General features: G+C 36.3%; 4 protein-coding genes across 10 annotated transcripts; 1 reads left to right on the top strand and 3 right to left on the bottom strand.

Annotated features, from left to right (window-relative positions):
* The first annotated feature begins 15,522 nt into the window (after positions 1-15,522).
* On the top strand, positions 15,523-25,427 carry LOC104592944 (Rubisco methyltransferase family protein). 4 transcript variants are annotated; one of them, XM_010252510.3, is made up of 12 exons: positions 15,527-16,290; positions 16,414-16,489; positions 16,606-16,811; positions 19,071-19,157; positions 19,474-19,566; positions 20,783-20,937; positions 21,151-21,235; positions 21,329-21,415; positions 21,503-21,622; positions 22,738-22,839; positions 22,933-23,101; positions 23,229-23,482. In XM_010252510.3, the coding sequence occupies exons 1-11, from the start codon at positions 15,919-15,921 to the stop codon at positions 23,098-23,100; spliced, it is 1,551 nt and encodes a 516-aa protein (XP_010250812.1). In that variant the 5' UTR covers positions 15,527-15,918; the 3' UTR covers position 23,101; positions 23,229-23,482. The 4 variants fall into 4 exon arrangements, with proteins under 4 accessions (XP_010250814.1, XP_010250812.1, XP_010250813.1 ...); XM_010252511.3 differs by lacking the exon at positions 23,229-23,482 and adding an exon at positions 25,014-25,427 and having other exon boundaries at positions 15,528-16,290; XM_010252509.3 differs by having other exon boundaries at positions 15,528-16,290; positions 23,239-23,482.
* Positions 25,428-27,687: 2,260 nt separating this feature from the next.
* LOC104592945 (Remorin family protein) lies at positions 27,688-32,583 on the bottom strand. Of its 3 annotated transcripts, none has more exons than XM_010252516.3 (5): positions 32,435-32,583; positions 30,786-32,066; positions 30,499-30,580; positions 29,268-29,473; positions 27,688-28,222 (listed from the first exon to the last, which is right to left on the bottom strand). In XM_010252516.3, exons 2-5 carry the CDS (start codon positions 31,565-31,567, stop codon positions 28,135-28,137), a joined length of 1,158 nt encoding a protein of 385 aa, XP_010250818.1. In that variant the 5' UTR covers positions 31,568-32,066; positions 32,435-32,583; the 3' UTR covers positions 27,688-28,134. The 3 variants fall into 3 exon arrangements, with proteins under 3 accessions (XP_010250818.1, XP_010250817.1, XP_010250816.1); XM_010252515.3 differs by having other exon boundaries at positions 30,786-32,190; positions 32,435-32,576; XM_010252514.3 differs by having other exon boundaries at positions 30,786-32,271; positions 32,435-32,532.
* Positions 32,584-36,027: 3,444 nt separating this feature from the next.
* LOC104593280 (uncharacterized) lies at positions 36,028-40,888 on the bottom strand. Of its 2 annotated transcripts, none has more exons than XM_088901701.1 (5): positions 40,571-40,709; positions 39,479-39,643; positions 38,301-38,351; positions 38,022-38,114; positions 36,028-37,227 (listed from the first exon to the last, which is right to left on the bottom strand). In XM_088901701.1, the coding sequence occupies exons 2-5, from the start codon at positions 39,584-39,586 to the stop codon at positions 37,150-37,152; spliced, it is 330 nt and encodes a 109-aa protein (XP_088757827.1). In that variant the 5' UTR covers positions 39,587-39,643; positions 40,571-40,709; the 3' UTR covers positions 36,028-37,149. The 2 variants fall into 2 exon arrangements, with proteins under 2 accessions (XP_088757827.1, XP_010251340.1); XM_010253038.3 differs by having other exon boundaries at positions 36,353-37,227; positions 39,479-39,635; positions 40,571-40,888.
* A 1,480-nt stretch (positions 40,889-42,368) lies between these two features.
* On the bottom strand, positions 42,369-52,242 carry LOC104592946 (uncharacterized). The gene is made up of 6 exons (XM_010252520.3): positions 50,765-52,242; positions 50,499-50,607; positions 50,067-50,187; positions 49,180-49,929; positions 45,955-47,986; positions 42,369-43,053 (listed from the first exon to the last, which is right to left on the bottom strand). Exons 1-6 carry the CDS (start codon positions 50,958-50,960, stop codon positions 42,626-42,628), a joined length of 3,636 nt encoding a protein of 1,211 aa, XP_010250822.1. The 5' UTR covers positions 50,961-52,242; the 3' UTR covers positions 42,369-42,625.
* Between the last annotated feature and the right edge of the window lie 11,263 nt (positions 52,243-63,505).

The raw sequence follows: 63,505 nt of genomic DNA on the forward strand, positions 1-63,505 counted from the left end.
GTCTAGGCAGGCTGCAAACTGTGTCGTGGGCCTGGGCCATGTCAGGCTGGGCCACAGACCGGGCCTTCGGCATGGACCGAACTGGGATATATTTTTTTTGACACTTTTATTTTTTATTTATTTGCTAAGTAAAACTAAAATATCTAACTTTCCGTTGTGAGCTATTTGAAAAAAATAAGAACTCTAACAAATAAATGAAAAAAAATGCTTAACCAAATAAAATGTCAACGAGTCAAAGAGATAAAGACACAAAGTGAATAACAATTTGGAAGGAAAATAGGAATTTTATTTCATTTAAATTTGAATGATACAAAGAATACAATGGTTGGACGAATGATATATGAAAATTGGAAAATGAAATAAATTAATAAAATATAAAAATACAATATAATTACAAATTGAAATAAAAAATTACGTTATTAAAAAATCAAATAAAATTAAAAATTTGCAATAATTTGAAAAAAAATGCTATACAACTATTGAGTATACAAAAATTATTAACTTTGATCATCTATTTTAGGTGAAACCTTTCAACTTGATTTCAATGGTTGAAGCCTTTCAATTCCAATAGTCAAAGCCTCCCAATTTGCTAACTTGAGATACTTGAGTTGTTGAGCAAGCCTTCTTATTGTTGAAACTTCAATAAAGTTGAGAATTGGAGAACCGGATAATGTATGAGAGATTGAGAGAGTATGAGAACTATAAAAGAAATTAAGATAATTGTTGAATTGGTGTTGTGAAAATTGTAGAGTAAATGTGTACATGCATTTGCACGTGGAAGTATCTCTAAGACAAAACTATTTATAATTCATAGGTAGATTATTGTTATAAGTGGGTAGTTTTTGAACTATTAATTATAAGTGGTTTCGTTTCAAAAAAAAAAAAAAGAAGAAAAAAAAACAAGTGGGTAGTTTCTAAACTATTATAAGTAGGCAGTTTCTAAAGTGAGAGTAAATGACATTTTATGCTCATTGTATGCTTAGACAATAGGGGTAGAAAACGTCAAATGAAATTTCCAAAAAAAAGGGCATTCACTCTTTTATAAGTAGTATAGCTTAAACGTTCTATGAAACATATAAATAGAGATCCAATTTGAGTGGATGAAAATGCTTGTTTGTAATAGTGAAAACATTTGCTTTAAAAAGAAAAAAAGAAAGAAAAGCCATAAAGACAACTTGTAGGGCACGTGACCTCATTTCCATGGTAGCAAAGATTAGGGGTGCAAATGGAGCGTTTGATCCGATCCAAGACTCAATCCTATTTGGTCAAATTTGGATCACCATGATCGAATATTTGTATTCGGATTCAAGTATTTCTTGTCTGATATGGTATATATTATATATTTATAAATATATAATACATATATATGTTATATTTATTTATAAATTTGTTATATTATTTATTTTTTTATAAAAAAAACATGTATATATATGATGAAAATAATTAAAAAAACTTTGTATTTTTTGCTTTTACTTTATTTAAATTAGTATATTTTATTTTTTCTTTTAATAATTTATTAAATTTTAAATAAAATAAGTTGGATCGGATTAGATTCGAAGATCCAACTTACCGATATGATTCGAATTCAAATTGAGTCCTATCAGATTGGATCGGGTCCGACATGAACAATGTTAGATTGAATTCGAATATACCCTGGTTCGAATACAATCCGATCCGTTTGCATCCCTAACAAAGATTCGCTACCATGTTTGAGTTCTTGTTGGGGTTTAGTCCAAATTCATTTTGTTAGAGGTGTAAATCGGTCCATGGTGGGCCATCCTGGCCCACAGGCTAGGTGGGGCCATACTTGCTACCTTGGCATACTTTAATGGTCCAGTCCGGTATGACCCATGGCATGGGCCCAGACAAACCCGTGTTGTGTCGTCCGAGCCTTGGGCCAAGCAAGGCCAAACCATGAGAGGTATATTTTAAAAAATGAAAAAAAAATCAATTAACAAAAAGACAACAATTTGAAAAAAAAAACTTAAAATTTTATTTTATATGAATTTTGATGTATGCAATTGTTTATATATACAATAATAAAATGAAATTAAAAAAAATAGAATATAATTATAATAAAATACTGTAATAATTTTGAATATATATATATATATATATATATATATGGGTTGGTCGGTCAGTTTGGATCATGTTGGGCCTGGATCAAATTGTGTCGGGCCACGAGCAGCACAACTCAATTACAACTCTACATTTTGTTGAATTGCCATTGAATATAGTAATGGTATATCTTTTTTTATACATTGCATATGAATTGTGAAGGTCAAGAATCTCTACGATATAATAGAAAGAGAGTGTGGAGGCGAGAGGTCTCTCACCAAAAGCATCACACATCTCCCCTTCTCTAATTGTTTGCATATAGTTAAAAAATTAAATATACAAAATTTACTATACACATCTCCTTGTAAAAACCCTTACTTACGTCTCTAATTTTCTCCATTAAAACCTATCATTACTCTTTTTTAATAAAATTATTCTTAAATCTCCATCTCTTTCATTATATCTCTCTTAAACATTCAATATTTGTAATATCCCCCGATTAAATCCATCATATGAATTATTAAAAATGGATAGATTTCTTAAACTACCCTTGTGGTTTACCTAATTAACTAAGTATATCCTACTGTTTGACTATTGCCTAACACTATCCATACTGTTTCGGGAAATATTGATGAAAGGTCCATTTTCCCTTTAATTCTTCTTCATCTTCACCATTCTAATATTAACCGCTCTCTCTCTCTCCTTCTTCCCCTTTGTTCTTTCTCCCCTGTTTCAGCACCGTTGTTGCTGCAATGAGCAGACCCCTCCACCTTCAGCCCCTCTCTTTCTCTTTCCTTCGTCCCCTTCATTATCTATCCTTTGATTCAGAATCGGCGCTGCAACTCCCCGCAACAGCGGACCCCTTCACCTCCGGCCCCTTTCTCACTCCTAGCTCCAGCACAAACTCCCTCTCAGATCACAAACTCCACCCCGCTGCAACTCATCCCAATCTAAACCAGAACCATAGCCATGTCAATACTATGGTGAAAGGGAGCAATGGGATTTATGAGGACGGGATTTACCTTCTTTCATGAATCAAAGTGGGGAGACCACCGCTCACGGTTGTAGTGAGTCCCTAAGTGAACCTTGAGTCCCTGAGTGAACCTCGGTGAATTAATGTTGTCGTTCACTATTTGGATTTTGAAACATTGGTGAATCATTATCTGTGTTGTCCTTGTTCAATACACACACAAGGGGACAATCAAGGTTTTAAAATGCTAAAGGCGTACTTGAGGCATAATGGCTCAAAAAGATGATGCATAAGCCTCCAAAATTAAGAAAAAGAGTAATTAAAATTTATAAATGATAAAAATAACACGTAATATTACCAAGTTAGAATGATGGAAGGTACAAATATCCATAGAATATAATTTTGTAAGCAATAAGTTTTAACTTTTAAGCATTGAATAAAATAATAATTAATCATCTAACAATTATAAACATTTTACATTTTATGTTTCAAAATGTGATCTTACAAAATTATTCATATGTAGAATCATCTATATAATGGGCATTAGATTTATGGTCATCCAATAGTTGTGAAGAAAATAAACAATGTAGTTGATTTGATCTATGCAAAAAAAATCAATAAAAATAAATAAATCCGTTAGAAAAAAACATAAAAACAACAAACTTGGGATGTTAAATTAGCATATTAAGAAAAAATTCCACTTGATTAATCCAAGAGAAACTAATAACTTGATTGGCCCTTTTTTTTGCACCGAACTCTCTTAGGCTAAAGTGCTAAGGAAAACTAATAAAACTTGATTTCCCCTATTAGTTTTTCATTTTTACTATTTTTATTTGACCCATAATTATTAAAGTGACTTTTCTATATATTTTGAACTATAAAAATACATAAAAATGTAATTTTTTTTGCATGAAATCACTAAAAAATGTTGATATTTTAGGCTTATGCCTTGAGGCTTGAGGCTTACACCTCATTCTGACAAAGGCTTACGCCCCAAACCAAAGTTGTGAGGCTTAAGCCTTTAGGCAAGATTTAAGCTCCTCGCCTCAAGGCTCAAGCCTTTTAAAACAATGGGGACAATATATGAAGAAACCTCCAACATCATTTGTTGCTTCTGATGAATGTAGATTTTCTCTGTTTTCGGTGAAAATTGTGTTCCATTCATTCTCATTGCAGGTATAAGTTTCCTGTGTGTGTTTCCCTTTTAACATGTCGAGTCCAACACAAGCCAAGTAGACACACACACACCATGAGGATTGATGATTAAGGTGGCATTTTAACATAATTATGTTAAGTGAAACAAATAGTGATGCATTCTTTGCGTTTAATGATGAGAGGATTTGTATTTAATTGGCTCGGGAGTTTCATATTGGTGGCACTATATTCAATTAATACAACTGCTGTATCTGCATTTGGATGTGCAACTCAGGTCAAGATTTGCACCTTCACCTTAAAGTGAGAGATAACATCTGTAGTCAATGATTTCTCCCTTTCTCTTGCTACATATTTGCGCCTTCATCTTGATTCAAGATTAATATCGCAATATGTGTTGTATTATCTCTTCTCTACCTTTTTTTCTTTTTGGCTTCTCATTTCGCCGCTACAATTTGGGAGAAGACACGATAATAATATATAGGGGAGTGAGGGAAGTTTCGATTCATGAAACATAGCCATAATTTGATATGCAACAACCCGACGGTTGTTGGAACATAGGAGGTGGAGTCGTGGACAGGGGTCGGAGGTGAAGGAGTCCACTACTACAATTGGAGTTGTAGTGATGGTGATGAAACAGGGGAAAGATAATGAAGGGGAAGAAGAAGAAGGAGCGGAGAGGAGAGAGAGAGAGAGAGAGAGGGGGGGGAGTGAGGGATAATGAAAGGAAGAAGACGGTGAAGAAGAAGAAGATGAAGAAGGGAGAGGGAGAAGGATGAAGGGTAAAGTTGAGTTAAAAAAAATATCCATCATGTGAGTATGAGTTTTGACGGAATATTAATGGATGCTAACGGTAAAGGTAGAGCTAGTCAATTGTTAAAAACAGTAAGGATAGTGTTACACAATAGTCGAACAGTAGGGATATACTTAGTTAATTAGCTAAACCACAATGATAGTTTAAGAAATTTACCCTTAAAACATCTGCTCGGAAATTGCCATAAAAATGTTTGAATCCATTTTAATCATATTTTATAAAATACGAGTATAAATTAGATGGAATTAAGTGCCAATCCAAGACTAACCCTAAACATGGATCTGAATTTGGAATCAAACCAATGTCAAAAACCCAAACTTGTAAATCCAAATATAACCATTTAACTCTGCATTTTGCATAATTTTTTCTTGATAGTAATCATTATATAGCGGAATAAAAAAAAAGGGATGAGTGAAATTCATCAAACACGATAGGTGGGGAAGAGAGAGATAGGAAACAAACTACACACATGCCAGTTGAGAGGCTCGTGTTTTTGTGCGTGGAAAGGAGATAGTATATAGAAGCATGAAGCAAATGAGTGGACCAAAATTTTCAAGTTGTCTCACTTGGAAGCAAATGCAAGTGCAAGGTATTGAGCCCAAAATTGCCACTCTTATTCAATGTGTGATAAGTGTCATATCACACCTCATAGGCGATAGGCCTTTTTCGAGTTCAATCCCCCTTATAATTGTTTTTTTTTTTAATAGCGAAGAAGTGTACTACATACAACGGGGGGTAGTACGTCCCCAAAAATCAGCAAAACAAAGAAGAAAAAGGGAAGGGGGAAGGGAGTTGATACAAAAATATAGGGAAGGGGTAGAAGAAGAAAGAGCTTCATGAGCAAGCCAATCTGCTGCCTGGTTAGCTTATCTGAAAATATGATGGTACTGAAGACCTCCCTCGAACAGAACTCTCCTCCTCAAGTAGCAAGAGATGATACCTTTCAAATTCCAAGGAACTTCCACTTTTTTCTTAAGGCATGAGATGAGTAATAATGAATCACCCTCGATTATAATGGGATCCTATAGTTTGTCGCTTGAATATTGCTTTCCAAGTAGCCCATGCTTCCACTTGGTTTATGGTACAGGTGCCAAGTTTATATGCTTTAATCGCTAGCACATGACCAAGATGGTCACGAACAATTCTAGCCACATAACATTTTCCATCACTGTTACGAGAGGCATCAATATTTATTTTAATAGTGCCAAATTTTGGAGCACTCAAAAAAATTGGTTTCCACACTTTGTCCATTCGAGCAATGTCTTTATCTTTGCCCCCATCAAGAAACTCCAAAAACATATCAAGAGCCTGTTCCAAAATAATTGGAATGGGAGTTGAAACATTATTGAAAGTTTTATAGTTCCTATTTTTCCAGACAGCCCAAAGAACAAAATATAGTTTTTCCTTTACTAAAAGAATCTTGTTTTCCTTTTTGTTGCTGACCCTTGCCCACCAATCACTTAAATTTTCATTCTCATTTTGGTCCCTCCAGGGGAGTGTTTAAGGTAAGCCACATTTGCTTTTTTGTGGGCACATATTTTAAAAATATGATCAATATCCTCCTCATCCCCACAAAAGATACAAGAGCCATCAATGTTATATCCTCTTTTCCTTAGATGGCTTTTAGTAGGAAGCCTATTGTTGAGAATGAAAAAGAGAAAAGTCTTTATCTTTGGAGGGCATTTGATGTTCCAAATATTAGCCAACCAATTAAATGTGACGTTTAGGTTAAGAACAAAAAAACACTTCAACAAATAAGTTATTTTTATAGAGAAAATCCCCATAGGGTTGTTCCCCTAAATAATTTTGTCCTCCATAGAGTTAGGATCAATAAAAATTGTCTTAATATCTTGCCAAATTTGGTCAGATACCTCCGCCTTTATTTTGTCTTCATTCCAACATTCTCTTCCAAAATCAATCATGTCTGAGACTTCAATGTTATTGTTTGTCATAACCTCACAGTTAAGATAGAGGTTTGTCATAAACCCAATTATCATGCCAAAAGCTAATAAGCATATTGTTTCCTACTTGCCAACAAGTGTCTTTCTTAATGAGATCTCTAGCAAGGAGAATACCCCTTCAAGCCCAAGAGATACCCTTTTTAGTTTTGCAAATCCATAAATTTTCCTTCCTCAAATGCTTGCTTTTGATAACTTTCATCCATAGATTGTTCTCCTCATTTATGATCCTACAACCTAACTTTGCACCTCATTAGCCTAGTGGAGCTTTCTTATTTTCATACCACCCCACCTTTTAGGGGTGCACGCTTTTTCCCAATTTAACAAATGAAGAGATTTCTTCCCATTTGAATTGTTCCATAGAAAATCCCTTTGAATCTTGTCCAATTCGTCTATAGAATTTTTTGGGATTCTAAAAGAACTCATTATATATTGTGGCATCATGTTAGTTGAAGAATTTATGAGGGTTAATCTATTCGCAATTGATAAGGAATATTTTTTTCCAATTTGCTAATTTGTGAACCATTTTCTCTTTGGTTTTTCCAAATATACTCTTTGTAACTCTTCTAGTGATTACAAGAGCCCCAAGATAGGATTTGGAATTAGTTTCCAATGGGATTCTAGAAACGTTTATGAAATGCACCCAAACACCTATATAAGTATGCTTTCACAGTAGTGCGCTAGTGAGAGCTAGTAGTGTTTTCGCAGTTAATGCGAAGGCAATGAATGCTAGATGAAGTAGAGATCCTGAAGCTTTATGAAGATCAAAACGGACACAAGCAAGGATTTCCAATCAAGAAACTCAGCAATCCCTCAAGAGCTGCATTCAACGAAGGAGATGAAATCAGAACAATGCGAAATCCCTTTGGAAAGGAAAATCATAGAGAAGCAGAAAAAGTTAGAAGAAATATGCAAGAAAGCTGTTTATGGCAATGTAGTTGCTGATAAGAAGATGAATGCATTTGGTGTCCTTCAAAAAGTTAAATTTTTTTTGCCAAACTGCAAGTATGAAGTTAAGTGGCTAAAGGATGAAATTTTATGGATCGCTTTAAAAAAAAAGGCTGACATGGAACTGTTCTTAATGCAAGAGCCTTGGCAAGTGCAAGGCTATCCCCTTATTCTAGGTCTATGGGAACCAAACACCATTCCTAGGTCTGTGGTTTTCTCGAAGCTAAAAATCTTCATCAGAATAGTGGATGCACCAATGGAGAAATGTTTCTGGTCGTGAGAAGCTATAATGGTGAGTTTAGTGGGGACACCGATCTAGGAGGAAAATGAGGAATTAGAATCAGATGAAGAAAATCCTCAATGGGAAGAGTTGCAGTTGATATCAACAAGCCTCTAGCGCGAGGGAACTAGAACAAGGACAAAGAAGGCAACCTCCGCTGGTATGCCTTTCAATATGAAAAACTGCCTATTTTCTGCAAAAGATGCGGGATGATCGGGCATAAGGAGGCCAACTGCACAAGTGTCCCGAAAGCACTCCTTATAGAACAAATTACTGACATAATGGTTGCACACTCCATCGAAGGGTACCAGAATGAAGCTTACTACGGAGACTAGCTGAGAGTGAGCCCAGAACAAGATGACTTTAAAACCATCAACAACATGAAAATTAGTGAGCAAGAAGGAAGGGGTCATGGCCGAGGATAGACAAGAGCAAATAATACTGCAGAAAGGGAGGCAATGAACTCATAACCGAGGGTCCAAAACACCTCGCCGGAAAAGGATGACTGAGAGACTGGCTCCCCAGTTCGCAAATCTACCTGTTAAGAGGAAACTCTTCCAAGAGCTCACCGGTGGGGAATGACATTCGGAATCCAGTCACCAGAGAAGATAGTGGGTCAAAGGATGACAGTGAGGAAGATGGTGATGATAACCATCGAATGACTGATGACGGCAGGTGGGAGTGGGGCGGCGAGGACTACAATAGTAGTCAAATCCGAAATCAAAGCCAGGCTGATGTGGACTACTAACTGACTAGAGAAGCTAACCGAATCAAGAAAGGAAAAAGGTATAAAACATGCTAGTGAGTGAGCTGACGTGGCCTTCCAATTTGTAGTGGAGAAAAAAAAGGAAAAATTCAAGAATAATTATTAAGGAATTAGAGGGGCAACTTGACAAATTGGGTTCCGGACCACAAGAGAAACGAGCCAAAGTAACCCATCTGGCCAGCCCAACTCATTGTGCTGAAAATCGATATCAAACCCAACAATTGATGAGCCCTTTGCCATAATTCAACCTCCATCAATAACAAATCAGTATGGAAAGCATTCTCAAGCAGAAAGTAAGCAAAACTGGATCAGAGCAACATGCCATGGGAGAGGAGATTTACCCAGACAAAGTAGAAATGGGAGAAAACCATAGCACAAGAACCCCTTAACCAATATCTCTCTTCAGGACAAGAAGAAGAGGTATGTCTAGCTCATTCTTCTATGAATTCAGTTAATAGCCTCAGTTTACTTACTTTCAATTCCTTGTCACCCATGAACATACCGGTACTCTGGCCTGATATTGACATGATAAGAAAATCCACATCAAGATATTTCACGAGAAAAAAAAGAAATCATTGTATGGCAGATTAGGGAAAAATAAATTTTTGGAAGAAAGAAATCATCCGAAGAGAGGGGGAAAACACCAAAAGATCACTCTGGCCCTAGGCTAAAAAAGATGAAAAAAAAGAAAATACCATCCTTTCTGCGAAGGTTCTAGTAGATGCTATATGGGTGGGTCGGGCTCTGTACTCAAAAATCTTAGCCAAAATAGTGAATGGAGAGACTTCACTCTCAAAGAAAATTTTTACACCTCTAAGTAATCTCAATAAATGGGTTTTGGGGATCTGTCTCGAAACAGATCCCAAGTGCCAAATGAGGATTATCAACTGAAATTATTAGGGAATCGGGTCTCCATTGACAATTCAAGCTTTGAAGGAGACCAAAAATAATCTAAACCCTAATATCATCTTTCTAATGGAAACAAAAAACAATCTCTATTGAATTGTAAAAAGAAGCTCGATTTTCTCAAATATTGGACTTGTAGGGGTAGCGATTCTGGAAGCCTGAAAGGAGGTCTGGCCCTCTTTTGGAAGGAAGATACCATAAGCAAAGTCCTGTTTGCTGACAACAATTTCATTAATGTCAAATGTAATGGTGATAGAGGACAAAGTTGGTATTGTACTTTCATCTATGGAGAACCAAAGAAGCACAAAAGGAAATGTTTCTTAAAAAAGTGGAACTTCCTGGCCACTATTGTTAAAGGCCCTTGGATGTGTTGTGGAGATCTTAACATGATCTTCAACAAAGATGAAAATAAAGGAGGAAGCCCTAGCAAAACCACTAGACTATCCCACAATAAAGATTTCCTCATAAAGTGTGGACTTCGTGAAATCCAAAGCCATGGTCTTAAATTTACTTGGTCCAACAAGACAGGGCCGTCTGTAACTTTTCTTGGAGAAATATTTTCAAAGAAGCCCAAGTCAAAGTCCCGATCTCCTTAGACTTAGATCATTACCCAATATCAATAAATACTAAGGAGACTCTAAGAAAGAGAGTTAGGCCTTTCAGAATGGAACACATGTAACTCTCCCATGAAAATTTTAAGGATACTATTCAATATAGTTGGTGTGATTATTCCTCGAGATCCCCCCAGAGTAATCTACGGAAGAATCTAGAAAACCTCCAGCAAAGGCTAAGGAGCTGGAACAAGCTGGTTTTTGGAAATGTAAAGCACAACATTGAAAGGATCAAAAAATCTCTGGAAACATAATTGAATATGGAAAGGAAAAATGAAGACAAAGTGAAGACTCTGGAATCAGAATTGACGACTTGGCTTTCTAGGGAGGAACAAATGTGGGCTTATTAATCCATAATAAACTGCCTCTAGCATGGAGACAGGAATACAATATTCTTCCATGCCCAAACTTTGAAAAGGAGAAGAAGAAATAGAATCCTAAGTTTGGAGAAGGAACCTGGAATTTGGGTAGAAGGTGAGAACCAAGTAAAAGAAGTGCTAAATAGCTACTTTGAAAATATTTTCACTTCTTCAGGTACTCAGAACTCCGAAGGCTTGTTGGAGACTCTAAGCAGGAAAATTACAGAGGAAGATAATAGATGGGTAGAGAGGGATTTGGAAGAGGAGGAAATCAAAGAAGAACTGTTTCAGATGGCCCCCCTTAAAGCTCCAAGACCTAATGGTTTTCAAAATATTTTTTTCCAAAAAAATTGGGAGGTAGTTGGACCTGATATTTGCAAAGCCATCTATGAGTTTTTCAGATCCAATCACCTAAACAAAGAAATAAAAAAAAACCTTCATAGCCCTAATTCCCAATGTTAAACAACCCACTGAAGCAAGCCACTTCAGACCAATTAGCCTTTGTTCCAACTACAAAATAATAGCAAAGATCTTAGTCAATAGATTGAAACTACTACTCCTAAAAATTACCAGTGAAAATCATAATGCCTTCATTCCAGGTAGACAAATTTATGACAACATTCTCATTGCCCGTGAAAAAATTGACTACATGAAAAAATGTAAGGGGAAAAAAGCCTAGATGGCAATTAAACTTGACACGAGCAAGGCTTATGACAGAGTAGAATGGGGTTTCTTAGAGAAAGTGTTAAAAAAGTTGGGCTTTGGGGACAAATAGATTAATTGGAATCTATAATGCATTACAACAGTGTCATATCAGATTCTTGTAAACGGAGTTCCTGGTAAACCTTTCCACCCAGAAAGGGGTCTCAGACAAGGAGATCCCTTGTCCCCATATTTGTTCCTATTTGTGTCTGAAGTATTCTCTGCTTACCTTCATCACCTTGTTTTGCATAAGAGAGTTTCTGGAATGAAGCTAAATAGATAATGCCTAGTAATATCCCACCTATTTTTTGCAAATGACAGCTACCTCTTTACGAGGGCAAAACCATCTGAAAGCCAAATTCTGGTGGAAGCAATACAGTTGTATGAAAGGTCGTTTGGTCAATAGGTAAATTTTTTCAAAATATGAGGTTTTCTTTAGCAAAAATTTCCACCCAAGATTGCAAAAGAAAATGACTAGAAGACTAAGCATAAAAAAGGTAGAGAACCCAGGTATTTACCTAGGCCTCCCTACAACCATTGGCATATAAAAAATGGTCATTTTTATTACTTGCTTGGAAGAATCAGGTCCAAAACATTCAAATGGCATGAACTCCTCCTTTCAAATGGAAGAAAGGAAGTCCTTTTAAAATCAGTGGTTGAAACCATCCCAAACTACACCATGTCATGCTTCCTGGTTCCCAAGACTATTTGTGAAGACATGGCAAAACTCCAAAGGAATTCTAGTGGGGCTCTTAGGATAAAAAGAAAGTTAGCTGGGAGACTATTAGTATGAATAAAAATGATGGAGGGCTAGGCTTTAAAGATCTCCAATGTTTCAACAAGGCCCTCCTAGCCAAACAAGCTTTGAGGATTTGTACAGAGGAAAACAACCTATGGTGTCAAGTTATCAAGGCAAAGTACATCAAAGGAAAAAATTTCCTAAATGATGTCTTCCCTCACAGGGGTTATTGGGGATGACAAAGCATTATAGCAGGAAAGGAAATCTTAAAACAAGGAGCCTTGTGGGAGGTAAATCAGGAGAGCATATCAGAATCTGGAGCGATCCATAGTTAAAGGATCTACCAGAATTTCGTTTAATGGGACCAAACCCATGTAACGATGGGCCAATGTGGGTCAAAGATTTAATAAATTAGGAAAGAAGGTGCTAGAACCTATCTATCTTGGAGGCTTCCTTCACAAAAGAAATAAAAAACCAAATAAAAAGAATTCCTTCAGCTTAAGGAAACTGAGAGAACAATCTAATCTGGAAAGGAAACCTTTCAGGGAAATTCACGGTCAAATCAACATATTTCTTAGCAAGTAGAGAAAGATTTTAATCCCCCCTTCTGGCCATCTAGGTAATAATAGCAACACCAACATCCAAATCAGAGATCCCTGGAAGGAGCTTTGGAAATTAAAAATTGATAAAAAACACTTCATTTGGAGATGTCTCTGAAACTCAATTGTTGACTGTGTGAACCTACCCTATCTGCACCAAAGAACCTGAATCAATTATGCATGCCTTGTTCAAATGTGACCACGCCAAGCTCCTATGGTTTGGGTTAATGATAACTTTGTATTTTGATGCCTTAAGGGCATCATTTTAGGGGTATTTTAGACCTTAGATTGACCAATCTATACCATTTTTCCGGTTAAATTCAATGCTGTGACCTTTTAGGGTCCCTCGACAAATTATGGGTAAAAAACAGGAAATTTACAGTTTTTTTTTTACAAATTTTGGGAAGCTGGTGAGAATTTCAATTGAGAGAGGGGGTGTTTCTATGAAAAACTGAGCACAATAGGGCCCCTCTTGTCTGTTAAACCCATAATGGTGCCCCTCCTACTGTATTACCATACTCCCCTCTCCTTAGCAAACCCTAGGGCACCTTCTCACTCATTCTAGGGCACCCTCTCTTTAGCATTATAACTCTAGGGCGCCACCCACTCCTTTTAATCTCCACCTTTCAACCCTAGGTGCCTAAATCTCCACCATCCAATCTTAGGAGCCCAAATATCAAACATACATAATATTGGGTGCTTTCTCCTTCTCTTCTCAGCCTTAGGATCACCTTAAAACAATCATAACCCTCCATTCTCAACCCTAAGGCGCTCATATTTCTGTAAAAATCTATTTGTCGCCCCCCTCTTTCTCTCTAATCCCAGTTATAACCACCTTTATCTATAAAAAGGACCCTAGGGGCCCTAGAGAAGGGGTTGGTCAATCCACCCAGTTCACAAGGCTAAGGTTTCTTGAGGAGTTCAAAGGTTGTATAAGGGAATGATGCTCAGATCTTGTCAGGAGGGGTTCTTACAAGTAGTCCAGCCAATCTACAACTGCCACCACTATATTTGATGAGCCATCATTTTCATTTTCTTTATTTTCTTTTATGTTATTTTATTTCAGCAGTCTTTTAGATTTAATTTATGTTCGTTTGTGTGTTTTGCAAATCTGAATTCGTCCGGTTCAAGGCTAAGGTGTTTCGAGGGGTTCAAGGGCTAAACGGAAGGAGAAAGCTTGTATTTCGTCTACCTAGAAAGCTACTGCCACTGGATCCGAATTTTGGATCACTTTTATTTGTTTCTTTTGTTGATCTCAGTATTCTTTAATTTATGAACATTAATTATTGTCTTGTTTAATTTCAAACATTTATTTTCAACATTAATAAATTTTATTTTTTTATTTTCTACAAATCCTATATCCATTTTCCTTTTATTTGTTCGAAACAAAAAATAATAATTTTTATCTTGCTTCCCTGTGGGTTCGACCCCTTTCTCACCACGTACTACGTTGTTTAAGGTTACGTGAGGATTGAAAAATTTTAAATCTCTAAACTGGTGTTCCAAAGTGGTTAACGACATGCTTTCGCCAACACCAGTCAACTTTAAATCTTAGAACAAAGAATGTTCCAAATGAATTCATAAACTGGTTCCTGGAGTGGACTAGCCTTTGTAGCTAGAGGAAGGATAACAAAGAAGATCTATTAAGTTATACAACGCTTATTCTCTGGACTATTTGGAAAAAGTTGGAACAAATTTGTTTTTGACAAAGAGTTGCTAACCCCATTAAAAATCTCATTTGTCTTAACAAAGCCTGGAAGGAGAGGAAGAGGACTTTGCAAAAAAGATGACTAGGTTCTTTGCAAGCACATGAAGCTGCCGCTTCAATCTTTTTGTGGCAACCCCCAACTCATAACTTTTTGAAGGTAAACGTAGACGATAGTTTTTTGTGTGATGGAAAAGTGGGTTTTGGTGCAATTGCTAGAGACCACTCGGGTCTTATAGAAGGAATCTCTTTTGGCCGGTCAATTTCAGTCTCACCCATTCAAGCTGAAGTCGTTGCTTGCCTTCAAGGAGTGAAACTAGGGAAGCTGCTGAACAAAGGTCCTTTTGTGATTGAGAGTGATAGTAATTCCCTGGTTGAGGCGTTGAACGCAATGAATTTAAATGAAGTCTCTGAAGCTTTTTTACAAGGATGTAAAGATATTTTAGAAGAATGTAAAAACTTGAATGTTTCTTTTTCTTTTACAAGGAGGGAAACCAATTTTCTAGTCCACAACCTTGCATAAAAGGGCTTCACAGACTCTGACTTCTTCATTGAAGCCCTTGCTCTGTGGGTAGCAAATTGGTTGACCCCTCTCCTTCTCTATAATGATGCGTTATGAAATTTATTTTTTCCGCCCCAAAAAAAGGGGATTCTAAGCATTTTGAATAGCATTTTTTGAAATCTATGGGGCGTGTTTTTTGAGAAAAGCACTGAAGATTTATTAATTCCCCAAATATATTTAAGCCTCCCTATGATTATTAATTATGGCGGTTTTGGGTCCATAAATAAACTTGTACCATTTAATAGTCGGGTGGGAAATACCAAAACCCGACCGTTGGAAGCCCTAGCCGTCCATGAACCACTGGCTGAAGTCCCCATGACCCCAAGTGCTGCGGAAAGGCCGAAACAAGGAGAAGATCCCCAACCAAAAAAAAAAAAAAAAAATCATTTTAATGCAGCAGCAGAGACACACAAATGTAAAAGCCAATTCTGAACTCATTACAGTTACACCGGTCGTCTAGATTCTTTATAGTTTTTACTCTACCATTAGTCCGTGTGCTTCATTCTCTTATCCGATACGACACCTCGGCGCACAGACTAAGTAGAGAGAAAATCAAGATAAATCGAGGAAAAAAAATATCTTGGCTTCCCAGGTCCCCAGCCTCTCTCACTCTTTGAACCGCAATACTCTGACGCTCACGCTCTGCAACTGCAAGTCAGTAACTACTAAAATGTTCATCAAAACGTAGGAACTCTGAACCTTGGACCACACATCCACGTTTCCCTTACACATCCTCTCTTTCTACAGGAGGATTTCGACTTTTTTTTTTTTTCCATACAGAAGGACAACATGGATGCTGTTCATCTGCTAAACAGTTGCATTTCGTCGTCTCCCATCAATCCATCTTCTCCTCGTCCGCTTGCTGTTGTTTCTAGGGTTTCGAGTTCTTTCATCAAAACCTCAAGCTATTCCATTGCTTTTTGTTCGATTCGTCGGCGGAGACTCTGCTTGGCGTCTGGTGCTGACACCTTAGTCGTCGGATCGCGTAAGGAAGACGGGAGGTCTCATGAAGTTGTTAGTAAGAAAGAAGAGTTCGAGGATCTGAAAGCTTGGATGCATAGCAACGGATTTCCTCCTTGCAAGGTCATTCTCAAGGAAAGGCCTTCGCACGATAAGAAACATCGACCTATACACTACGTCGCAGCGAGCGAGGACCTCCAGGTGACTGCATTAGTTTTTTCTCTTGCATTTCGAATTGCTCCTTTTAATGTATTACCTCGACCTTATTCCAGCTCCACTGTGAAGTTCATCCATTTATTTTATTTATGTTTGTTCTTTCTGTAGGCGGGCGATGTTGCATTTTGTGTGCCGAATTCCTTGGTAGTAACCCTCGAGAGGGTTCTGGGCAACGAGACAATCGGTGAGATGTTTAGTTTATTTTGGTACTAATGTATTTTCCTATCTTTAGTTTTCACGATAAGGTGTGGGACTCTGCTGTATGCTTTTTCTTCATTGACAGTTGGGTGCTTTATGCAGCTGAACTACTAACAACAAACAAGCTGTCCGAACTTGCTTGCTTGGCACTATATCTCATGTACGAGAAGAAACAGGGAAAGAAGTCTTTCTGGTACCCATTCATCAGAGAGCTTGATCGCCAGCGTGGGAGGGGCCAATTAGCTGTGGAATCTCCACTTCTGTGGTCGGAAGCTGAACTGGATTATCTGACTGGGAGTGCCACAAAGGTATTAATTTATCTTGATATCTGAATTAAATCTTTCTCTTGTATTTAGCATCCATTTACGTTGAACTGAATGATGAGTAAGCTTCTTCAAACCAAATCTCAATCCTGGGGTGGGAGGTGCACACACGAGAAAAGAACCTCCACCAGGCATGCATGTATGGGAAAAACAACAATGTTAAGGAAGAAACCATGTTTTGAAAACTAGACTGGGCATTGATCTATAAAGGCTGGTAGTTCCTGGTGATAGAACTTATGAAAAAGTATAAGATGGAGAAATATGAAAAAATGGAATATATTGGAAAATTACATATCAACCATAGCATTATTAAATTATCGATTTGACTCTTCATCATAACATTATACATGGTTACCTTTCCTATAAAAAACTAATTTGAAATAAATGGAGTAAATGCCTATATAATAGTGTTTAAATGTCTATCATCCTAATGCATTGGAAAATAAAACCAAAATGGGATGATATCAAATGTACAGATAAGGGGTAGGTTGGATATTCTAGCCTATCTGTGGGCTATAATATACATTCTTGTAAATTTTCTATACATTCTCAATTTAAAATTTCAGTTACTTACTGTTCCTCCCAAAAAAATTCACTCATAAGGGACCATTAATTGGTTTAATGGAAAAATCTCAGGCTGGCAAAGTGGCAAATGTGACTGTGAGAATGTGGGTTTGAGTCTGAGGGTGGCCACTTTGTGCAGAAAATGCCAAATTTTAGGATCATACCCAGTCTACCCCTCCCAAGACCCCAGATAAGTGGGATCAACATTGAGTAATGGCCTTTAATGAAATGCACACATAAAAGCATAAAAAAATCAGCAAACCTAAATGGAGGACAAATGCTTATAAACAGAAGAACACATTTGGCCAATTTGAGATGCAACATAAACCACAAGTAGGTAACAGTATATGATGGAACAAAAATCTGCAATATTAAGAAGGTAATCTTTTCAATCAAGGAATGAAATGATAACTTAAGAGGGTGCCTACAGCTTATGTGGGAAAGAAAACTAATGTGGGCAAGTTAGTTAATATTATGAATTTTACCACCAAATTGCAGAAAAAGGTGTAAATCAGCCAATAACAGGAAAAATATTGGGAAGCAATATATGAAACATTATCAAATATAGGCATTATATGACAAAAGCATGAAACCCATGAAGTCTTGCCAGTGCACGGGGATTCTTGACAGCTTTGTACATAAACCATTCTTTTTACAAATTAATAAGCGATTACTGATAAAAAAAGGAAATCCATGATGGGAGAACATAACGGTTAGTAAATATGAAATCCACCAAAAAATTTGAAATAAGTTGATTACATTTGGTTGTTCCTGTATTTCATGTGAACTGCAATCTTGGATTTTGGCATACATACCTGAAAAAGAAAGTATAGAAAAAAAAGAAAAAAGAAGGAAAAGAAACTTGATGTTCAACCCATGACTGAAGAACTCCCCCTCGCTTAGTTTCTTTCCTCTCATGCTTTACATGTTTAGACTTTAGGTACATTTTAGGATTTTACAGAGTTTTATCAAATTGGGCGCATTTGAATAATAATTATCCTGTTTATAACATTTGCATACCAGTTCAGAGGATCTAATGGTTTAACAACTAGTTCTGACAGTTCCGTGACGTGTCAATTGCTAATTGGGGCACGGGGTTGATTCATACAATTAGGAATAGGACATGTTGTTCTGCTTCAAATGGTTCAACTATCCAGTCTGGTCTGATCGTCAAAACATTGCTAAAAGTATTTATTATTTGCTTTATAAAATTACTATTGTTCTTAAAAGTATTGATTGATGTTGGCATAGAAATGGTTCGGATACTCTAGGAACTTTATCATTTTTTCCAAGTTTTAGCAGTTTTCACTCCTAAAATGGTTCAGATTATGTTGGATTCTCAAAATAAAAAGGGTCCAGATTGTATTAAGAAATTTTAGTTTTAGCATATATGCTTCCAATTTTCAGACTTTCAAGGAATTATCCCTCCTCTTTACTACTTTGAATGGTGACTATCTTGTTAGACTTGTATTTTTTCATGCTCTTAAGCAAATTGCTCGTTATTATCTCTTATTCTATCTTCTATTTTGTATCTGATTATTCTTTGTTTTTTTTTTTTTAAACACTCGGAGGAGTCTATTCTGTATCAATATACTTATTCTGTCCTCACAAACTTTAGGTTGGTGAGAAAACCATAGCAGATTAAAGTTCTAAAACACTTTTTTGCTGATAATGATTCAGGCAGAAGTTCTTGAGAGAAGCGAGGGTATCAAGAGAGAGTATAATGAACTTGACACTGTTTGGTTTATGGCTGGGTCTCTCTTTCAGGTCATTTTCTTATATAAATTCAGTTTCCATTAAAAAATAACTTGCACTTTTTATCCTTTTTCCTTATAAAATAGTAAACATTGTATTTGCACTAATGATCAATGCATTATAAAACATATATAAAAAAGTAAGGGCCTAGTGACCTTAGACTAGGTACAAGGTAAGCTTTATTAAGGCAGTCAGGTGGTATCATGCATTTCTTGCCCTGCTCTAGATGAGCTATCCATATATGTACTACAAGATCTTACTGAACCAAAAAGGAGATGGTGAGAACTTGGTATTGCAATATTGTAATTATTGGTTTTGTATTTTGCAGCAATATCCATATGACATACCTACTGAGGCCTTTCCATTTGAGATCTTCAAACAAGCATTTGTTGCAATTCAGTCTTGTGTAGTGCATTTGCAGGTACTATTTTATAGAATATGTGATGTTGAAATAGCTGTTATCTTATGCATTTCATGCAATTATGAAGTAAGGAGACATGATTTTTAGTTTTCATTCTAGTCCACTTCCTAGAATTTGGTGCCTTCTGATGTGCAAAAGTGCAAAGAATCAGTCTTTAGTTTATGAGACAGATATTACTTCCCTCTATGCTCTCTTCTCTTTCCTCATCCCCTTCCCCTTTTCTTTACCAGTTACTAGTTGCAAAATTTGATACCAGAATGCATACTAGTGGAGAAATTTAATACACTTATTGTTATAGTTGCCCCATTGCTCTACAAGTCCTTATTAGTTATCCCTGAAGGTGTGGTTGTTATAGTGTAGTTAAAGCATCTAGGTCAATGGTTTACCTATTATTCAACCATCAACCAGCCAAAAGGCCGAAAACTGCCTAAAACAGGAAAGCTGTTCAAGTCACTGCTTAACTGGTTCTACCGGGCAGTTCAGCTGTGTTTTAAGACTTTGAGACCATCATCAATGACACGGGCGGTATAGTTATAAACATCTTAATAGGGACAAATAAATAATTATTGCTTCTTTGTATATATTGATATGACTATCTAACCTATTTCGGGTCAATAAAAGTGCATGTAAAGCTAAGAATTAGGGCTACTATTTTTTTTGTGATCATGTGCACTTTGGAGTTTGAAACAGGGTGGTTCTAAAAATTCAATCAGTTTTCTTGAAAATGGGTATAAGTTGGCAGTTAATATCTGTACTAATTTAATCACTTTATAATAAAATATGAATCTATTTATTTATTTATTTATTTTTGTTGCCTAGGCATGAGCTCACCTTGCCAGGCCAAAAACACCTAGGAATCACCTTTCTTAACTACACTGGGTTGTTATTTTTTGGGTACACTTAGTTCTCATGTAAAATGGTGAGAGTTACATTCACGATGCAGGTTCATCATGGAAAGGCTTTTTACATGATATTTTGAATCATTGGTCATAATGGGTCATTGCAAGAAACTTGGGGTTGAAACCAGTTTAGCAGTTCAAGCTATTTGATTGTTCGTTTCTATTGTTCCTTTTGTCATTCTAATGTTTCTTAAGACAGCTTCTTAGAAAGGTATTCTATGCTATTTAGTATCCTTTCATCTGTGTCTATCTATCACACACACACATACATTCATACGTGCATACAAACTGATGGCTTGATTATCTGGTGGAACTAGAAAGTTAGTTTGGCACGAAGGTTTGCTTTGGTTCCTCTAGGACCCCCGCTGCTGGCATATAAAAGTGACTGCAAGGCAATGCTGGAAGCTGTAGAAGGTGCTATTCAACTGGTGGTTGACCGTCCGTATAAGGCTGGGGATTCAATTGTTGTATGGTATAGTGGCTGCTTGTTTGGGATCATTTAATTAACCACCACATGATTTTTAAGTTGTCCTTGCATTCTATGTTGACAGTGCTAGTTGCTTCTACAAAGGCTGTTGGTGGTGGAAAATTTCCCTTAATAATATTCTTTGTTGTTTTCTGATTTTTTGACTTCTTTTATTTACTACTAATACATCTTAAACTTGGTATGTCATGTTAACATTAGGTGTGGACCTCAACCAAATTCAAGGCTGCTTTTGAATTATGGTTTTGTTGATGAAAATAATCCATATGACCGTATCATGGTTGAGGTGAAATCCATTTGCTGCCCTTCTTTTAATAAGGTCACCATATCTCTAACTGGTTCCTCTTTACTCACATATTTTATGACTTGCCTCATCCAGGCATCGCTAAACACTGAGGATCCTCAATATCAAGAAAAGAGAATTGTTGCTCAAAGACATGGAAAGCTAGCTGTACAAGTTTTCCATGTATGTATTGAATATCTTATCATGAATTCTAACATATGCTTTTCATACGTTTTTATTCATTGAATACAAGGATTTACCTTCCTACAGGTATATGCAGGCAAAGAAAAAGAAGCAGTTTCAGATATGCTTCCTTATATACGATTGGGATATGTTTCAGATCCATCTGAGATGCAGTCAGTTATTTCTTCGCAAGGCCCTATATGCCCTGTAAGTTTATCTTATTTAACTCCTTTACATGAATATTTTGAGCTCTATGGAATTATGGGTGGGAACATAACAATAATACGGAATATATCATATTTCTATATCCATCCTTGCAACATATCAATATACTATTGTTTTAAACTTTTTGTTTTTTTTTTCATTATTTTTTGGAACGAATGCTTTACAATAGATCTCATTGATTCAGCACTGCAAATGAATTGAGCCAGCTTGGCTCATGTGAGCCAAGTCTGAACTCATTTTCAGGCTTGCCAATTGAGCCTGAGCCTAAGTCTAACCTTATTGATCAATATATTGCAGATAATAAATCTAAGATCTTAAAATTTATTGTTTTTTCTTGAGTAAATTTAGTTGTGGGCTTATTGATAAAAAAAAAAAAGTTGTGGGCTAGATTGTAGGCATTATGCTTGCATTTCATAACCTTAACTCTCATGGATGCCTAGGTTTTCTATTTCTGTTTTTGATTCCTTTAACTTGTAAAGGAGTTAGCTCTTAGCAGACAATCATTAGTATGGGGTGGATATCCATTATGCTGGCAATTTTTCTGTTTTCTTTTTTACTGGATTGATGCTATTCTGAGAGCACTAGGGGAGCATCAGTAAATTGGCTCACTGTTTTCTGTAAAGTTTATAAGAGAATGCATCTGTTGTAAATATATACTATAGTTTTTATTTATCAATAAAATTTTTACCAGTTAACAATAAAAAAAAGGCTTGGATGAACTTAATATCAAATGATTGAGTTTTAGCAGCTGAGTGGAGCCAATAAGACTGATGAAGACCTTTTTACTAATAAGATAAGATGCCATTAATATTTGAGATATTCAGAATCTCACTAGGCTTCTTTGCTGTCAACCCTTAATTTCCCATCATTCCAGGACACAGATTGGTAATTAGATGATGTGCCTAATTATATGCTTTGATTCGAGATGTCTATTGCATTGTGGGGACCCCCAATCATGCCTGTAGTATTATTGAACAGTTAGTGTAGAAGATTTTATGAAGGATGCCATTTGGAAATCCAGATTTCTGCTAGGGTGAAGTAAGCATCAATTCTAATGTCCATATAAAATTTACAAGATGTTTGTTGAACATCAACAGGTAAGTCCATGTGTGGAACGAGCAGTTTTAAACCAACTATCTGACTATTTCACCGCCCGCCTGGATGGCTATCCTACTACCTTACACGAAGATGAAGCTTTGGTATTTTTGGCTTAAGTTGGTTTTCTTCTGATCCTAAATAGTTCCTAAATGTTCAGATTTTGCTGAAACATTTCCAATTCTGTGATGAATCAGTTAACAGATTTTACTTTGGACCCGAAGAAACGAGTTGCTACACAGCTTCTCAGGTTGGAAAAGAAATTGCTAAATGCATGCCTTCAGGCTACACTTGAATTGATAAATCAATTACCAGATCTGTCTGTATCTCCCTGTCCTGCTCCTTATGCTCCTATATTAAAATAAGGTCTCTCTCTCTCTCTCTCTCTCTCTCTCCCTGTGTGTGTGCATGTGCAAGCGCCTGCGCATATGTTTTCCTGTATGTTTTAGGTCCCATTGTATCTGTACATGAAATTCATTTTGTATTTTGCAAGCTGCTTGCAGAAATTGCTGATCTTATTGCATGTGATTCTTCAAGTTTTAGCAGCATTAGTCATTTGGTTGTGGCTGTTTCAATTCAGAAGAGCTAATGTAGACCAGGTTAGCCTAATATGAAGCAGTCTTTTTCAGTAAATTCTATCATATGTTGTTCTGCCATGCATCAGTTTTGGTTTGAGCTTCAGATGGCATTTGATAGTGTATCAGTTTACATCTTGTTCTAGCATGGGAGACCATTATTTGACCATGACAATCTGATATATGTTGTACCTTGTCTGAAGGTAAGGGGTTGTGCAAGTAACCGTCTTAACCTTTCTTTTTTCAAGATTTACGATCTCCATTACCATCTATGGTTACAAAACAATGAATATCTCTATGTATTGGCATGAAGGCATACAAGTGAATGGATAATCATGGAAAGTAGATAAAGCACTGCCAAAATGGTTAAACCGGACCAATGCCTACTTTAACAGAGTTTGTTGTCAACAAACTGGCAGTAATCCTTTACAATTTTGGAGTGAATGTAGGTTGTATATGAATTGGATTCAGATCTGATCGTGGTGTACCTTAATAATCACGTATTTTCATTTTCTGGGTTTGATCTTACTGGATTCAGATGATTAACATATTACTTAGACCAACTTTGGTTGTAGTGATGGAATGCATGATCTTGTTGGATCTTAACTAGAGACACAATTTTATGGGTTGAATGGGAGATTCCTCCTCACTTGGGAGTTGGGATGGGTTTTATATGTCCCTTATCATAGATGGAATGGGTCCAAGTGCTTATTCTTTGGTTGAAATCAGAGAAAGAGACACCTTGGATGTATAAGTTTTTAGTCGGAGAAACCAGAGTGGTTGACACTAGGTAGCGGCCTGAACTGCATGTTCAGGTTGGTACTTAGAACTTGCCAATAGCTTGGCTGACTCTTTAACAGAAACAGCACTTCTGAAGGAGAATTCAGTTTGGAGATCTCCAGGGCCAGGGAATGAACTCTTAAGTTTTTATTTTAAATATAAGTTGATATTGTCAGCTAGGCTGTTTTATTCAAAATTTGGATGGTAAGGTGATTCTTCTTGTTGCAATACAACGTGATTCTTCTGTTGACTATAAAGAAGGGTCGGAGAAGGATCTATCCATCAAAAAAGAGTTGAAGGAGGATCTTAATTGCATAGAGGTGGATTTTTCATCGATTAGGTTTTATTTTGAAAATTTGAGGAATAATTAAGAGCAAGTTTGACATTTCATTTTTTCCGTTAACATTCAATGACACTGACAATTGTCAGAAACAGTAGGGTACTTTAAGACAATATATAAAACGGTAAGGGTAGAGTTAGTCTATTAACTAAACCGTAAGGATAGTTTAAGAAATTTGCCCATTTAATAATGTTTTGAATCTTATGTGAAGAATAATTGATAGTTTGCGTTTTTTTACATGTTTCAATCAAATAATTGAAAATTTTGATGTTTTTTCATGTAATTTTGCTTGTTTATTTCTTATATATAATAGGAAATTAGATGTGGGTTCTTGCCTTGCCCTCAAATGCCGGGAGGGTTTGGTTGGGTGGTGGGTAGGGTCTAGAATTTAGAAAAGCCTCAGTCAGCATTTGAAATTGACCTACATCCCAAACTAACTTTTGGCTGGTTGCCTGACCGGGGGTGAGTGCTTTAAAGTTCCTTATTGTTTGTAAATTAATCTTCCTAACCCTCCCTCCTCTTCCCCCAAATAAAAAAAAAAGAAAAAGAAAATCCTCATTCATGCTAATATTCAATTTCACAGAACCAATTGAAGGAATGGTGCATCTAGCTTATTTCGTTTAATCCAGTAGGCTGGTATAAATCGCCGGTTACAAGCAGGAGCATGAACCAGTCACCGTCTATGGTAGCATACAGTGTTGAAGGATAACGTGCTGCTTCCAATTGGCAGTTGGATCTAGTAGACTTATTGTGCAATTTATTATGTACCATCTAGTAAAAGTTTTGGGGAAAGTCCGATTATCTTGTTCGCTAAAGATGGCTTGAAATGAAATTATCATTTTGTATACAAAGAAAAGCTTGGTCTTTATATTTTCATGTCCTCACCCGGTGCTTGTTGCACATGATGTTGGCTACTGGTATTACTGCCTGTTGTATATGAAAATTTGTCTAATTTTTTGTTTTGTTTATTTATTTATTTATTTTAATTTAATCTTTAGAGATTCTAAGTGGCCTTGTATAGAACGGATTCCTGGGGGTTATAAAGTAGAATCATGGCCAGGATAACTGTTTCTCGTCGAAACTTGCAAATGCAACGTCTTGGGTTTTTGTGAATGCGGGACCAAAATGCTCTCATACATTCTAGTATCAATAGTTAGGGGTGTCAAAGGACCGGTTTTGGGTTGGACTCCTTCCAAATCAAAATCTATTTGGATGGATTGGACGGACCAATAAGACATTGAATTTGGAGACTGGACGGACCAATATGATATTAGATTGGACCTGGTTCGTTCATAATGAATTTATATCAGATTGAGCCAATATCTGGTCCATTGATAGAAGATTAGAACATAGGTGCCAATGGACCAGGTTTGAGTTGAAACCAATCTAAATTAACAGGAATTTGAACAGATTGAACAGTCTTTGGACTGGTTCAAAATGGTCCAAAATATTCATTGGACTAGATTGGACCAGGTCTATTTGTAATGGACTCACATTCGACTGGACCGGTTGGACCAAATCCAGTCCAATTGACACCCTATCCATAGTTACCGTTAAATGGATCCCAAATTCCTAGTTAAAACTGTGGCTGCTCCCTAAATTAATTAAACAGATGACTTCGACCATCTAATAAGAATTACTTTCAACTTCAAAGGAAGGAAATCCTTTTTGCCCACATGCAAGCTATTTGTTTGTTTGTTTCTTTTAGCTGGATGTTCTGGACCTATCCAATGCTTGGGCTCCAAACGTGTAGCATATTGTGGCGACTGGCGGCCCTGTCCAGACCCATCTTTAGCCAGCCATTTTCAAGTGGTGGGATTGTAGGTCTACGACTCCACGGCATAAAGTATAAACGTTACGAACTAAGGATATTTTATTCATTACATCTAAGCAAATCCCTTTTAGAGAAAAATCTCAATCCAACGGTGTGTGTGTGCTTTTTTTTCATTCTTATTTTTAGGAACATTGGGTTGAGAGTTAAGTGGGGTCATATAATCAATGGAAGCAAACCTTCCCGGTTACCACCCTGCGCTTTCTAATTTTCTTCACTTTCCCTATGATGAGTGACCATTTCTTTAATTGTAACTAGTGAATGACCCCGTATTAATTATGGAGAATCAGTAATGTTAAATTTACGTTACGAAATCAATAGTATTAAATTTATATTTATTAATATTTTAAATAATTATTAAATTTTTAAGAAATATTTATTTCAAAAAATAAATTTTCAATAATTATTAGAATATAGATAGATTTCTTTTGTTATGATAGGTAGAGAGTTAATGATTAGCTGAGATTTATAGAATGTAGAAAAGTGGTTGTGGATAACCACTTTTGCATTTTTTGCATTTTTTTAGGAATTGATTGAAAATGGTGATGGTGGATTGTGGGCTTTAGCAACAACTTTTCAGAAAATGCCATGTGTTTAGTTTTCCAGAAAAATAAGAAGGCCATGTGTCTGAATGATGGAGAGTTGTAATTTGATGGTGGATTGTGGGCTTTAGCAAGAATTTCTTAGAAATTGCCACATGTCTAGCTTTCTAAAAAATGATAAGGCCATTTGTCTGAATGGAGTAATGGGCTGTTGGCTTTAACAACTCAGAAAATGCCATATGTCTAAATTTAAAAAAGCCACATGTTTGAATGGTGGAATTTTTAGATGGGTCAGTTATAAAAAAAAAATAAATAAATAAATGGATCATGGATGGCTTTTGGCAACTGAACCATTGATGATTTTTTTTTTTTAAAGATGTTGAAACATGATCATGTTAATGTGTCAATGCACATAGCAAGGTTCCCGCACTTGATATTGATTCTTGATTACATATCTATCGGTGGCATGGAATGAGCTAAGCGAGCAGTCTCAATGACAGCTTTGACGAATGCATTTTCACTGATCATTTAAAATAAATGCACAGTGACTTGGTGAGATTCTACGAGCACGTTTTCTTAAAAAATGTTTTGTTTTTAAAACTCCTGTTTTTTTAAACAGCGTTTGTGAATTGTGCCTGTGTTTCTGATTTTTTGGTAATGAAATACCAAAAAACGGAATTAATGCCAAAGGCCTTCATGCTAAGTCATACAAATTTGCATGTGGAGCAAAACTGGAGTAAAAGGAAATTACCTCCTACAAATGGTAGTTTTTGCAGAAACAACCATACACGCTTTACCATTACTTGAAGTGTTCTGCGTATCTGCTAGATCCAAGGGAGAGGAAATCTTTTGGTTTTTCGGCCAAAATTTGGATATTTGTCCCATGCCTAGAAACATAGAGATTATGATGAAGTTCATATTGTTCTCTTTGTTCTATCTTTCTCTAACATAACCTCTGCTTAGGAGAAACAGGTTTTTGCACAAATGCTAAAAGAAGCACAAAATACATACATGGCAAGCCTAACTATTGCAGGGAACTAGAATGGAAAATCTGTTTTTCTCTAGCAGAGGTTAAAACTCCAGAGCAGGTTATTAACTACATTACGAGATACATTGCAATGGATTTAGAATGCCTTTGTCAAAAACTTGGACAATATTTTCTTAGTTCTGCTTTTCATCTCATACCTCTGATTCATAAACATTGATGCAATATCTCAGCATAGCTATTACTGTGATGTATGTTCTCCTTGAGGAATGTGATGATAATTTAATTTTTTTGGTTGCAATGAAGTCTTACCATGTGCAGGGTTGTAGACAAATGTTTCAAGCTTTCAGCATTGCATGCATTTATACTTTGTAAGCTCGTAACACCTCTGGATAAGGGACTGTCCCCTAATGACGCACCTTGTACTCTTATCCCTGAAGAAATTAATGTGATTGAGGATTAGGATAAAATTGTCTGAAAGGCTATCAGTTTAACATGAAAAAAAGGAATCTAAGAAAAAAGGCACTTTTATTGATAGAGTAACTGAAAGATACAAAATGCAGTCATTATAGCAAGTATCAGAAGCTTTGATCTACATCCACCCCCAAAATAAACAAGAAACACACTGACAGCTTACAAAACAAACACAGAGTACACATTTAAACAGGATTGCGAACACTAGATACAACATTGGGAATGAGAAATACAATTGAAAAACTTTTAAGTGGTCCATCTACGAGTCCTTCATTGTATAAGTTGTAAAGAGGATTGGTTTTTTAGAGCTTAAGAGCATCTTGTAGTTTTAAATCATGGAATAGAACATTCTCCTTCTGCATTGTTTGTTATTGCAGGCAATTGATCTGTATTCTTCCTATTAAACATAGAACCTTGTAGATGTGCATCAAGCAAGAGGCTCTGAATGGAGTCAAACAAATATCATAGATGTTTCTGCTCCTCTTTTCAATCCTTCATTTTAGTTGTACAAACAAAGGATTATTGACCTTAGAATTAGCTAGCATACCCCACAATTTATGAGCCTCCAAATCCAGCAGGGAAAAAAATGGAGCAACTAAAGTGGATTGCGGGTTGAATAAATGTACATCAGAGAGGAAGTCCAATAACACAATCAGATGAACAAATAGTATTTTTTTTTGATAGGTAACGTAAGAATAAGATAAGAAATTCAGCTAAGACATCCCAAAATCACATTTCTCAAATGGTAAACATAATTGACTTGTTCAGAATTGATGAGTAGTAAGTGATCAATAACGCAATCAGATGCACACAAATAAGATTTTTTGATAGGTAATGCACAAATAAGATATTCAGCTAAGACATTCCAAAAGCACATTTCTAAATGGTAAACATAATCGACTTGTTCAGAATTTAACACCCCCTCAAAAAAAAGAAAAGAAAAAGAAAAAGACAAAAAAAGAAACGGAGAAGAAAACCAAATGAAAATACAAAACGTTCCCTTACCAGCAGAGAGAAGGCAGCTTGAAGGAGAATGAAGAGGGTAAATGACCAGTCCTTCTTATATAGTCAGCTCTTTCTGAAGTCCTGACAGCTTGCTCATTCAATTTGGCCTCAGCCTTTGCACGTTTCTCTTCAGCTATTCTTCGTGTTGCAGCAAGCTTATTTTCTAACCTTTCTTGTGCTCGTGATTTCAATCTTTCAGCTTTTGCCTAGATGTTAAGAAGGACTGGACTTGTAAAAGAGATGGAAAAAATAGATCAAATCTCAAGTAAGATACAGCCCACCAATTTCGTGGTTCAAAATGCCATATACGTGGCCTATTTTCTGACCCAAATAATTGCAATTAAGACAGAGCTCATTTGAGTTGAATATATGTGGTATTATTTGCATTGGAAGTGGCCTGCTGAATATTTTCTTTCCCCATATTGTACAGTTCACAACTTCTGATATTTGTACAAATGGTATTTGTTTGTTTTTTTTTTGATAAATCAGTATTTGTTATGGTATTCAAGGCTGTTTTTGGTTGTGGTGCAAATCTTGACCCGGTGAAAATTTTGAACCTGGTTCAGTTTTGCTTTCATTTGTTTGTAATTATGATTTGCATTCCTACCTGATAAATTTGTACTTTATTCTCTTTTGCACTACCTCCCTCCTACTACTTCCTTTCTCATATAAAGTGGGGATCATGTTACCTTGCATCCTACCTCACTCCTAGACAGATAGCCTTCATCCTGCATTCTCTTTTGCTTAAAATGGAGGTCACTTCATTTTACTTCCTATTTTGCTTCTCACAAACAAATAAGACAAAGTCAAATCTGAAGAAACAGTAAACCAGAATTTACACTCAGTCTCTTTGCATTCCCATGCATTTACACCAGTGCAAATGAAAATTGTACTGCAGCCAAATGCAGCCCAAGAGACTAAAAGTACAAGCATCAGTGTATTACATTTTCAAAGTAGAGAGGCCCAGCACATGTTTTGGTCTATAAGGTTTGTTCCAGTTGGGTTGGTTGCTAACAAGACACTGATAGATAAACGAAAATCAAATAAACACATAAGGTTCCTTCTATAAATATAAACAATGAGATCATGTATGTGAATAAGTGAATTTTTTTGTAGGAGAAAACTAGGTTACCAACTGCCTTAACTAGATGTCACTGGAGGAACCATTGATTCCTCCATTATAGCAATGATGAGATGGAATGCTAGTTATAAGAATCAATGTAGGAAATACCTCCATTCTCCTCGTATGCTTTTCTGCTTTTCTCTTCTCATGGTTTTCCCAGGCTTGTATCCTCACATCTTCGCGCTTGTATCTGTAAATATGCAATATGAACATTCAGAGAACAAGTTTTCTGTCAATTTACATACAAGCAATCAGAACCCATCACAATGTGTCAAAGCTTCCCTTTCATGGTTAAAGATGGAAAGATCAACTACAACAAACTTCAAATACTTGAACAACTAGGACATATAGCTTATTTAAGATAAAGGACCAAGGAAAGATTACTGGTAAACCACCTTGCTATATATTTTGCACGTTCAGCCTCATCCCAAGCCATTGCTCTGATTTCCAGAGGATTGGACTTTCTAGCTTCCTCAGCATTGCATTCTCCCACTTCTTCTCGATTAGGAAACCGAGTTGCACCATCTGCCCTAGCATCATTTCTACTCTCCATGGTATGACCGGTTTCGTGGGTGTCGAGGGCCTGTGAACCTTGATAGCACCTTCCAGGAGTGGATGATCTAGACGAGATAGGGCTCCTCGCTGCAGGTGTTGTGGCTCTAAGAGGGGTGCCTGTTCTTGAAGGCTCTTGACTAGCAATGGGGGTCATCTCTGTTCCCATGTCTCTCACACAAATCGATCTGATACCTGATGATGAGTCTGCAGAAGGCTTGTTTATGCGCCAAAATGACTCACTACAATCCATCTTCTTCATCTCCCCTTCATCTTGGATAACATTTACAGGATCCGGGATTCCATCTTCACCTCCTTCCTCCTCAGCACTGCTAGAAGAATCCTTCTCCTTCCGTGGAGCAGGAGCAATTAATCTTCTATCATCAGCATTTGAGTTCCGGGGTTTGGTCTTGGCGTGGCTTCTGTCTCCCCCTCTTGACAAACCAACTAGCCACTTTTGGGCGTCATCCCATTTAGATGGGGTTGGTTTGCCTAAGGCCATCCGATGGCGAGAGCCCTGATTTATTCCATTTCCTTTGTGAGACTCGAAATTAATAGCACTGCTGCTTGAGATCTCCTTTGTTGGTCCATAATTACGAGAGCTCTTACCTTCCGCAGGTCTCATCCTCTTTCAACAGAGTGCTTGACAGAGATCTAATTGGTCTGAATTGTTAGAGTAAACATAACATACTTGTTCATCTCATCTAACAAGCAGTCCTCAAAGTGGAACTATCAAGGAAACTCAAAAAAAAAAAAAAAAAAATCCATCCATTATGTTCTTTCTGGGTGAACCCTCCAAGTAAGGTGGAGCTGAATCGAATGATATAACTCAAATCTTATTTCTTACTCTATTTCTAACACCTCAGATCTCTAACGATCTACAAACATATTCACATCTGTAAAAATTTTTCCATTATAGACATCTTACAGAAACAACGGTCCTCCATAGCATCAGTTCTTGGTCAGATTTGCTGCTGAACAGGATATGCCAATCCGAGAACAAATAGAAGTCTTAAAACTCTCTCACGACATTGACAGTTAGAACATGGTGGTGAAGTTCGTGACTAAACTCTGATAAGATTTCACGATATGAGTTCCTAAATGAACGCCTGAAAACCCAGGCCCTGCAGCACAATAGTAGACAGAGAGATAAAAGAGAAGAAGAAAAGAAGAAAATCTCTCAAACCACTCTCAAGTTTTCACAACCATATGTGTTCGCGGAGCCAAAAGCCAACGAAATCCACAAATCTACCAACCAGACAGAAAATTAATCGAAATTGTTCAGAGTTGCGGTTGAACAGCTAAAGCAAGAAAAAACAGAACAAGGGCCTTGCAAGAAAAAAAAAAGAGATTTTTCATATAACCTTAACACGATGAATGTCTGAGATATGCAGAGTTGAAGATGAAGATCCATAGAAGAATAAATAATAAGTAGAATTAAAAAAACAAGAGGAAGTGCAGGCGGTAAATTAACAACAACGATAAGCTTTACCTGGGAAATGGTGGCTTTGTTACTGACTCATTACATACGGAGAACACTTCCACCTCCCTTATCTCACTCACTCCACTCGCAAAAGAATCTTGGGAAGAGTTGCAGACTTGCAGCGACAAAGAAAAAAAGTTTTATACATTAATTGGGAGTTGTAGTACAGTACGGGCTCTGATTTCCAGAAGAGAGATAAAAATATTTTGAAATACGGTTGTCCTTTTAGTAGCCGTTGGGGAAGACACGTGGGAGGCTGTGAGAGCTGGATGTCAGTTGATGATGACAAAATGTTGAAGATTGACGGTGGATGATGAAGAGAAGGTTTGGGAACATGGAAGCTGGGTGGCTGCTGCGCTTCACGTGCCTGTGGTGGGTGGGTCGAGACTCTGATCCGTGTCTCTGTCACTCTCTGTACTGTAGTGTAGTGTATGGGGTATAGTATTATTGTTAGGCATCTGTTATTTATTGAATTGACAGTGAGTAACTGTGAAGGAGGAATGAATGAAGGTGAAGAGAAGCCGTCCCTGACCTGGGCCCTGGCTATTCATTTGATGGAAATATCTCTTTGCCACGTGGCTAAAATGAATTTTCAAGAGTTGAAGCATCTTTTGACGTGGGCGTCATGTGCTTCTTGCAGTAGTTGAGGATGATGATTTGAAGGCTTGAAGCATCTTGGAAGAATCAATGAGATATATAGCGATTCTCTATCCTCCTCCAATGGCCAGTGCTATACTATATATTTTAAGTTATTAGCAGTAAACTAGAAGATGCTTCAGCGTGGTAGTTTTTTTAGTTAATTTAATGGTGAACATTAATTATATAAAATATTGATGAGAATAGGCAGCCTAGGAGCAAGACATCGCTTTGTTTATTTTATTATTTTTTTTAAATGATGAAAACAGAGATTGGTTGGAGTTTCCTCCTACCAACGTAAAATTCCTGAACCAGCAACGTAAAATTGAAAATCAAGGCGTGGTAATAAAGGTTTTCTTTTGCCTCCCAACGCCAGATGAAGAAAATGAATGCTAATAAACAAGTAGTTTGTGCAGCGCTTGAATGTCATTGTCCTGTAGGCAGGGAATTTTTCATTTTTAAAGAGTTGCACAGAGCTGTTGCATATCACCGTTTTTATTTTTTGCTTCTTTTGGGTTGCGTTCCGAAACGGAGTCAGTTTCCTTGGCCGTCTAACCAAGGAAGCTTTGACCCACAAAAAGTGACGTTATTGTCGTTTCCTCCGGTTTCGCCTTAAAAATGAAAAAACGTGGTCGTCGGGAACTAGGGTTGGTTTCCTCATTTCGGCCTTCAACAATAATTGCAAACAAGGTTTCTTTGGGTCAGCAGGATTCAGGGGGAAACCTCAAAATGAGATTTTCTCATTCTGGATGAAAACTAGGGTGGGGATGGGTCGGTAGTCGGATTTCCCTAAAAATGTCAATAAGAAGCAGATTTTTCATTTTTATTTGGGGTTGGGCAACGCCATCTCCAGACCCCACATTCAATTCAAGTTGTTTGACTGTTTCTACCATTTCCCTCCTTTTCTTAAATATGTATTTAGTAGTTTACTTTTTTAAGCCGAATAGCTGATCTTCTAAATGGAAAAGATGGAACGCATCAGATTGTGGGTGAGCTTCTGACGCTCACATGCAACAGTGGCAAGTTGTGGGCTTCAAACCAAGGTTCAATTGTTCAAAGTATCATATCGTATTGGGAGCTTTCAGATACGTTCCTACAAAGGATATATCGGGGTTTTGACTGGTTCAGAGGGTGGAGGAACCTTAAACCAAACCAGATTGAAAATAAAAATTAAAAATAAAAAAGCCATGGATACTTATCGAGTGTATTGATATTTTGAACCTTATTTCAAACCCATATAATGATTCTGAATCCTCAAGGTCTAGACACCGGATTTAACTTGTGAGTTGAAAACAGGACTTAATCTGGGTCTATATCGATTAAGTACTTCATTTGATTATGGCTGAAGTGGCTGAACTGAATGACTTTTGATTTGTGTTCAATGGATACGACAATCATATAATAAAATATTTAAAGTTATAATAATCATCAGCTCAGCATGCCATCTGATAGCCATCAAGGAGCTCAGATCCTATTTGGATCTTTGCTAATAACAAATAATTCTAGGCATGTCATAGATTTCTTCTATCTACATTCCAAAGTTGAAACCTTTTAAAAATCAATGAGCATACATGCATCTTGCTACGTTTGTGCCACCTGTTCATAACACTAGGCAAGATGCATTTATGCACCCATTCATTACACAAAGCAAGATGCATTTATGATTATTGACTTTTCTCAGTTTGAGAGGAGTACAAATATAAATATGTACCGTGCAAACATAAAGTTTAGAAATAGTGAAACACAGTATATAAAGTATTGCACCATTTGTACTGAGCTTTTGTCCATTAGAAAAGGAAAGCCATAAATCTTTCAATTCAACAACTTCAATAACGACCTCTTTAGGTTGAGGCTTTGTTACCTTGGATTTTGAATTGGGTTTAGTGGCGACCCGATTCAAACCAGCCGATCAGCTCGAATCGACCCTTGACTGATATTAGTACTAAATATGGTGTCAAATTGGCAACGTGACAGAAGTTGCAGGAATCAGACTGTATCAGCTAATTAAGACACGTTGGACTGAAAAGCGACCCGAGATGATAGTGAAACTCGTTTGGCATTTCTCTCAAAAGAACAGAGCAGCAGGGATATGGGATATGTTGGTTGGTGATTAATAATGGTAAACATACAAATCTTTTTCTTTGTAAGCCTTACAATACCAGAGGTGACACAGTATTCAAGAGACATGTTACGTGCATTTTAAGGTGTACAACAAAACAAATTTGTATTCTTAGTGCTTTAATACTACTCGGCAATTTCTCTGAGTTTTCTTTGTTTTTTTTTTTTATATATATTTTGACCATTAAATTCCGAGTTGAAGCGCATATTGAGCCAATTATGACAGATACATGATACATCGGGAGGGCTGTCGCGATGTTGGCTCTATATATTCTTAGTGCTTTAAGTTAAACGTTTTCGGTTCCCCATCTATATATATATATATATATTACTTTTTTTCTTCTCATGATTTTCTATATTTTATTATGAAATTTATACTTTTATTATTATAAAAATTATGGATAAAGATGAGATGTATGTTTTTTACTTAAAAAAGGAAATCCATTGCCTAGACGACACCTAGGTGCCCCCTGTTGCTTAGCCTCGCCTTGGTGCCTCAATTTAAAATTAGCAGAGCCCAAAATTGGCAATGGTTGAAGTAATAGTAATTTTGGATGTAGGCAGACTTGGGATGAAGGTAAGTTTAGACCTCTTCTGTGGTAGGAGGTAGAAGAAGAGATGGCTAGGATTTTGGGAGTGAAGTATGTAGGTAAAAGTTCAGTAAGCTTTTAAGATCTTCACCCGGCAATGCACATGCAGCACATCTCTCACCTTGGATGAATTTCTGACTTCAGATGCATATAAACCATATTTTTCTCCATCACCCCCCAAGGAATCCTCTAGCCTCTGAATAATCTCATTATCTAGCATGTCCAGTATATTTGTCGAGGTCTGTCTTGTGCCACAATACTAGAATCTGTAATAATAATTGTCATTGCTTGCATGGCTTCATCATTGAATTCTACATTCACATATTATATTTTAACTCTGCAGTTCTAAAAAGAATGTTGAAGACACCTCTTCCCTGAATTCATGCAATGAAACCATGATGTGTGCAGAACCTGGACTTGGAGTGTAGATCATTGCTTTTACTTGTTAGCATTGGTTCTACAACTCCTGGACACACAACTCTATAACAACCAGACTAAATCAGTTCATGTGATCTGAAGGAAAATGAAACTCAACATTATTCTTTTTTCAGAAAATTAATCCAAGAAATAAATATACCTTTCAAATGGGATAGTACTATCCCAGTGCTATTTGGATCAGTTTTGCCACATACCGGAGGCTCTTTTATCCAATTAGCCTACAAAAATAAAGAGCGTATCAGAAAGAAAATAGTACATATCTTCACAAATGCAAAATAGAAAATACTGGTTAAATGGTTTCTGGCATGCTTGAATATGACAACAGTTGATAGATATTTGGTTATCTATAACCAAATCCCGGGCTATTGCAAATATATATTTTCCTTCCAGGGCCTATTGCATATATACTCGGATATTTTAGGACATATACTAGGCAACAAACGCTGCGGGCGCCTTTTCCAATCTCTGGCCATATAGCTAAGAGTATCTACTGAAACTAATGTCATTTCTCAGGCTTAAGCTCAAGATAGTGGGTCCCAGAAGGATCTTATATTGCAACAATATTAAGATTTTTGGAAAAAATAAATAATATTTAAAACAAAAAACCCATGTCCAGATCTTGAAAATGAAATTTTGGTTGATATTATCATCGGGGTGATTATTCTCCATTCAAATTGAGACTGGTAAACATGTCCTGTTGCCACATGACAGTAGAACAGCAAATATTTCATTCCAACAATCAGTACAACCAATTAAATGCAAATTTTCACATAATGTACAACTGGGAAGAATGGACCACAACAGGACTCTGTACTTCTGACAGTACTATAGATAATATGGATTTGATTCAGATTCAGTAAACCATCTATGCAAAAGTCAGCCAGTAGCTTTCCTATCCTGTATAGCGAAGGGTGATCAAAGTTCTTCTGCATGATATCCATATCAAGTTTGAGCAGTGGCTTTCCTGATAAAGTTCCCAATAACTGCTATGACACATCCCACAAATGAACCAGCAATAACCTGTGGTAAGTTGCAAAACAGAAAAGACATTAGGCTCTCTTAGTGTATGGCACCAGCAATAACCTACAAAGCACAAAATTTGTTTCCCTGGAAACTGACCTCATGAACTAGAGACCTCACAATAACTAACTATGGACTCAAAAAAGATTGAGTATGTTTATGAGTCCTTGTAGAAATGGTCCCTGATGAAGGGTTTTTAGAGATTTATTTTTGGTAATTTCTTTCTTTTTATTTTACTTTTCATTGTCTTTAGGGTGGTAGGGTGGCAGTGGAGTCAAGTGTTCATGGTGGTTTGATATGCAAAATGATGCAATCACCATATTACTGATATTTTTTGAACACGACAGGGAAATATATATTGTCATGTATTACTGATATTTTTCAATCACAATAGCAATCACTTAAAATACAATCCATCCTTTTGAGGATATCATGATGATGAGGTCATCGTTTTAATGGTTAAGTCTTTCCTTATTTCCTTTCTTTAAGGAAAAACAGATTTTCAATGGAGTTCTTTCAGTTTATGAAGTACCATTTGGTTTCTTCACCCTTCAAATTGTAAACCTAGAGCAGAGTAAAACTTAACGGTTAGAATGAAGATTATGCCAGAGAGACACTTGCACTTTGACAATTATACAGGTCTTTGTATTACCGTATAATTACAGAGTACAAATTTTGTTAGCACAGTAATCAAATCACAAAAATTTGATGTTGCTTTTATAGTATGCTTCTAGTACTATTAAATATGCCATTTGTTATCATTTTGTAAAGAATTTTAAGGGACTCAACCAAACCTGAGGAGGGGTATGACCAAGAAGTTCACGCAATGGTCTGGTGTCAGCTAATGGATGTTCAGCTGGAAGTTCATATACAATTTGATTGAGCACCTGCAGAATACCCACTTTGAACATGATCATAACATACAAAATCATCCAAGTTCCCAAATAATTCAATGAAAATGAGCAATCACACTGATTCTTCAGATATTTTTTACACTAACAAGGAATAAAAAAATGTGATAAACCTGGGAGCTAGACCAACCACAATCAAGAGAAAACCATTGCATGCCATACCTCAGCTTGGCGTCCAGCATGCAACCTAACACCAGATGCATCACACATCACCTGCCAAAAAATGCCTTCATGAGAAACCTCCTACAAAGGCACTAAAGTTGTGAGACATTAAAAGATTGCTTTTAAGGCTGTTCAAAAAATGTAAGATGGGTATAATAATACAGAAAGTATCACTTTACCCAAAAGATCTATAGAAAGCCAACTTTGTTTCCATGCCTTTAAAATTAATTCAGCAAAAATTATAAATTAAACAGTTTTAATTCCATAGGTGCAGAATTGGTTTTACTGAAAATGGATTCCCTAAGTTTGCAAAGGCATTTACTATATCAGTTATGTATGGGTCCAAACAACCTTAATAACCAAAGAAATCAAAAGTACTAAAAAGATTTAAAATTTAAGCACCTCTCTTAATGAGAATCAACTATTTTTTATTAAGGAACATTTACTAAAACACCCCTTGTAGTTTCATGAATTTACTAAAACCTACCTACATTTTTTTAAAACATTGCCTATATCAATGAACACATTCAAATAAAATAGGCACAATTTAGAGCCAAGGAAGTTGAATCCTCAAAACTGAGATGTAAAAGCCTCAAAGTCATCATCACCCAAGCCTTATCCCAACTATATGGGAATGTGAAAGCCTCAACAACTTTGATTAAATTGTTCAAGGACCAGAACTATGAATAAGGTAAACAAAAGAATGTAGTACAGATTATTGAATCAAACCAATATATAAAAGATTAGGTGCACATGGGATCTAAGTCTCAGTGGAACTTATAGAATCTTAGGATTCTATTTCAATTATTGACAAATTTGAAAATCTTGACCAATTTTAACCAAGTGCAAATCCTTTAGTATTTTGGTGGAATTTCAAGATTTCATTGATATAAAAGTCAAGACCTAAAGACTTTGTAGTTGCTCTTTGATGCATGACATGAATGAGAAAATTGTGTAGTAATAAGACTAAATTGGAAAGCAGAGAGTCACCTTGCAACACATAATCTATTATGAATCAGTAAAAGTCTCTGTCGCATAAGTTGAAATAAAAAGTAAACTAAATACTAAATAAATATATCAATAGTCTAGTTGATTTCATTATATGTAATGGATAATATGCATTTTTCCTTTCTTTTTTGAAATAAAAGCTTCTTTGCAAGACAGGGTGAGGATCATACAACACATGCTAAGATCATTGCGGTTGCAAACAATGGTCCTCCAAAGCCATCTTGGATCCCAATAGCTATAGCAAGAGCAGTGACCGTAGAAGAATGTGAAGATGGCATCCCACCAGAGCCTACGAGTTGTTTAGCATCCCATCGTCTTTCTGTGTACCTGCAAATCTAATGAAAGTTTATAACTCTTAGGAGAAATTGAGTTAAAGTACTGATGTTAGAAGATCACGGGACAGAGAGTTCGAACATTCCATTGATGCATGTACAGGCATACAAGATATATGCAGCATCACATCATGTCCAAATGGCATGATGCTGAAATGCGTATTTGGTTCTTCATTACTGAATTGCCCAATGTGCCAGGAGTCCTAAATGTTTCTTTTGATTTTGTGTGAACAATTTAGGTAACAATCACCATTATAAACTTTGCAAGCCGTTAGTCAAATTAAAAACAAAGATTCTTACACCTAATAACCTGAATCAAGAGCATTTCTGCTCGTGGCATTTGCAAATCACTGTAAACTTAGATTAGAAAATTTTAACTAGCTAAATACTGAAAGGTTAAAGAAACAATATCATAAAACTTCTTGGACCTCAATGCAGTTATCAACGCCCAATAGGACGATCACTCTTTCTGGTGAAGCAGATTGTACTTATAAACATTGATTGATTAAATTTAGGATGGGATGCTGCCAAGACACAGAAAACTCGATAACATTTTGTGGAATCCAACTATGTCTATGCAACTGCAATAACTTATTTGGAGATTGAGTCGCTAATGAAGGTAACACAGACGAGCACAAACCAAATATTAGGAGGAAATGTTACATTATGTTATTGATCTTGTTAAAGGATTGAATAACAAGAAAGTTTCATCAAGCCTCTGTTTCATTGTTAGTGCGGCACTTTCATGCAGATATTAAACTGTTGTACTGCAAATCCAATCGATACTTGCAAGAAATTTTGAAACGATAAAGAGAAGAATTATAAAAAGAAGATGTTCACATAGTAAATAGATTTTCAACCATCCATGATCATCTACAGATTACGAAAGCAAGTCAAAGAAAGAATGAGAGAGAAAGAGAGAGATAATACCAGATAAGTAAGAACTTGCAGGCTTGCGCGATAATAAATGCAACGATAGCAGAAATGAGAGGGTAATTAGTAATGATGGAGGAAGAAGAATAAGAAGGTGAAGGAGGAATTGGAGAAGAGTTTTGGGTCAGCGACGTTGATGAAGCATCCATATCAACCATCCAATGTCGTTATTCTCCAAGCTCCAAATCAGCAATCTGTCTTTCTTTATAGATCCAATCCAGGTCTAGCTTTTTTGGCCTCTTTCCTGTATTCTCATTCTATCTGCTTCCTTAACTCCTCTTCTTTAGCAATCTCGTTTTGATTGTCTCTTTTATACAGAGAGAGAGAGAGAGAGAGAGGAAGACTGGTTCTCTAACGATATACAAAGTTTTCGGAGGAGAGTTTGTTTTTGTTGAATGAGAATGAAGCAGTGACCACTGACCAGGACCACGGGGTTGTAGTCCACTCCTCTCAACATTCAGCAAGCAACTGGCCCACACCAAAGTTTATTCCGATCCAACAGTTGATCCGATCCACTCATTTTTCCCTTCCCCGACTACACGCAAGGTTCAAATTATTGGCACATAAGGTGTATACCCGTACGGAGCCCGAGGTCAAGCCTAACACTCTGCACTACATTTAAGTTGGGTTTGGGCTTAGGCCGGGTTTAGGTTATTCAATAAATCATCTAAAATTATATATATTCAAATATCTATGTATCTAGGTAAATGTGTATGCAAAATTTACATATATATGTATGTATAAATGTGTATAGTTGGGCAAGGTTCGGGTTACCTAAGGGTTAGACCCGAAAAATAAAAAAGCCTGATTTTTTGGGCCCGAGGATCGAAAATCCAAGTCTAGCATATGTAAAATTTTGGGCTTGGTCGGTTCAGGCTCATGTTGGGATTGTTCAATTTGCACCCCTATAAATATGCTAGGAAAACTCAAATAAATCCTAAAAAAATATATTACAAATTTTATATGATTGTAAATAAGCCATTTAAATGTAAAATGTGAGGTATCAGTACACAATTAGTAACCATTGAAAAATGATGGAATAAATAAAACGTGTAAAAAAAAAAACTAAAATGTGAACATACATCAATTTTCAAATAACCAATATAAATTATCTTAATATTTATTAGTATATAAATATTAATAATTAATTTTAGCATTTATTAATAAACATCCACTAAGAAAAGAGAAATTTTACTTAAAAATAAAAAAGTATAAATCATAAAAAACAAATAGGTGTAGCCTAGTGGTGAACTTACAGTCATTAAAATCTATCTAGTAACTAATTTTTATCAAGTGTATCAGACTGTTTCAGGTTTGTATCAAATAAACAGAACAAATAATTTATACACATTCCATGTATTGGGCTCTTGTGGGAACGATATATCTTCACCTCTTTAGTGCCACCTTCTGTTTATGTTAAGAATTTCGCTATGAAATAGGATTTGCTCCCCACAAAATGATCCTCACACCAACTTCACAAATCTCCCAACTTATATGTTGTCATTCATTGGGAGATATTGGGAATATCTCCCGATGAGAAGTACGGGAGAGATGTGCATGTGGGGCACTGTGTGATCTCTACAATAAGACCATTCTATAATGAAATTACACCGCAAATAAACAGATGGTAAAAGTCCAGTGCCCCAAAATTTGCATCGTAGATCAAAACTCAAAAGTCAAATCTATGGAAGTTTATGTTGAATAATGAATTAATAAAAGAATGCCATGAAACTTGTTTCCAGTTGTTAAGAGAAGTGTGACAAAGAGGGGGGAACCAAAAAACAATCCAGTAATGTGAGGGGAAAAAAAACAAACCTCTATTCCTGTAGTGATATTCACCCCAAAGACAAATAAAAGCTTTACATGATTATATCACCAGCATGATGTGGTGTTTTCTTACAAATAAATGAGAACAAACAGAAAGAAACTGATGGGGCATCCTGGGTGAATTGCCCCACAAAACGTGTAAAAAATCTACAACATACAAACATTAGCACCATCACATGGGCCGAAGGGGAGGAGAGAGAGTAGAACACTATGGACGGTTCTCAATCACATCACCGTGCAATTGCACTTGGATTCTAGCTTTGGAGGTTTTGTGCTGTCAACCTTGTTTGGAAACTCGGCACCATGAATCCGGGATTCATGGGCTTTTACATCAGTCTTAACTTTTCCTGGAGATGTCTCCATGTCTGATTCCACCCGCCTATGTCTGGTTTTCTGGGATTTTGGTGTGCGTTTACTGCCAGTCCTAGCACGAGGACCCTTGGTGTCAGAACTGGATTTTCCTAAGATGGTAACCGTTGGGCGGGAACCTTCGAGGGGAACTGAGTTCTCCTTTTCCATTGCAATGCTCGCAGCCTGGTGAGCCAGATTATGGACAATGGAGCTGCAGAAGAGTATGGTGTCAGTTGCTTCATCCAATGTTAAGCTCCTCTTTTTGTGACCACCTGGGCCCTCCACTGTTATTGTTGATTCTTCTGTCAGAAGTGAAGCAATAGTCGATCAATATACATAAAACTTTACTGCTCCATATGAAAGCTAAGAATTTTTTTTTTTTTCCTTTCCATTTTTCAGATGGCATGCATCGAGTAAAGGGTTAGACAAACTCCATCATTCATTCTTTAACAAACAATCTATGATAATAGAGAGGTAAGAGTGACTTCAACTGATCTTACCACAAACAAAGAGTTTTCAATCACACCAATACATCTAAATTAATTCTAAACCTATATTTACGATTTTACACTTGATGTAGCCGTAAAGTAATAACCTGATCACAAAATGGGGCTGAAGTGGAATCAAATCAATAGAGCCTCAAATTTGAAAAGCTTCATGGTTTTGGAGCATAGATGGAGCAAAAGCACAGTTTTGAATATACATTTTGATGAAGAAATAGAAAAAGATAAAGAAACAGAAGAAAAAAAATTTCCCCAGACTCCCTCACCAGTGACAATTTTGTAATTCTGGGGTGTTCTATTTTTTGTCAATTAGAATTTTTTGAGAAGTTATTTTTTGGTGACTTGGAAGGACTTTTTCTTTTAATGTATATACACATTTATACTTAAATATGTATATCTTTTTTTTTCTATTAAATTTGACTATTTCCCCAAAATCACACCACAAAAACTTAATAGACAAATTTCAAATTTCATCCAGAAAGCCTCAAACCAAAATCACATGGTTTTGATTCTGTTCACACCAAATGAAACTGAAATCCGACCAAATTTTCAGCAAGCTAAACACATGCCTGTAAAAGAAAGAAAATAAAGGACAGCAAAGCATGAATGCTTTTCAGTGGGGGTAGGAGAGGGCAAAAACTGCCAAAATAAATTCCTGAGGGATGCACGTGAAATTATTAACAAGAAGTTCAAATCTGGGAGGTGAATCTCTCTGTTAGATCAATAGAGTTTTATTTATTTTTTATTTTTTATAGTAAATAATAGTTGTCAACTCCAAGGGTTCCTAGTTGAATCTTATGATTGGATCATTTTTGAAAAAGAAAAGAATGCCATTGTTTGGATCTTACTATTTTATTCATGAATCTTACACTTTTTTCTGATTCTTGCAATTTGAATTAATTTGACTTTGACCTAGTTCTGTAATGTCATCTATTTCCTTTTTTTTTCAGTGGGATTTTGTTTAAAACCCCTACTAGAATGAGACTTATTTGGGTAGTTTAGAACTTAAACCTGAGTTTGTTTTCCATCATACATGGGTTCAAGAGCTATTATGGTCTGACCAGAAGACTGAGCTACGGGGTAAGGAAATTCCTCAATTAGGTTATTGTTTCTTCTTACTCTTGCTCAAGTAGAGGAAAATATTTCCTTAAAAGTTCATATGGAGGCCTTTCGATCCCCCAAAACTGTCATTTTTCTTTTTCTTTTTGGTGGATAATATTCCTTGGGCAATATAATCAGGATGGTTCATTTAATATACAAGGAAAATAATCTCAAATTTGTAATTCATATGAAGAGCTGAAAGCAAAATCCATCAACCATATTCTTAACCATGGTGATTTCATATATTAGATATTGCTTCACCACCTTAAGGGTTAACTTTGTGGCTGACAATGAATCCATATGTGCATAGCTTTTTGTTTGCAGCATGTCATTGAGACCCCTACTATTATTTCAGAAAAGATACGAAAGACCATTACCCAATGTTGGTCTGAGTTATCTGGGGTCATGGGAGGGGTCGACTGGATGCCAACCTGACATTTGGCCTTTTTTTTCTTTTTTCTTTAAATTGAAATAGATGTTCTCAGACGTGAACCCCATTCTCATGTTTTTTTTTTTGAGTCTAAGCCCCATTCTCATGTTTGTCAGCTGGAGATTTCACCATTTGACCAAGCAATGGTGAAAGAACAGTTTTCCCAGGTTAGAAGGATTTGTTAAGTCCATAGTATATGTACATGAATGGAAGAAATACCAAAGCCTTACCTTGCTAAACTAAAAAGCATGAAAGTGTTACAAAGTATAAATCAACAAGAAGGCAACAAACTGTTCTCAATTAGACAATAATGCCAATTAACATCACAAAAAGTGATAAATATAATATGTAAGTTAACATTGATTGGCAATTCAAAGCTTTGACTGAATTGATATGAATGACCTTTTTGAGTCAGCTCCTTATTCCCTAATTTTGGTTTCTTTACTTTGGGGTTTGAAAAGGTCAAAACAATTGAGAGTCCAGCAAATCAATCTCTACAAATGCCTAAACCTCCCATCTAGTTAAAAATGCCAAAATTTAGGTCCATATCCAGTCCACCCCTCCCAGGACTTTGGATAGCCAGAATAAACATTTGGTAATGGCCTTTTTTTTTTCCTATATGGGTTATAATTGTGTTTTTTGGTGCTTTGTTTGTTGGTTTTGGTCGGTAAATTGGTATATGATATCTATCCCTTGTATGGTGGGGTTTTGAGTAGATGAGAGTTGGGAGGGTTTTTGGCTTTTCTTGTCTCTTTTCTCTCTCGGGTGACTTCTGGTCACCCTCGTATTCCTTCTTTTTTTTTAATAAAATTTATTTTACTACCAAAAAAACATGTCCTGATGTTAGCTTTCTATTTCTTTTTTGTTTTGCCATTATCTATCAATAAAATATTCTTTTACCAATAAAAAAAGGTCTGAAATGAAATGGATTCCCAAATATATATTTTGCATGTGAAGAATCTCAACAACATGGATATCATAAAAGAAGCAGACAAAAAAGTTGCCAACTGATTTTCCATCATCAAGGTATGGCAAACAACGGATTAATTCAAACATCAGCATCATGACCAATTCAGAAACATAAAACAGAAAAGCACAATAATGGTATCGAGTTAATTAAAAGGAAGACTAAATAGGTCAAAAAAGCTGAACATGCAAGAAGTTCATACCAAGAATGCCATGGCAATGATCTGACATATTGGGTTTGTCCTCCTCTAACATTACGGCAAGTGGATGCTCCAAGGATTCATCAATGGTTCTCTTCATATTTGGAGAGACAACATCATCATTTTGTGTGTGGCCATTTTCTAGTTCTCCTGATATGGTAACTAGAGAATTATCACCAGAAGCATCAACATCATCAATGCTACAGACACTGTTCAGCATATCAATCTCCTTTCTGAAAGAGGAATCTGGAGTGATAGCTAGTGCATCTATATCTGAGACACTTCTTGTTTTGTTTGGGAAGTCATCAACAATCCCAGATGAAACACAGTCTTTATCAATTGGACATGCTGCTATTGAAGTATCCCCCAATCTAATGCCCAGTGTACAGCTTGATAATTCTGAGGCAGAAACATCCTCCGTTCTGCAACTTTCTGTGCACTCAATCTTATTATCCTCAAAATAAGATGGCCTGACAACAGATGAATCCAGAGTCTCTAGTTCTGCATTTTTTGAATCTGTGTGTTCCTCATCAGAAACTAGTGGCATCTCCTCAACAGCTTCGTATTCCATATTACCAACAGACATGTCAGAAGTTTCTTCACTTGTGCTCTTGGCAATGAATGCATTTTGATGTGCATGACTTGAGATTCCAGAAGAAGAGGATCCAGTACTGTGAGGTTTCAGGTTTAAATCGTGCCTTGAATTTTCCAGGTCAGCCTTCCTGCCACTTAACTGCCTATGGACACGAGCCTCTGTTTGTCTGCTTGAGCTCCAATCAACAGATGATGATGCTGAAGCACTGCCATGCCCAATTGAGCTCCTCATACTGTTGACACTCTCTCTTGCATAGGAGGGGTCATCATACGGTATATTAGTAGCAGTGAAGGACCTCCCTTGAACAACAGGCCACTTGCTACTACTAGATCTTTTCAGCAGTACAGAGATACCTGCACCCTCTGAAACATCAACTTTTAAGCTTGCATGGTTATTAAAAGACTGCAACTGCTGGTTTACAATGTCATTGTTGGACTGGCTGGAACCAACTGGCATCTCAGCAACTACTTCGGAATGGTTACTGGAATGCTGAAATTGCCTGTCTGCAGTGTCACTGTTAGATTGGCAGGAAACAACTGTTGTCTGATCAACCACCTGCTGATTTATGGAATGCTGCTTCCCTTCCTCCATCACCATGATTGATCTTGGAACAGAATTGTCTGGCAAGCAACTCTGAGATTGATCAAAATTGCAACTTCTGTCTCGTAAGATATTATTTTCACACTGAACAGCCATGGTTCCACACCTGGTAGGACTTTCTTGAAATTCTGGCACTTCTTTTTCCAACTTCACTTCATGAAAGGATTTATTTTCTCCCACATTCATCTCAGACTGAACTGTAACAGTATTTTGAGAGACAAATTTTGTGTTTTTGGGAATGGCCAGAGTACAAGATCTAGTTTGCTCACTGCAATCTGGACAAAGACCATCTTTCCCTTCCATAGACTCAACGAAGCGAAATTTGCTTCCACATATGGAACACAATAACAAATTTTCATGACAATCAACTTCTAAGGGATCACTCTCAGCATTGATAGGTTCAGAATTAGTTGAGGCAATTGCAGTAGCAGCATTAGAACTGCTAAAATGTTCAGATTCACCTGATTGTACTTCAAGGGTAGTGCCTCTATTGAAGTCAGCCTGCTTGATGTTAGTTTTTCCATCAATGGTTTCATGTTCAACATCTTCATTTATCTCATCCACCTTATCAAAGACAAATACTTCTTCTTGGGCATCAGGATACAGGGAATTTCCCAATTCACTTGCTATATCATCCCGGTCATGGTCATGGTCAGTACCCTCAATATCAGGTGCAATAGTGGTCCCTTGTTCAGAGCTTGCATTACTGCTAGTTGTGACTGAGGAGTTTCTAGAGATCATAGGTTGATGTACAGAGTTTGATTTCCCAACATAGAAGGTGGTACTGGGAACACTGGACAAGAGTGGCCTGAACATATTCTGAGGGCTTTTTCGACGATCCTACATTATACATAAAAAAATAAAGAATGTGAGGCCAAACCATAATTTTCTGTACTAAAGTAATCCTGCATTGGTAAATATTTGGTTTCATTAAGATTCTTGTCTACAAATAAAGATTAATGCCCATAACTTCAGTCAAAAAGTAGCCTGTGTTGTACAAACATCAAATTTATATCCCTACCATAGCTTGAGTCAAAGAAGTGATGTTGCAAGTTGAAGGAGCTAGAAGGGCTAGGGGTAGACCTAAAAGGGCATGGATCAAAGTAGTAAGAATGGTTTAAACACCCATAATTTAACAATGGATATGGCATTAACAGAACAGAATGGTGAGACAGGATTCATGTAGCCTCCATATGGTTGGGATAAGGCTTGGATGATAATGATGACCATCATCATAAAACAAGTAGAAAAGAACAAAAAGAATAAGAAAAAGAAAAGGCTTAATGTGAACAATATTGATAATACAATTAACTGCATAATGAAGTTCGTTTTTCTTGCAGGTAGAAAACAACCAGATTGATCCAATCAAATAAATGGAAGGTTCAGATGCCATTTGATAACAAAATGAAGTAATTGACCTGAGTGGCTTATTGTTTTGTTAGAAGATCAAACAAAAGTATTTAGGGGGTAATAGTAATTAACCCAACATGTCATTTGGCCATTAAGTTACTCAAACCTACTTAATGACTCAAAGCAATAAGTCATCCCATTCGGCCACTTCAGCCATTATCGAACAGCCCCACAGAAACAAAACAGTTCAGAAAGAGACGGAACAACAAATATAACCTTTTAATAGTATGGTTTAGTTTGTCCCTTTTCTTCCTTTATAGTTCCTTATCCCAATATATGTTGAGCTTAATTCTATTAATTTTCCAAGATTACAGAAAAAGGAAATCTGAATGAACTTACATTAATTAACCTTATTGAGAAACAAATTATTGCTCCATGTATTATAATTAGATAATAAAAGGTCTAGCATGAGCTTTATAGTAAACAAGTAAAAAACAAGAAGCCACTCAAGCGATGCTAGGTGGAACCGGCCAGTGTCTTAAGTCCTAATTTGGCCACTCTTTGAGAAATCAACTAAATGGGGCAAATTTTTTTGCCATCTGCTAAATTTCTTACGTGCTCAAATTTGGCAATAAGAGATATTGTTTGCATGATTAAAATGAATTGGACAATAAGCAACATACCATTTGTCGAAGTGCAGAATCAAATGATCTTTTTGGGGCAGAACTTGAGGAAATCGTTCTGGATGGCTTCTTTGAAAATGCTGGACCTCTGCTACTTGGAAATGCCCCAATCTTCCTAATAGCTGAGTGGTTCGCGATGCCCATAGGGACAGACTGTAAAGAGTCTATATCATCATCACCAGATGATGCTACAGAACCCTTACTCTGAGAGCTGAATCGATCGCGATCGTGACTATGTGATGAACTAACACTTCTAGAAGCAGTTGGTGACATTGACTGCCTCCTAAATTTTGAGGAGGCATCGCTCCCATTCCTGGATGCTGGTGAAGACCCTCTCACATATGATGCTGGCCGATCAGCTAGAGAAGTACGAAGATTTGGAGGTGCATCTGAGGAAAAACCAGGGATATTTGCTTGCCATGCCCGCATTTTCGGTGAGGCAGAATTCCCACGACTAGACTTCACAGGAGAGGTTCCCCTTCTCCCAGATGAAACCATAATACCAGTTGATCCTGTACTCATCCTCCGGGGAGTCGGAGTACAAGACCTGGGTGCAGCTGTTGCAGGTTTATTTGGGGGAGTGGATGGTCTCTGCAATGGTGTAGATTGCCGTAAACCAGGAGTTGGACTAGAATGAGGAGCTGAAGAAGGCCTTCCTCTTGACCGAAATGTTCCATTGCTGGACCGAGGGGATGGGCTTAGCCGATGTGGACTTGCACTACTTCTACTGTTCCTGTAACTTTTCTCCATCTACATGCAGATATGCATAACCAATGTCAGCAAAAAAATAATGCAGAATCTGAACTTTGTAGCATTTATTTGGAGAATATAGACAAGAAAGGAGGAATGGCACGAATATATTCCAATAAAGACATCTAATAACACACCGTGTTTGATCTTGAGATGGAAATGGGCTGACTTCGAGGTCTGCCCCTTGGAGCAATATTAACTGGTGGAGTCTCATCATCCAGCGAAGGGAAAAGAGGAGTGTCAGGAGGAGTTAATAACCTTCAGTTCAATCAACAACACCAAAGACCAAAAATTTCATCAGTACAATGAATGGAATATTACTGGTGGAAGTGAAGAAAATCATTTCAAATTGAACAAAATAGGAAATTAGCAAAAAAAAAAAAAAAGAAACATTGTAGCAGACTGTTGACACTGAATCAGGAACCTTTGAAAAAGGCTAAGCACCATTAAATTTCTCTTTGTTCTGTTGTGTTTAATTGGGAACTATGAGCAAGTTTGTAAATTATTGTACAATAGACAGATGTTTCACAGTATGATTAGAGGACCAAAATAGTAGGAATGCAACCCACCAGTCATAATCGTTTTTATCGCCATCTGCATTAAGCAGGTCACTACTCTCTCCTCGAACTGGAATGGAGATGCCTAGCTTGAAATCTGAGAAGTATCTCAATTTTGATGCTGTGAAGAACAGAAGAAGAATTTAAAAAAAAAATGAAAGGTCAGTATTATCAGCAGCATCAGGACCACAGAGATGTGCCATTAAACAAAGCAGGAAAAAAAATAAAGAGGTAAGCCAAGCATTGAAACTAAGATGGAGGTTAGGTTTTGGAATTACAGAAGCAGTCATCAAGATCATCGGAAGACTGAAGCAAAAAATTGTCCTTCTCTCTGGCTTGCATCTCGTTGAACAAAGCAAGGTTATCATCCTTTTCTCTAAGGAGCAATCCGCTCTCAAGACTGCGTCCTCTCTTGTGAGTCTCTGCTCTGAGCTCCCTTCCAGGAGAGAACCTCAATGCTGGAGAAGGAGGCATCTTCAGCAACCAAGTCTTCCACAAATCTCACTCTAACTTTTCCATTCTAGGCAATAATCAAGCCCTCGTTCTCCCAACAATTTTATAATGTACATACTGCTCAGGCACAGCGGTGAAAACGCAACTCAGAACATGGTCCTTACAGAAAAACTAAAACTATGTCCAGCGACATTAGATGGCAAAAACATGGATTATGTTCAAGTCCGGTAGGAAATTGCTGAAGTAAACTATTATTTCTATGTGAGTGACCTCGATGGTATCGTCATACAGGAAACCCAATTAAAACCTTTTCGGGAATCCAATAGCAAACAAACGAGGTTCCCTTCATCTGACCGCAAGGAACCAAATATTTAGCCTCAGTGAAAAGGAAATGAGACCGAACTGCCCTGCTGCTTGAATTGGGAAGGCAGAATAACAATGCCGAGCAGTTGTTTCTCCACAAAAGCGAAGAATTACATAGCTTGTTTGTAGTAACAAACCCCTGGCCCTGATATCTCAGAAGTCAGAAGTAACGAAACCCTAGAATTTAGCAGGCAGAGATCCCAATACTAACCCAAGACATGAAGAAGGTAAGCCCCACTCTATCTAAATTCAGCAACCTCTTAAAAGTTAAATTCTCTCATCCAGCTTAGTGAGGGATACACCAGTTGCTTGCATATGGACTCAAAGCCTTGAAACTCCAGAATCTAAACCCTGTAAATATATAACCTCCGTTCTCTCACATGTCTTTTGAGTTTTTAAAACCCAAAGAAACCAGAAACACCGACTGAGAAGATATCTAGATGTAGGTTATTAATAGAATTTTCTCTTGAAAGCATTGGCAGTATCGTCGTGGTCTTACCGCCGTCCAAGTCAAAGATCGTGGAACAGATGATTGTTGGTTGACCTCGCCCTGTAAGATTGAGATCTCGAATTTCGAGAAGATTTCTAGCAGAGACAAGTTAAGCTCCCAATTCTAATACGTGGCAAATGCAGATTCAAGTACTCATCGGATCTGTAGCACTCGGTGAATTGATGGGTAAACGACTAGTAGATCGGAGAGAGAGAGATAGATCAAGTAGCGGAAACCCTAATCCTTTGAAGAGGCTACTTCCCTTGGACCAAAGAGTTTAAAGATAGAACAAACGGATGACAAAATAACTGACCCTTCGAGATTTGCTGGTTTCCTCCACAGCAAGCTTTCATTCTTCCTCAGTTGCTCTGATGCGAAATGGTTTGTTTGTTCGATAAATTGAAGGAAAAATTACGTTAATGCCACTGAGATTCTATTCTGTAATAACCAAATTATTATCCCTCTTTTGTCTATTAACGGACAGATTTATAATTACGTCGCGTTTTTTGTTTTTTTTTTTCTTCCTCGTTAAATAATTAATAAAAGTTTGCCATCTTCGTTGCACGTGAGGGGTTAGGCGGTGAAGACGTGAAGACTGAAGGTTGATTCCCTCGCAATGATGACGATGATGAACATCATGGTGCAGAGGAGCAGCGGAGATGCAATACACCCTATATTTGCCAGGTGGCAACTGTGTATTCGTCGCTTCCGCCTAAAAGAAAAAGACAAGCAGATAGCTTCTTTCGTTTTGGACGGATCGTGTTTTGTGGTGAGGTGGTGATGGTCAATATCACCTGCCCACGTTTACCCACAACACACTATCCCCGTGAATTGAGAATATCTCCCTCTTCATAATACTATGTAGAGAATGAAATATTTTTCATGTGTGACTGCGATAAATGTGGGTAAGAGATTCGGGCTCCAATCTGAATCTTATGTATGAATATGTTTATATGTAACTAGAGAGTTCATAGGTTTGTTTCGCTGTCAGAATTGATCAGAACTTAGGAGATGGTTATGTTACGTTTTATGTATATAACCTGTGAAACGAAAGCCTTCCTTTCCTCTACACGTGAAGTGAATGTGTTCTACTTCTACATCTACTTGGGTTGACCCTGGAATTCATTTAAATGACAGATGGATTAGCGTCGGGCTTGCAATAACGGATAAGGGTGTCAATGGATCGGTTTTGGATTGGATCAATCCGGTATAAAATATTTATTAGATTGGATTGGACGTAGTCCATCCGTAATAAATTTATATTGGATTGGGTTGGATTAAGCCACTATCTGGTCCATTGATATAAAATAAGAATATATATATATTAATGGACTGGCTTTGGGTTGAAATCAATTTAAATCAAAATGAATTTGAACATATTGGACAGTCCAGGCATTGAATTGGACCGGTCCAAATTGTTCCAAAACATTCATTGGATTGGATTGGACCTAGTCCATTTATAATGGACTCACATTGGACTGGATATGATTGGACCAAATCCAGTCCAATTGACACCCCTAATAACGAATCTTGTTCAACTGAAGCCCGGTCTAGTTGGGGGCTCAAGTCAGGCCGGATCAGGTTGGTTTAAACTAACCCTGACCCAACCCCAATTGTTAAACTCGGTCCCAACCTTATTCGTAACTCCAACTCAATGACTTCGGCTTTGGTTGGCATCCGGTTGGATTCAGGTTGGCCTAATTATTTCACTTCTTACCCTGTTACCCATGCCTTATGTTTTGGAGGAATGCTAAAGTTATAGTTTATTTTTTATAGGCAAACCAAATTTCGTTAAATTTTTTTAATAATTTTTAAAATTAATATGATGCCGAAAAAACTTACGACCAATTGGCCAGCATCATAAAATTAGGAATCAATCAAGTGGATTTTCACCAAAATTCACGGAGGGTTATGATTGGTCAAAGCCTTTCTAATAGGATATGTTAACCCTTATCCAAACTTCAATCTGATCAGGTCGAATACAGACTAACCCAGCCCAAGTTGCAGCCCCTAAATCTAATTAAACAAAACCTAATTCATTGAAGCAACAAATGCCTATCAATGGTCTAGTTTAACTCAATATATCCAAATACATGGGACCATTGTTCCTCTCCAATTAAGAAACAAACTGATTTTGTAAGTACTTAGCACATAATAAAGATGCCCCCGGATGCATTTGATACATGTTTCTCATTGTATGGTTTATTTGTAATAATTTAGTATAAAATATTTGAGATTAAGTACTTTTCAATGCTCATAATTTCATAATGGATAATGGCATTAAACAGAATAGAATGTGTAGCCAATAAGAATTGAAATTGGATCCCCAAGAGCAAGAGCAGCAGTGCAGCACATCCCATTATGCATTAAAAACAATCTCCGTGTCGTATTGGGATGTGCTGTGAGGAGCCTGTATGGCTGTATTCTCTTGATCCACACCATATACTTCCATATAGTTAGGATAAGGCTCGAATGATGAGAATGATGATAATGAAGGAATAATTTTCATGGTACCACAAGAAAGGCACAATACCTAAAATACTTCAATCAATCAAAATCTCCTTTAAAAATTGACGGAAAATGCCTCGTGGTTGATTTTCAATTTGTTTGGTACCACACCTTTTCCGGTGCCCTAGCAGGACTGATAAGAGTAATTTTATAGGGGATGTGCATGATATTTTGACAATAGATGGCAAGAGAATTTTATAGAGTGCGGAACAAGACTCTAGGTTCTATGTTGTATTATTGGCTCAGAACGGGGTCTACTTATTCCTGACCTGTTGGCAAGCCTAGTCTGTGTTTTTTTAGTGGGGGTGGGGGGATAATGCTGAATACAAATCTTGAGAGAAATTGTAGGAGCCAAGAAAAGGGAACATAACACAAGCCAAGATCAGGCATGATTCCTAGTTCCTCCTCATCTGAATGGTATGGCAGGTAAAAGTGGCATAAGTTTGTTGTTTACTAGCGTTCTTTTGGGAAAAATATAAATTAATTAATAAGGATTTATTTGGTTCGGTTTGTTTGAAATTGGAATCGGAATCCATTGGAATGGTCTGTTTCTCCTGTTTGTTTGGTTCAGATGGGAATCAGAATCGAAACTGAAATCAGTTGGGATGGATTTTCATTCCAAAAGGAGGGAAGGAATGGTTATTCCTTCAAATAGGGGAATGTCATTCCACCGGGAATGAGAATGGGATTTCAATTCTGCCCGACCAAACAATTGGAATGACCTATTTCAGTTCAATCTCCAGTCCTGTAAACCAAATGAACCCTAAATAAAGATGAATGATATACATGTAAGATATGGAAATTCCAAATTAGTTTACCTGCTTACAACTTGGCAAAATATGGGCTAGAAAAATAGAAGATGACAATTAAATTGCATTTGGTTGCATGTGAAATGATAAAAATATAAATGGAGTGATCTTTCCGTAGTTGTGTTCATGTTCTATCTAGTTCACGAACACAATTAGTCTTTGTTTGGTTTGAAGGAAAAGCTAGGGAAAGGAAGAGAAATATATTAAAACCTATATAAGGTTTGTAAATGTTTCCTTACCTTTCCTTTCCCTATTTTTTTTTTTCAAATCAAACATAGTTTTAGTATTTTAAAAGTCATTTTCATTTTGTATTGGTTCTAGAACTAATAAATTGAGCCCAGATTTCCTACCCACTCTCTGTCTGCAGTGAATTGGAGTCGCACATCTCTCAATTCATAGTAGAGATGTGTGGCTCTAATTCACTGCGGATAAAGAGTGGGTAGGAAATCCCCAGTGTAATAAATTATGATTTCAAAATCAGCCAAATCCCCATTTTGTGAACACTATGGAAGATGGCTTTTTGAACATGACCACTTGGTTCAAAAAGAAGACTAAGAGCCTTAGGATTGCCAAGTGATTCTATGCATCTCAAGTTATATTCTATAAAATGGTATATCTATATATGTAACATATGATAAACAAATGGTTGTATGATCAAAGTTGAATGGTGATAGATGAATTACTTCTACATGTGAGTTACATAGAAAAGTTGATAATATAAAAAAAAAAAAAAAACAAAACCATTAATAAAATGCAACCATACATAACAGAATGCTTAAGTTCAGAACTTATATTTTCATTTTTAAAGTAGGTGGTGTAGTTCTAAAAAACAACCATACTTATTTTGAACCACAAGCCAAATACTACCAAAATAGTATTTGTCCATCCTACCCCGACCCAGCCTCGAAACTGTCTACATATATATAGCTGTAGGAGGTAGGTTTCAGTGGTGCCGGACAAATTCAGAGATCCCCATTTCCCATGAGAATAGAGATGGAGTTGAAATTTCTAGCTCTAATGGAATTCCGGGAAGTGTATTTAAGTTCGGGGTTGAAGACGACGGGGCCATACAAAATCCAACACCGCCCCACCCCGTTGCTATTCCTATATCACACTCCCTGAATATCGGATTCGATACCAAGCCAATGTTACAACCAGCTAGAGGCCATATCAACCGAACCGGTTTACCTTTATCGTAAAAAAAGTCAAGACTGGAACCACCAAGCCAGTCAATGCATTGGTCAATATTAAAAAAAAAAACTATAAAATATAAAACAGATGTACCATTTTAGAAATAAAGTTACTTAAACTAATCTAACAATTCCAAACCGTCTTATCAATTTCCAAGTTGAGTTTTAAAGGTTCATTACTAGAGGTTGTTTGGTACCGATGGTTTTTATAAGATAAATGTTTTGTATGATTTTTACTTTGAATGTTTTGTATGATTTTTTTACACCTCAGCACCATTAGGTGCCACTACACGCCATTAGGCGCCATATAAGCCAAACAGTGAAAAATCGGTATTGAAAATGAAAAACATCAAAATTGGTATTTTTTTTAATAAACGATTCATACGATTTTTGAGAGAGCCGTTTATCAGATAAGCGGCTCAACCAAATAACTTTTTAGGCATTTTTTTTGTTAAATACATCTTCAATGCTGAGGTAGCACCTTTCTTCCAAAAACTACATCAATACCAAACACCATCCTGATGATAATTGGTTGCATTAAGTAGCATTTTCCACTTGCAATTATTTCTTTTGAACAACGGGGTAGCCTGTCCCCTAATTTAGGTGTAGAAGGGATTTGATTCCAAATCTCTACTACAACCAATAGAAGACCTTACTGACCTACTGATTGGTACCTTGTTTTTTTGTTTTTCTTTAATTTTAACTACTAGAGACGCAAATGGACTGGATTTAATCTAATTCGCATTCCAATTTGCTTTGTTTAAGTCGAATCTGTATTTCCATCTAAGCAAAACCAGACAAGATTGAATTTTAATTAAATGACATTTTTTTTTAATTTTAATTTCAAGTTTTCAGGATCCGGTGGGATTTGAGATGTAGATAAATCCACTTTTTTGGATATATATTCATCCTTTGTCCAAACTCTTCCTGATTCGTTCACAGCCTTATTTACAAACAATCAAGTACATTGATGAACGATTAAATCTTGTTTTTTTAGTAAATAACTAAATCCCAATTCTTCAACAGGTTGACAATTATCCAAAAGTAGGTGAAACTTAGGAATCAAAGGTTGGCATGAAAAGTTTCTCATCTCAAACAATATTAGCTTTAATTTTTTTGCTTATTATTGGATAAATTAAAGTACTAGTTAGCTTCCTTCTTACTTATGTTAAAGATAGACGTCAAAGAGAGAAGAGACATTTGGGACCGGAAAAAATATTAGTAGATAAAGTGGCAAATCATGGCAAGCCAAACAAGTTGAAAAACCAGAATGCTAAATTTTCTGCCCCCAACGTCAAGAGAAAAGAAAGAGATGTGATATTTAAATCATTTTAAGAAGTATATCCAACAAGAACGCCTTCTTAATCAGAACCAACACAACAACATTCCGCAAACTAAAACGTGTTTCTTATTCAACTTAATTTAGATTAGGCAACCACCTGACCACCTGTAGTACTCTACTCCTGGTTAGGTTTTGGTGGATTTGGTGGATTAGCATTGAGTAGGGGTGCAAGTCGGGCAGGTTGGGCTGAGTTTATGGTCAATTCAGGCCCAGTCCTAAAATTTGGGCTTAGGGCCCGAGCCTGAGGTCAAGCTCGCCTTTTCCAACCCGAGTCCAGACCACCCTGTAATTTTATGTACTTGGGTTGGGTTTGGGTCCGTGCCGGGTTGGGATTGGTTAATGAACTCACTCTAAAATTGTAGATATATAAATGTATTTATGCAAATATAAATATACATATATTTATGTATGTATATAAATATGTATGCAAAATATCTATACAAATGTTTTATATATATATATATATATATATATATATATATATATATATATATATACAAATATGTATGTATATATATGTAAATTATGTATGTAGCATTTACATATATGTGCTATATACACATATATGTATAAATGTATATAATTGGGCCGGGTTTAAACTATCTAAGGGCTAGGTTCAAACCCAACCCAAGGACTGAAAATCCAAGCCCAGTCATATAAAATTCCGGGTTGAGCCAGTTCAGGCTTAGACTGGACCTGCCCAAATTGAACCCTTAGCGTTGAGATCGAATCTTTTCCTAAGACGGAAAATGTTCCCAATATACAACTGTAATGATTAGTTGGGAGCAGATATAGTTTTATTAGTTATTTCTTCTATTGATATACATACTACACAGGCTCATGGAGGGTGGCCTGGTGGGGCAGAGCAGGGTGCACGTGAGGCTCCATGGCGAACATACTACAGAGGACCAGCCAGTCCTGCCAAGTGACACTTGACTATTGGGTCATCGTCAATTCCCCCACCACCACACACACAAGATGGAGTTATTATTCAGTGGCCCCTAGATGAAGATCCGTCCTTGGATTAAGGGCATTCAATAGCATCTGGTTTGGTTTTTAGACCACAATTGTCTTATTTTTATAATGCTAAATATTGATCAGTCTACATCAATTAAAACTTTGTTGAAGGACCTTTATATAGTTCCAAGGCAGCTTATTAAGCTTCCAAAGTCCCAACATTTTATCCAATAATAAAACAAAATTCCCCGTTGATTCAGAATTGTCATTAACGAGAGTCGAACATAAGACTGGGAAAATCCAGGGGTATAAGAGGGGCTAACCCCGGCCCCCAAGTTTTCTTTAAGCTCAGGGGTAAAATTTTGTATTTTGTATTATTTTGTATGTATTTATATTATATATATTTGTATTTGTATTCCTTTCGAACTGACCCTTGAAAAGTTTAGATAAGGCTTATTATATCTAGGGTATGCTCTAACAAAGTCTTATAAATTTCTGTACAATACCTTTCTCATGGTGCTGATCATATAAAAAGAAAAGAGAGAGAGAGAGAGAGAGAGAGAGAGAGAGAGAGAAAACAGGATTACTGACTTGTTTGTAGACCTATTCACGGGCTGGCCTTCAAGTCTGACTTTACACTATATCAGATTCGGGCTTTGGGCCAGGTCCATTTAAATTTTGGAAATAGTCAAGCCCAAGTCCAATCCATGAACAGGTCTACTTGTTTGTTCTCATCAGGAAAATTTTTGGGTCCCGTTTGCTTTTTGAGAAGTTATCTAAGTAAATTCACTTACTCGGGTAAGTGCTTTTTGGGAAATACTTACTGAGGTAAGTGCATTTACCATCTTTTATTTCCTAGGTAAGTAAGAAAATGATCATTTTAGCCATAAAAACTATTTATTAAAAGGGGAAAATTACTTATGCATGTGGGAGATGATTGCCACTTACCCAGGTAAGTGATACCCAAGGAAAATAAATTTTCCGTGAACCCCACATAAATCTAAAAAGAGAACATGGGTATCTTGGTCAATGGGAACCAAAATACCATTGACCAACTTCCCCCCTCTCAATAAAAAAGAAAACTGCCCTTAAAATCCACAGTAGGGCCTCTTGGAAATTATAGTTGTTTGCCTAGGTAAGGAACTCAGATTAATATGCTTGAAGTTCAAGTACTTTGAGAAGGGCAGAAAGTAGGGGTGCTCATAAAAAAAAAACTGAAAACCGAACCAAACCGAAAAATGCAGTTAACCAAACTGATCGATTCGGTTTTGGTTCGATATTTCTAAAAAACTAAGGGACCGGTTCGATTTTTGGTTAACCGACCGATATATGTATTTATATGTATGTTTTATATATCTGACATATTATTTATATTTTATATATAAATATATACATATATTATATTTATAATTATCTATTTAAAATATATAATATATTATATATTTATAGTATTTATAATATTTTATTTATATTTACTTATAATATATGTAATAAACATAAAAAACCAAAGAATCAAATTGGTCAAGAATTGAAACTGGTCAATCGGTTTATCAATAGTATGGGTTTGGGGATATGGAAAAATTGATAGGAACAATTTGATTTCAAAAATAAAAAATAAAAAACTATGATTTAATTAATCGAACCGTGAACACCCCTAACAGAAAGGAAAAGATACACTGAATACTGACTCTTGGATTATTGGTTGTTTTGATGCATGTTTCATTGTTTTATTTGAGTGACAATGTATTGATTTATAGGGCAGGCACAGAGAGATTGGGTAAACAGGTCTCTTACAACTACAGCATATTATCTCAAATAAGGTGATTAGAATGAAAACAAAAATTATGTATAGTCTAATCCTCCACCCCCCGGAAAAAATAGAAAAAAAAATCTTTAGAATCCTCACTTATATCCTACTTATATATCCATATTTATTAGCTCCAAAAAAAAACCTTCTAGCCACAAACTTTTTTTTTCCTGCATCCCTACCACAAGACACTATCTCATGTATTGGGAACATCTCCCCATGAATGGTAAGGGAGATATTCCCATTGTGCTTATAGAGTCCTGTGAGTAGGGATGTGGGAAGGGTTTGTGGGTGGGAGATCCGACCTGAGGTTGAGTTGGACATGACACTGCTGAGACAAAACCTAGCAGGCTAGACCCATAAAAAAAAAGCATTAAATGTTACTAAGGAAACGTAACATGTTGATGTTATACAAACACAATCACAAACAGTACCCTCTCCTCCAATAAGTCTGAAAAGTGAGATCGAGTAAGCCTAAACTCAGTTTTTGAACAAAATTGAGGGTAGCCAGAGCAGTCCTCGAATCTGGTTACAAAATTGGGCTTTCTAACAGTCAGCCCAAGAGGCATCATCCATCATCCATCATCCTATTCGTTGAACCATTCAAACGGTTCACGAGTCGCACCGTCACAGTTTAGACTAGAAAGTTGAGTCATATTTATATGTCAACAATACTCTTTATGGGCCTGACTTTGGGATCGGCCCACGTATATTTCTACACACTATGTTAAAAGATTTAAGAAAAATGAGAGCGATTATTTTCGAGTCAATTTTTAAAACATTAATCCATTCAGTCTGAATGATTGAACCACGATCCGACCCACCACCTGAAGGGAAAAACGGTTCCTTTTCTGGGCGAACTTTTAAAATTTCATCCGAATCTGACCCATCTATATAGCCATATAGCAAATTAGAAATTCAGCAATCTGACGCCATTTTTCGCCAATTCCAATATGTTGCCCTTATTCTTGCGCTACATTGTTCTTCTACTATTCTATTTTTAATCTAAGGAAGCGAGTTCATTCTGACAATGGACCCTCATTGAACAGTCCAAGAATTTTATTGGGTCAAAAATCTCTCAACAACATTTGTAGATACAAAGCCAAATTTTCTTTCCTTTTTCTTGCAGTGGTTTAATAATCAACATACTATGATTTATTTGCAGTTGACCCAGACTCCCCCGTTTTCTACAGAGCTTGTTGGTGGGATTAGGATTCAGGGTAGGGTTGCACCGGTTGGTCCAATATAATACGAATTTCCCAAGGTGAGCTTCATGGATATTTATGGCCCACTGGGCCTGAGCTTATTATCTGGGCATTGCCGTGGGATTTACAAAAGGTGAATTCTATTGGGCCTTTCGAAGTGCATCTATTTATCTATTTATATATATCGTCCACCTCAGCATGTCTCTCTCATCTCTCCTTTCCACCACTCTCATCAAGCCACGTCATCACTCCCAACCCAACTACTTAAAAATATTCCTAGAATCTCTCTCCTAAGGTATCTCTTCTAAGCCATTAAGAATGTATCATGTTAACCTATTCCCCAATCAATTCCTAAAAAAAAAAAAAAGAATCTCTCCCACAATCTATATCCACTCTCTCTCATTTAATTCATATTAATTAATAAATAGTTAAATGCAGTTAATATTTAATCCAACACATATTCAATAATAGTGTCATTACCAAAAGTTAATAAATAAGGTTAGTAAATTACCAAACAGTAAATATTCTTATTAGTAGGGTTAGTAAATTACCAAAAATTAATAAATATTGTTATTAATTAACTCATCATGACTTTTTAAAGTATTTTGGGAAAAATATTGTTGTATTCATGTTCATTAATAACATTTTATAGAAATTGAAAACTCTTCAACTAATTTCTATAAAATTGAGAATTATATTTAACAATTATCAAAAAGTATAAAACTTTAGTTATTGCTATTATTATAGTTAATAAACAAAAGCAGATTGAGGAATAAAATGTTATAATATTGGAAAATGAAATTATTAATTAATTTATATTGGAAAATAAAAGATAAACTAGTGTAATTTCGATAGTAAACTACATAATAAAAATAAATATTTAATAACAATTTAAAATAATGTTCAATAAATCTTCATAATTACACAAATGTAATAAATTTTTCAAAAAAAAAAAAATCTGAAGACTAAATTTTTGTAAAGTAACATTTTGGAAATTAAAAGATATAAAATTTTTGAAAGTTTATTTTAAATGTATTAAATAATTATTGTAAATTATCTAAATATTTTGGAAAATTTAGTATATTTGATAGATTTTGGAAAAGTATTGAAAATTATGTAATTTTCATTGTAAGTTATTGAAAATTATTAAAAATAAATGAGTGTGGGAAAGGGAAAACTATAATTTGAACAAATAATTACACAAATTATTAAGATAAAAATAGTATAATATTGGAAAAAAGAAAATAGAAAATATAAAATAAATTAGTGTAATTATGTAAGTAAACCATTTAAAAAGAAAATAATTATTTAATTACTATTTAAAAATAAAGTTGAATAAATTTTCAAAATTATAAAAATGTAATAAATTCTCCAAAATTTTCATAAAATTACATTCTTGAAAATTAAAGAAAATTTAGTGTACTTTTAAAAATTTACCATGTGGTTGATACTCAGTATATGCTTTTGATCATTTTTGTCATCAAATTGAATATTGGGTTTGGCAGGGAGTGGGGTGCCTTGCCTTGAACCTGCTTGACACTAGGAATGGGGTGGGGAAAATTCGAGGATTCCCCATCCTTGATGAGGAGTGGGTGTATTGCCTTGAACTCACCCGACACCATGGATGGGGTGGGAAAACTTGAGGATTCCATGTCCCTAATGGAGAGTGGGTGCCTTGCCTTGAATCCACCTAACACTAGGGACGGGGTGGGGAAGGGGTAGAGTGTCTTAACTACGAGACAGGAGTAGAGATGGGGTGTCCCGCCCCGTTGCCATTCCTATATAATTGTTAATTATTAGTGAAATCAATAAAAATGTTAGTTTTTGTAATTATTTTTATTTATTTAAAGTCAATCAAAATTTAATTTGAAAATAATAACAGTTAATAAATTTAT

The sequence above is a fragment of the Nelumbo nucifera genome, chromosome 3, assembly GCF_055504915.1.
Source record: "Nelumbo nucifera cultivar China Antique chromosome 3, China Antique-T2T, whole genome shotgun sequence".
NCBI lineage: Eukaryota > Viridiplantae > Streptophyta > Magnoliopsida > Proteales > Nelumbonaceae > Nelumbo > Nelumbo nucifera.

Bases quoted from the DNA above. Each gene is read 5' to 3' on its own strand.
- LOC104592944 (XM_010252510.3), top strand. From the start codon at position 15,919: ATGGATGCTGTTCATCTGCTAAACAGTTGCATTTCGTCGTCTCCCATC. The intron at 19,567-20,782 runs GTACTATTTTAT...TGGTGGAACTAG, and splicing joins CTTGTGTAGTGCATTTGCAG to AAAGTTAGTTTGGCACGAAG. The intron at 22,840-22,932 runs GTATTTTTGGCT...GTGATGAATCAG, and splicing joins TACACGAAGATGAAGCTTTG to TTAACAGATTTTACTTTGGA.
- LOC104592945 (XM_010252516.3), bottom strand. From the start codon at position 31,567: ATGAGACCTGCGGAAGGTAAGAGCTCTCGTAATTATGGACCAACAAAG. The intron at 30,581-30,785 runs GTGGTTTACCAG...GCATATTTACAG, and splicing joins CGTGCAAAATATATAGCAAG to ATACAAGCGCGAAGATGTGA. The intron at 28,223-29,267 runs GTAAGGGAACGT...TAATTTCTTCAG, and splicing joins AAGCTGCCTTCTCTCTGCTG to GGATAAGAGTACAAGGTGCG.
- LOC104593280 (XM_010253038.3), bottom strand. From the start codon at position 40,731: ATGGTTGATATGGATGCTTCATCAACGTCGCTGACCCAAAACTCTTCT. The intron at 38,352-39,478 runs GTATGATCCTCA...ATTTTTTGGCAG, and splicing joins CAATGATCTTAGCATGTGTT to GTGATGTGTGATGCATCTGG. The intron at 38,115-38,300 runs GTATGGCATGCA...GGTATTCTGCAG, and splicing joins ATGCTGGACGCCAAGCTGAG to GTGCTCAATCAAATTGTATA.
- LOC104592946 (XM_010252520.3), bottom strand. From the start codon at position 50,960: ATGCCTCCTTCTCCAGCATTGAGGTTCTCTCCTGGAAGGGAGCTCAGA. The intron at 47,987-49,179 runs GTATGTTGCTTA...TGTATAATGTAG, and splicing joins ATTCTGCACTTCGACAAATG to GATCGTCGAAAAAGCCCTCA. The intron at 43,054-45,954 runs GTATGAACTTCT...CACTTCTGACAG, and splicing joins TCATTGCCATGGCATTCTTG to AAGAATCAACAATAACAGTG.